This window comes from Aquarana catesbeiana, linkage group LG01, assembly GCF_042186555.1.
Source record: "Aquarana catesbeiana isolate 2022-GZ linkage group LG01, ASM4218655v1, whole genome shotgun sequence".
Lineage (NCBI taxonomy): Eukaryota > Metazoa > Chordata > Amphibia > Anura > Ranidae > Aquarana > Aquarana catesbeiana.
The window spans coordinates 604,856,809-604,917,756 of record NC_133324.1 but is presented as its reverse complement, the minus strand read 5'-3'; the positions used below and the strand labels follow the sequence as shown (position 1 = coordinate 604,917,756).

The 60,948-nt window shown below is 44.2% G+C and overlaps 2 pseudogenes; one reads left to right on the top strand and one right to left on the bottom strand.

Annotated features, from left to right (window-relative positions):
* Positions 1-12,292: 12,292 nt before the first annotated feature.
* LOC141108371 (kinetochore-associated protein DSN1 homolog) lies at positions 12,293-13,976 on the bottom strand (annotated as a pseudogene).
* A 1,077-nt stretch (positions 13,977-15,053) lies between these two features.
* LOC141107978 (protein ENL-like) lies at positions 15,054-35,018 on the top strand (annotated as a pseudogene).
* The last annotated feature ends 25,930 nt before the right edge of the window (positions 35,019-60,948 follow it).

Sequence of the window (60,948 nt, the reverse complement as noted above, 5' to 3'; positions counted from 1 at the left end):
AACCTCACTGGCAGACAGCTCATGCCCACTGGAGTAGCAAGATGGAGGCCAGCCAGAATGAAAATGGCTGTAGCCACCATGAGAGAGCTACCACGGATTGCCAAATCCATGCTGCTTGGTGTGCCAGGTGTTGCAGCGATCCACCCCCCAGGGTGGCCTCATGCTAGCCCGACTGTACTAAATCTTCAATTGATGGTATACTTAAATATGCTGTAAAAGACAAGCTATCTTTACAGGCAGATTTCTGGAGACACACTTACGGTTATACTCTTTGCTTTTAAATAGCTTTATTGGAATGCCTCGCTTACGATATCTCCACAAAATATGTGAGTTTATACATTATTATTGCATTATACATGTTATAAATGACATTGTTCACTGTACATCTTTGTATATTCTGTATTTGACTCTTTGCTATTACTACATTTTAGATGTATGACTGACCTTCTTATAAACATCCCTGAAGAGGGAGACATATACTCTGAAACGCGTTCGATAAATTACGAGAATTTTACAGTCAATCATTGCGGTGATTTTGTACCTAGCACACAGCTATTGTAACCATTCCAATATACTTTGCTTTTACTGTGTTTACTGTGTTTAATAAAATATATATATTTTTTCTACATATTATGTCAGTGCTTCAAAAATCCACCTAGGGGATTCTCCTTTTTGTCACTCCTGTATGCAACTTACAACATTCATGCTACTTTTAAAAGAGACTGAGAGTTTCTAGTAATTAAGGGGCTTTTTCTTTTATATCAGAGACTGTCAGTGTTCAGGAAGAGAGACAGTTCTGGAACGTGTACATAGGGAGGAAGTTGTCCCTGGCTTTTGTTGCTATCAAGTTGGGCATCACATAATTCCTATTCCCCATCCAAGTTATTACCCCTAACAAAACATAAAAACCAAGCTCAAAGATCGTTCTTTGTGTCTGGTGAAAGTGTGGAGAATACTTGTTGCCTGGCTGTGCAGGAGTGGGGAACCCATTCGCCAGCTGCTCCTTCAGGAGTGAACGCTACATATTGTTTGAACTTTAAATCATAACTCTGCCTAGAACCTTCAGCATTTAAGGCAGAAGACAAGGTCGCAGCTAAAAAAAAAGCATCATATTTTATCATTTAATTTGGATTCATCAGCATGGAGATACTGTATCATTGGCTTTATCTGTTCTGTTGAAAGTGTCTCGGGGGAACTCATTTGTGGAGAATCATGAGAGAAGTCCTTGTGTTCCACACATCTAAGCCATCTCTTTTTAAAGTGTCTAAACAGTCTAGCAATTCAAGAAATAAAGACCCTCGTAAGTCCTCTTCCTGTAAGCATACAGGTAAGACAAATCTAAGTACCATTCTCTGCAGCTAGAACATCAATCAAAAATCAGTTTGCCCCAAGGATTGCTTCTACTAGGTTCAAGCTATACCAATATGCTCAGGAATAGGGATGAGCCGAACACCCCCCGGTTCGGTTCGCACCAGAACCCGCGAACGGACCGAAAGTTCGCACGAACGTTAGAACCCCATTGACGTCTATGGGACTCGAACGTTCGAAATCAAAAGTGCTCATTTTAAAGGCTAATTTGCATGGTATTGTCCTAAAAAGGGTTTGGGGACCCGGGTCCTACCCCAGGGGACATGTATCAATGCAAAAAAAACTTTTAAAAACGGCCGTTTTTTCGGGAGCAGTGATTTTAATGATGCTTAAAGTAAAAAAAAAAAAGTGAAATATTCCTTTAAATATCGTACCTGAGGGGTGTCTATAGTATGCCTGTAAAGTGACGCGTGTTTCCCATGTTTAGAACAGTCCCTGCACCAAATGTCATTTTTAAAGGAAAAAATCTCATTTAAAACTGCTTGCGGGTTTAATGTCATGTCGGGTCATGGCAATATGGATGAAAATCAGTGAGACAAACGGCATGGGTACCCCCCAGTCCATTACCAGGCCCTTTGGGTCTTGTATGGATATTAAGGGGAACCCCGCACCCAAATTAAAATAAGGAAAGGTGTGGGGCCACCAGGCCCTATATACTCTGAACAGCAGTATACAGGCGGTGCAAACAAGACAGGGACTGTAGGTTTGTTGTTAAGTAGAATCTGTTTGTAATTTTGAACATTTTTAACGTGTTTAGCTCCAGCCAAAAAATCTTTTCTAAGCTTTTTGGAAAACATAGGGAAGGGTTATCACCCCTGTGACATTTGTTTTGCTGTCTTTCCTCCTCTTCAGAAGATTTCACCTCACTTTTTTGTCCCAATGAAAAATGTTTTTTGAAAATTTGGGTTTTTTTGTGGAACAAGGATTGGAAAGCATCAGTGGAAAGGAGAAATTGTTTTCCCATATTAACTCTTACAGGAGAGAATTTCCCTTCCTAGGGGTAGATTTCATCTCACTTCCTGTTGTCTCCTTCCGTTTGCAAGTAGGAGTCGTTTGTAAGTTAGATGTTTGAAAGTAGGGTCCTGCCCTATATACTCAGCAGAAATTTGGGCCTTAGGTGTTGCTGTGGCCACAACACTGTAAGCCCTCACAGGGCCCTGCTGTGAAATATTAGATCAAGAATTGTAATTACATGCCCCTGTTGAACAGGAGCTGAAAAATTAGGCCTTAGGCACTGGTGCTGGTGCCACAACACTGCAACCCCTCACAGACACTCTAGTTGGAACGCAGGAACGAGCCCTGCTGCAAATTATTGCTTCAAAAATTGTAATTACACGCCCCTGTTAGACAGGGGCAGAAAAATTGGGCCTTAGGCACTGGTGCTGGTGCCACAACACTGCAACCCCTCACAGACACTCTAGTTGGAACGCAGGAACGAGCCCTGCTGCAAAGTATTGCATCAAAAATTGTAATTACACGCCCCTGTTAGACAGGGGCAGAAAAATTGGGCCCTAGGCACTGGTGCTGGTGCCACAACACTGCAACCCCTCACAGACACTCTAGTTGGAATGCAGGAACGAGCCCTGCTGCAAAGTATTACATCAAAAATTGTAATTACACGCCCCTGTTAAACAGGGGCTGAAAAATTGTGCCTTAGGCACTGGTGGTGGCGCCCAGAACCAAAAATGTTCTTACAAGCTATCAGCGTGATGATTGAGGAGGAAGAGGATAATTACTCAGGGATAGTCACTCAGCATCAGCATAGGCAGTCTTTGAAGGGATCTGAGATTTCAAAAAAAATTATTCGGTTACATCAGCATCAGGTGCTTGGTAGCTGGTGGTGATCCAAGACTCATTCATTTTTATGAAGGTCAGCCGATCGACCGAGTCGGTGGACAGACGCACCCTGTGATCGGTTACCACGCCTCCAGCAGCACTGAATGTGCATTCCGAAAGAACGCTGGATGCAGGACAGGCCAGTAGCTCAATTGCATACTGTGCAAGCTCTGGCCAGTGATCCATCCTCAAGACCCAGTAACCCAGAGGATTTTCGGTGGGAAAGGTGTCCAAGTCTGATCTTGCCCCTAGGTATTCCTGCACCATGTAAAACAGACGCTGGCGATGGTTGCTGGAACCGATCATACCTTGGGGCTGCGGACCAAAAAATTGTCTGAACGCATCGGTCAGACGGCCACCTTCTCCACCGCTCCTTCTTTGACTGACCGAAGCCTCAGCAACACGTTGTCCAGAAACAGGAGTTTGTAACCTCCCAGTCTCTGGGAACGCGTTGCACAGACCTTTGTGCAAGGCCTCCCGAAGATGTTTCATCCTCTGCTCCCTCTGCGATGGCAAGATAAGGTCCGCAACCTTACCCTTGTAACGTGGATCAAGGAGGGTTGCCAGCCAGTATTGGTCCTTCTCCTTGATACCACGAATACGAGGATCCTTACGCAGGCTTTGCAGGATCAGGGAGGCCATGCAGCGTAGGTTTGCTGAGGCATTCGGTCCGGAGTCCTCTGGGTCACTAAGAACGACATGGTCCGCAGCCACCTCCTCCCAGCCACGTACAAGTCCATGTGTTTCTTGGGACTGATCCCTTAAAGACTGCTGCTGATGCTGAGTGCCAGGCTCCACCTCCATACTGACACAATCTTCCTCCTCCTCCTCTTCCTCCTCGTCCTCTTCCTGTGTGATCGGCGGGCACGCAGGAACACTGTCTGGATAAAGGGGGCCTTGAGAGCTAAGGAAGTCCTCCTCTTCCTGCCTCTGTTCTGCCTCAAGTGCCCTGTCCATTATTCCACGCAGCGTGTGCTCCAACAGGTGGACAAGGGGGACAGTGTCACTGATGCATGCACTGTCACTGCTCACCATCCTCGTGGCCTCCTCGAATGGTGACAGGACAGTGCATGCATCCCTGATCATGGCCCACTGGCGTGGGGAAAAAAAACCAAGCTCCCCTGACCCTGTCCTGGTGCCATAGTCGCACAGGTACTCATTGATGGCCCTCTGCTGCGTGTGCAGCCGCTGCAGCATGGCCAACGTTGAGTTCCACCTGGTGGGCATGTCACAGATTAGGCGGTTCTTGGGCAGGTTAAACTCCTTTTGGCGGAAATGCACACAGACTTTCCTGGCCTGCCTCAGGACATCCTGTAAGCCCGGGTACCTGCCCAAGAACCGCTGCACCACCAAGTTAAGGACGTGAGCCAAACAGGGCACATGGGTCATTTGTCCCTGTCGGAGGGCAGAGAGGAGGTTGGTGCCATTGTCGCAAACCACCATTCCTGCCTTAAGTTGGCGTGGCGTCAACCACCTCTGAACCTGCCCCTGCAGAGCTGACAGAACCTCTGCCCCAGTGTGGCTCCTGTCCCCCAAGCACACCAGCTCAAGCACCGCATGGCATCTTTTGGCCTGCGTACTTGCGTAGCCCCTTGAATGCCTACGGAGCACCGCTGGTTCCGAGGAAGAGGCCATGGAGGAAGAAGAAGAGGAGGGGGTGGAGGAGAGAGGTGTGTCACAATCAGCATTTTGGAGGCGTGGTGGCGGAACAACCTCCAACACTACTGCACCTTGTCCTGCATCCTTCCCAGCTGCCAGCAGAGTCACCCAATGCGCCGTGAAACTTAGGTAACGTCCCTGTCCATGCCTGCTGGACCATGAGTCAGCGGTAATATGCACCTTACCGCTGACCGCCCTGTCCAGCGAGGCATGGACATTGCCTTCCACATGCCGGTAGAGAGCCGGAATCGCCTTCCGTGAGAAAAAGTGGCGTTTGGGTACCTGCCACTGAGGAACCGCACATTCCACAAACTCACGGAAGGGGGCAGAGTCTACCAACTGAAAAGGCAGCAGTTGAAGTGCTAGCAATTTTGCCAAGCTAGCATTCAACCGCTGGGCATGTGGATGGCTGGGAGCAAACTTCTTTCGGCGGTGCAGCAGCTGGGGCAGGGAAATTTGCCTGGTACAATCTGACGTCGGTGTACCAAAAGCAGATTGCCCACAAGTACTTGGCTGTGACACACCTAATTCTACACCTTCATTCCTCTCACTGCAGGTCTCAGAGAGGACTGAAGGTCTAGTGGGGTTGGAAATCTCAGCTGATGAGGAGCAAGGAGAGATCCTCTTTGTTCTTTGGTGTGGGTCTTTTAGATACGCTTGCCAACGAACTGCATGGCAGGTCAACATATGTCTGGTCAAGCATGTGGTACCCAAGCGGGAGATATTTTGGCCACGCGAGATACGCTTGAGACATATGTTGCAAATAGCAGCGGTGCGATCTGATGCACTCGTCTCAAAAAAGGCCCACACCAAAGAACTTTTTGAATAACGCGCAGAGACTGCAGCGCCCTGCACATGTGGAGCTTTGGGGTGTGATGCAGTCAATGTGCTGCCCTTAGGCTGGCCCCTGGAGGGCATCCTGCCTCGTTGGTGATGTGCTGCCGCCTCCTCCTCCTCCTCCTCCTCCTCCTCCTCCTCTCTCCTATCAGGCACCCACGTTGAGTCAGTGACCTCATCATCCCCTCCCTCCTCATCACTGGAGCAAACCTGGCAGTATGCTGCAGCAGGGGGAGCATGACTGCCAGATTGCTGTCCTTCTTGGGCACCCCCTCTGTCCGCGCTCATGTTACTGCCTTCATCGAGCTCAGTATCGTCATCAGAGCCTTCCAAACGCTGGGCATCCTCCTGGAGCATGTACCCAACACTGTGGTCAAACAGTTCGAGGGAATCCTCATGAGGACATGGTGGAGCTAGGGAAGGAGTCACTGATGACATTGAGCTGAGGGAAGAGGCCGCTGCTTTGCCAGACAAAGCACCCTGGGCATGGGTGAGAGAGGATGAGGAGGATGAGGACGGCTTGGTCATCCACTCGACCAAGTCTTCCGCATGTTGCGGCTCAACATGGCCAGCTGCCGAAAAAAAGGCCAAGCGTGTCCCATGGCCACGTGCTGATGAGGATGCACCGTCTCCACGACCAGCACTAGACACAGAGCCTGCTTGCCCTCTCTTATTGGCTTGTGACTGTCTGCCTCTCCTTCTTGGCCTTCCAGACATACTAATGGCCTGTAGCTGCACTAAGCTGGGATAGAACACCTGTAATTTTCTTCAAGTAGCTTTATATACTGTAACCAGACAAGCCTGCCTGTCAGTAGGAAGATAACAGGAACGGATCTAGCTGAACACTGTGAGCAGGACGCACTGTACTAAATGTAAATAGTCTAGCTGCCTGACCGTGGTACTAATAGGATCAAATAGAACACCTGTAATTTTCTTCAGGTAGCTTTATATACTGTAACCAGACAAGCCTGCCTGTCAGTAGGAAGATAACAGGAACGGATCTAGCTGTACACTGTGAGCAGGACGCACTGTACTAAATGTAAATAGTCTAGCTGCCTGACCGTGGTACTAATAGGATCAAATAGAACACCTGTAATTTTCTTCAGGTAGCTTTATATACTGTAACCAGACAAGCCTGCCTGTCAGTAGGAAGATAACAGGAACGGATCTAGCTGAACACTGTGAGCAGGACGCACTGTACTAAATGTAAATAGTCTAGCTGCCTGACCGTGGTACTAATAGGATCAAATAGAACACCTGTAATTTTCTTCAGGTAGCTTTATATACTGTAACCAGACAAGCCTGCCGGTCAGTAGGAATTTAACAGGAACGGATCTAGCTGAACACTGTGAGCAGGACGCACTGCACTAAATGTAAATAGCAGGAATGGATCTAGCTGAACACTGTGAGCAGGACGCACTGCACTAAATGTAAATAGCAGGAACGGATCTAGCTGAACACTGTGAGCAGGACGCACTGCACTAAATGTAAATAGCAGGAACGGATCTAGCTGAACACTGTGAGCAGGACGCACTGCACTAAATGTAAATAGCAGGAACGGATCTAGCTGAACACTGTGAGCAGGACGCACTGCACTAAATGTAAATTGCAGGAACGGATCTAGCTGAACACTGTGAGCAGGACGCACTGCACTAAATGTAAATAGTCTAGAAGATAACAGGAACGGATCTAGCTGAACACTGTGAGCAGGACGCACTGCACTAAATGTAAATAGCAGGAACGGATCTAGCTGAACACTGTGAGCAGGACGCACTGCACTAAATGTAAATAGCAGGAACGGATCTAGCTGAACACTGTGAGCAGGACGCACTGCACTAAATGTAAATTGCAGGAACGGATCTAGCTGAACACTGTGAGCAGGACGCACTGCACTAAATGTAAATAGTCTAGAAGATAACAGGAACGGATCTAGCTGAACACTGTGAGCAGGACGCACTGCACTAAATGTAAATAGCAGGAACGGATCTAGCTGAACACTGTGAGCAGGACGCACTGCATTAAATGTAAATAGTCTAGATAGAAGATAACAGGAACGGATCTAGCTAAACTGAATACAGTGTATATATATATATGCAACACCTGGGATGCATATATATACACAATACACTGTAAGTGCAGCTAACTGACTGACTGTTCTGCCTAATCTATCTAACTCAAATCAAATGACACTGTCTCTCTCTCTCTCTATCTCTCAGCACACCGGAACACACACTACACAGGGCCGCCGTGCAGGCGGCCTTATATAGTGTGGGGTGTGTACTAAATCCCCTGAGCCATAATTGGCCAAAGCCACCCTGGCTTTGGCCAATTACAGCTCTCTCTACTGACGGCGCTGTGATTGGCCAAGCATGCGGGTCATAGTGCATGCTTGGCCAATCATCAGCCAGCAATGCACTGCGATGCCGCAGTGAATTATGGGCCGTGACGCGCCACACGAATTTAGCGCGAACGGCCCATAACGTTCGCAATTCGGCGAACGATCGAACAGCCGATGTTCGAGTCGAACATGGGTTCGACTCGAACACGAAGCTCATCCCTACTCAGGAAAAGGCCTATTTTAAAGAGATGTCAGGGAAAGCCAACAAGGAGTCAACAGTGGAATGCATGCGCCAATTAATTTCTCAGTCTCATTCTTCACCGATTGTACCTTCTGCTTTCTATAGAGAATCCTGCTGACACTGAAGAAATTACACTTTGCTACAATGTAAAGTAGTGAGTGTACAGCATGTATAACAGTGTAAATGTGCTGTCTCCTCAAAATAACTCAACACACAGCCATTAGTGTCTAAACCACTGATAACAAAAGTGAGTACACCCCTAAGTGAAAATGTCCAAATTGGTTCCAAAGTGTCAATATTTTCTGTGGCCACCATTATTTACCAACACTGCCTTAACCCTCTTGGGCATGGAGATTACCAGAGCTTCACAGGTTGCCACTGGAGTCCTCTTCCACTCCTCCATAACAACATCACTGAGCTGGTGGATGTTAGAGACCTTGCGCTCCTCCACCTTCCGTTTGAGGATACCCCACAGATGCTCAATAGGGTTTAGGTCTGGAGACATGCTTGGCCAGTCCATCACCTTTACCCCCAGCTTCTTTAGCAAGACAGTGGTCGTCTTGGAGGTGTGTTTGGGGTCGTTATCATGTTGGAATACTCCCCTGCGGCCCAGTCTATGAAGGGAGGGGATCATACTCTGCTTCAGTATGTTACACTACTTGTTGGCATTCATGGTTCCCTCAATGAACTGTAGCTCCCCAGTGCCAACAGCACTCATGTAGCCCCAGTCCATGACACTCCCACCACCATACTTGACTGTAGGCAAGACTTGTCTTTGTACTCTTCGCCTGTTTTCTACCACACACGCTTGACACCATCTAAACCAAATAAGTTTATTTTGGTCTCATCAGACCACAGGACATGGTTCCAGTAATCCATGTCCTTAGTCTGCTTGTCTTCAGAAAACTGTTACCTGGCTGTCTACCTTCTGGGATGACAGCCATGCAGACCAATTTGATGCAGTGTGCGGCATATAGTCTGAGCACTGACAGGCTGAGTCTGAGTCTGAGCACTGACAGGCTGACCCCCCACCCCTTCAACCTCTGCAGCAATGCTGGCAGCACTCATACATCTATTTCCCAAAGACAACCTCTGGATATGACGCCGAGCACATGCACTCAACTTCTTTGGTCAATCCATGGCGATGCCTGTTCTGAGTGGAACCTGTCCTGTTAAACCGCTGTATGGTCTTGGCCACCGTACTGCAGCTCAGTTTTAGGGTCTTGGCAATCTTCTTATAGCCTAGGCCAGGGATATGCAATTAGTGGATCTCCAGCTGTTGTAGAACTACAAGTCCCATGAAGCATAGCAAGACTCTGACAGCCACAAGCATGACACCCAGAGTCAGAGGCATGATGGGACTTGTAGTTTTTCAACAGCTGGAGGTCCGCTAATTGCATATCCCTGGCCTAGGCCATCTTTATATAGAGCAACAATTCTTTTTTTCAGATCCTCAGAGAGTTCTTTGCCATGAGGTGCCATGTTGAACTTCCAGCGACCAGTATGAGAGAGTAAGAATGATAACACCAAATTTAACACCCTTGCTCTCCATTCACATCTGAGACCTTGTAACACTAACGAGTCACAAGACACCAGGGAGGGAAAATGGCTAAATGGGTCCAATTTGGACATTTTCACTTAGGGGTGTACTCACTTTTGTTGCCAGTGGTTTAGACATTAATGGTTGTGTATTGAGTTATTTTGAGGGGACAGCAAATTTACACTGTTATACAAGCTGTACACTCACTACTTTACATTGTAGCAAAGTGTCATTTCTTCAGTGTTGTCACATGAAAAGGTATAATAAAATATTTACAAAAATGTGAGGGGTGTACTCACTTTTGTGAGATACTGTATAGTGAATGCAGGGTCCTAGGTTTAGTAACATTTTAAGAGTAAAAAATATATCAAGCAGCTTCTTCCAGAATAATGCCTCTTGGATAGTACAAGCAATTCATCTTTCATATAAAGCTAAAGGAGTTCTCCCTACTTCCTTTACAAATTACAATGTATTCAACCAGGATGATGGCTACTCCGTGTATGATGACAAGAATCTCACCGGACATTAATTGAAAGGCAGAGAGCTGGTCTCCAAAGACTAGGTTCATTAGCCACTATACACTAAATGCTATGGCTAGCTCAGAAGTAGCTCTTGGCTCAGCTGTTCTGTCCTCTGTGTGTAATGTGTAAATCAGTTTGTCCCTAATAAATTATATCAAGACACCAAACCCCAATCATAGGAAATATTTTGCTGGATGTAAGCACAAGGAATGTCAAGGCGTGACACTATATTAATGTACTTATCAGCAATTTAGAAAAATAATGAAAAAAATGTACAATTCCATAAAAAAATCTAATTACATAAAATTAATAAAAAGATTTTTTAAGATCACAGTTCATACAGAGCAAGCACATATTATTCCCATATGGTTGCTCTTTACCATCTTCAATTCCATCAGGGACACGCGGTGAGGTCAATGGCTGGTGAGGCACTGGCTAGTATCAGAGCCAGATACACACAGGTTACACATACCTCCCAACATTTTGAGATGGGAATGAGGGACACCTACTAGGAAATGTATGTAGCCATAGGACACGCCCCCTGCCACACCCCCTGAAAGGAGAATTAACCACAAAAAAAAAAAAAAAGGTTAATTAAATCTACAAGTGCTTTTTTACCACTACTATTCCTTTATATTGGCTTTTAAAATTTACAAATGCAGTAATTTAGAATTTGGATGAAAGGTTTAGCACTGGGAAAAACTTTTTGAAAGATAAAAAGCGCATTTTATGTACAACTATATAGATCAGACCAAAATGAGGGACAGAGGAGGAATGAGGGACAGAGGAACATTGCTCCAAATCAGGGACAGTCCCTCCAAATCAGGGGACAGTTGGGAGCTATGCACACAGAGGCACACCTCCAGCTCTGCAGCTCTCATTGGCCCTCTTATGATTCATCCCCCTTCCTTCCTGGCAAACTCTCAGCTGTACATGATGTCATAAGCCTAGGCTTTTTACCAGTCAAGAAACAGGAAGTGGGCTGTATAAGGTATTTACTGGCAGAAAAAAAAAATGTTTTACCATCCAAAGTTAAAACAACAAGGGCAGAAGATTTAACCGCTTCCTGACTGCCTCATGTAGATATACTGCGGCAGAAGGGCATGTACAGGCAGATTAACGTACCTGTACGTTGACCTTTAAGAGGCGGCTTGCGGGCGCCCGCCAGGAGCTCCGTGACCGTGATCGCGTGTCCAGTGGACTCGATGTCCGCAGGGATACCTGCGATTGTCTCACGGTGAGGAAGAACGGGGAGATGCTAATGTAAACAAGCATCTCCCCGTTCTGCCTAATGACAGTGTCACTGGTCACAGCTCCCTGTAATCAGGAGCGGTGATCAGTGACGTGTCACACATCGCCCCTCCCCCCACAGTTAGAATCACTCCCTAGGACACACTCAACCCCTACAGCGCCACCTAGTGGTTAACCCCTTCACTGCCAGTCACATTTACACAGTAATCAATGCATTTTTAATTGCACCGATCACTGTATATATGTGAATGGTCCCAAAATCGCGCCAAAATTGTCCGATGTGTCCGCCATAATGCTGCAGTCATGATAAAAATCGCTGATCGCCGCCATTACTAGTAAAAAAAAAATTATCAAAAAAATGCCATAAAATTTACTTTTGCGCAAATCAATCAATAAACGCTTATTGCAAATTTTTTTACCAAAAATATGTAGAATACGTATCGGCCAAAACTGAGGAAAAAAAATGTTTTTTTATATATTTCTTGGGGATATTTATTATAGCAAAAAGTAAAAAATAGTGCGTTTTTTTGTTTATAGCGCAAAAAATAAAAACCTCAGAGGTGGTCAAATACCACCAAAGGTAAGCTCTATTTGTGGGAAAAAAAGGACATCAATTTTGTTTGGGAGCCACGTCACACAACCGCGCAATTGTCAGTTAAAGCGACGCAGTGCCAAATCTCAAAAAGTGCTCTGGTCTTTGGCCAGCCTTAAGTGTTTTATTTATTTATTTTTTTTTTGTTTGCAATGCTTTAGCTTTATTCATTTGCTACAACATAACTCTTAATACAAATTCTGAAGTATAAATACCATTTTCTTACACGGAATATAACATTTGGGTTATATTCCGATCACGCTAAGTCTATTTAGGCTTTTGGAGACTGTCGTAATCATTCACACTCCTGGCTATGCTCATGGGAGCTTAAAACAGCATTTTAGATGGCCATCCCACCAGTTGGTAGGGTTTACTCAAGTGAAAAATAGTAATGACTGCTTTTCTGAAGTCAGAGAAAGTATGTGAATGGGTGATGTTCCCAAGCTCCTCAGTATTCACCATCAGCAAGTCATCTACTGGATTACAATGTGTATGATTCAGTGAATCTCAAATGCAGTTTAAGTTGACAACCAATCTGACAGGCAAGGCTCACTTGTACTCCAGAGGCTTGAGTGCATCAACTTTTAAATGAGATTTTCCCACTTTTAAAAAGAACCTTGAATTGGCAGGGGTCTCCTGTCTCAGAAACACTGCAGGCCAGCTGACGGCAAAGAGCTATGATATTACCACCACTTACAGCCATTGCCTTCTTTAATGGAAAGACAGCCCAGACTAGGAAAACCACTGCATTTCAAATGTGCAACACAACCCACAAAGTAGAAACTGGTTCTCCACACTGTAAATTCAAAAGGTCACATGCTGTCCCTTAAAATCTATTTTTGAGAAACTTTCAGAGACATTCGGACTGGAGAATCTTCCATTGGCTTAAAAGATTTGGTTTTAAGTTGCGTTGAGAGTTGCTGCAAGTGTGAAGAGGTTTCACTGGAGAAGGAATCTAATAATTGGACAGACTGCTGAACTTCATCCAACACAATTTCCATGCTGTCAAACACTGCCCCCTGCTGACACAAGATTGCGTTGTAGTCTGGTTTGCTTTGGAGGATTTCTTTTTGGGAAGATGTCATGTGTGCATCACTTCCTAAAGGACCTTTAATTATTTCATTTTCCACCAGCTGCCTGGATATTTCTTCTTCTTTCTTCTTGTAATCTTCCAAATGCTCTTCCCACTGCTGACACTCACTGGTCATAACAGCAATGTCACTTCTAACTTTTTCCTGAAGAGTTTCCACGTCTTCATTATTCGATAAACTTTTGGAGCCTTCAGTGCATCTTTTGAGTGTTCCATCACGAGATAATCGTTCTGTGAAGCGCAATATTTTCTCCTTAACAGCAGATACGGTTGCACTAAAAGAACTTGAGTCGAATCCATCAGTATGCAACAAGGGGTACTGAATACTGGAAGCAAGTATGTATGAGCTCCATAAGGCGATCATTTTCTGGTAACGACAAGCTGATGGCATCACTGAGACTTGTAGCATTATGATAAATAGGTGGTAGTGTCCTCCGGCATTTCTTTCCAACAGATCTTCGTAATGATTGTCTTCTAGCAGGAGGACTTGGGGAAGAGTCTTGAAAAGACAGGTTGCTTGGGCTGCTTCTTTGTTTCTTTTCAGGAGAAGTCATTTTGGGAATTTGTGTTTTTTGGGCCGAAGAAAGTAGAAATGACCACTGTGCGTAAAGACCTCTTTAGTCACACCCTCTTCAGGCGCACAACACTCCAGACAATACAGACAACCCGCTCGCTGAGGCCAGCCTTAAGTGGTTAATAGATGGAAAGTTAAAAAAAAAAAATGACTGAAGTTCCGCTTTAAATCCCATTCCTCCCCTATTTTGATGCTCAGTTTGAACTTAAGCAAGTCGTCTTCACCACATCTAGATGTTTAAATGCGTGGAGTTGCTGCCCTGTGATTGGCTGATTAGCAATTTGTATTACGGAGCAATTGAACCCAATAAAGTGTCTGGTAAGTGTGGAGAGAGAGATATACTGTATATACACATATATTCCTAATAATGTAAGTCTTAGGGAAGTATGTAGAGGAAAAGTCCACACATAACCCCTAATCATATAAGAAGAAGGAGACATTACAAGACGCCTCTCCCTACAACACAATAACCCCACTTAATAAGAAATCACTTCTTCGAGAAAAAAAGGAGGCGGAGCGATAAATCTCGGAATGTGGAGCCGGTGTCTTATCGAATTCAGTCCCCTATCATATAGTGTCCTCCCTGTACTGCGCAGGCGCAGTACGGAGGACAAAAGAGACGCCGAAAGTCTCCGAAGTTCAACAGCTGATCGTCAGCTGTACACGGCGCCTGCGCATTTATTCTTACCCTATGTCCAGGATCATTCCCTACTATCCAAGTGGACATAGAGTTAGAATAAATATTTGCCGTGCGCAGCGAGGCCGTGCCCGAAGCGTGGCGAGCGAAGCGAGCCCGCGAGGGGCCCTCTTACACTGCCATCGCTAACAAGTGCCCGAGCGCCGTGTACAGCTGATGGTCAGCTGATCAACTTCGGCCATTTTCGGCCTCTCCTGCTCCTCCGTACTGCGCAGGCGCTGCGCCTGCGCAGTACGAGGCGGACACTATTTGATACGAGGACACTATATGGCAGAACACCGGAACCTGCTATTACTATGGAAACCCTCGAGCACTAGCTATTGGCGGACTTAGACGTCAGTCACAGCCTCTCCGCCTATCGGATCGATTTGCTATCTGCTTCTTTCTCTGTAATCTCTTCCTGACAGGAAGCACCGCCTACACCAACCTACGGATTGGTCAGATTCAAGGTGGTACATTCCGGTATCCCGGCTGTGGCATCCGCAGGCGGATTGATCCATTAAGCGCAGAAGGGGGTTTCGGGCCTATTCGGGGGGCTGTGTGGAGTTCGCGGATTCGGTGCATTTCTATATTTTTTTTGGTCTGGTTGTGCTGAACAAGCCGCAAGCATAAGGGCCGTAATAGGGGAGGATGAGGCCGTAGGCGCCGTGAGGAGCACGAGAGGAAGGAAACCATCTGAGCGCAGAGACATGGACAGTCAGGTACTGAACAAGAGAATCAGTGAGGGAGAGGGGGAGAGCAGCTTGTCTGATAGAAGGAGAATGAGGGCCAGGTACATAGAGCCGGGTCAGAAGAGTAATCCAGCGCTCTCCACTTAGTACATGCAGACCAATCTTCATTCATTTTTCTGATAAAGAGAACAGTCGTGTGCATTTCCACTTCTTGATATAGACCCTTGAAGGTGGGTGGTAGGGCATTAAAGCGGGGTTCCACTCAAATTTTGAACTTAATCTTACCCCCTTCGGTTAATTGCATAGATGTTCAAATGCCACACAAATTTTTTTTATCGCTGTAATTACCTTTATATTGTACTTTATTGTGGCACTTCCTGTCTCTCCTCCCATGGGAGTAGGTGTGTGTATTGCCTTTCCCCGACGCCGCACTGTCTCCTGGGAGCTTAGTGTCAGGCTTCCCAAGATTCAGTGCGGGAACAATGATCATGCGTGTGAACAAGCTGTGAATGAACAGCATTCACCGCATCCAGGAAATCAATGCTTGTGGGCTTCACATGCCCACAAGCAAGATGGAAACAGCCAGCATCATATTTTTAAAGTTATTCTTCAGTACGAAAACAGGCAGAGGCGGAAATATTACACCCAAACTGTGAGTATTATTTTGGGATTAGCAAAGTGTCTCAATGACCTAAAAAAAAAAGTGGTTGCCAGATTCCCACTTTAACTTATCAGCGATAACAAGGTAGGTCTGCGTAGGCACAGCATCACTGAAAATGCACATGGCGGGCTGACAACACTGCCTCTAATTGTGAAGTAGGGGTTTAGTGTTGTCAGTAGTGATGAGCTATGTGTGTTTGGACTAGGGATCGACCGATTATCGCTAAGGCTGATCATCGGAGCCCGATATCAGCATTTTCTGAAAAATCGGTATCAAACTAGACCGATATTGCTTCAAGGGGTTTTATCGGGGTGATGCATGCAGCTGCCAGTACCGTTGTTTAGAGCGGATGGTCGGATTTATTGTAATAACAACTGATGTGGCTCAGCAGCCGCTCGACTGTTATTACAAGCAACGGGAGGGGACGTCCCCCTCCTCCCGCTCACCTGAACTCTCCCGTCACACCAGGAGGCCCGAGCAACCAGCCGGCACCTCCGCTGGCTGGCCGAAGACCCGAACAAAGCCAATGCTTCGTTCGGGTCTTGGATCTAGTAATCTGGAAGCTATGTCATGACATCACTTCCCAGATTACTGGCATCTTAAAGGCACCAGTTTTAAAAAATAAAGTATTTGAAAATGAAGAGCTTGACGTTTTGAATACTTTAAAGTGCAAAGGAGGGGTTTGGGGTCTTATAAACCCCCAATCTCTCTCTAAGGAGTACCTGTCAATGCCTATTACTGTCACAAGGGATGTTTACATTCCTTGTGACAGCAATAACAGTGATTAAAAATAAAAAAATGTAAAATGACAGTGTAATTTTTTTTTTTTTTTTAATGTACAAAATATCGTCAGGAGTGGCTGAAATATCGGTATCGTATCGGCACCGAAAAAAACCATATTGGTCGATCCCTAGTTTGGACACGAGTCCGAACCAGCCTGAGCTATCCTACTGCGAAGCTGTCAGAGCTGACAGCCAGTTATAGGTGGCAGAGGTATTCGCCACTTTGCACCACCTATGATTGGCTGCCAGCTTTGACTGCTTACTGGCAGGATAGCTCCGGACTCATGTTCAAACCCATCAGAGCTCATCCCTAGTTGCCATGAGGGACAAACACAGGTTTGATTAAACTGAACCTGGATGGCAGCTGTCACTCCCAACTCTCCTGGCAACTATAGCCAGAGCATTTGCAGCTCTACTGCTGCAAATACACAAAGGGCGGGAATACTCGTGACATCATTGACCTAATATGGCCACATGGTATATAGGATTTATGCAGGGTGTTATTGCTGACTTCCTGGTTGCCTAACTGTCGTTGCTGATCCAATATCTTCAGCATTTTGAGTCCCTGACTTGGGACAAGCTTGGAGATTAGGAGTTTCGAGTTTACTTGCTGCATACCTATTCTGGATTAGAGACTCAAAAAGTATTGAAGCAAAAGACAGCAAGGTTACTTACATTTTAAGTTCAGAAAGGGAATTGGGGAGAAGACAAGAAAAAGCAAGTAGAAAGAGTGGGCCCAACAAGCAGCAAGGGGAGAACAAGAGTGGGCTAAGCATATAGTCGGCAAGAGGAAGACAAGGTAGATCAGGCAAGCAAACAGCGAGGGGAGGACTGAGTGGGCGAGAGAAAGCAACCAGCAATGGGAAGTCTGGGTGAGCCAGGCAAGCAGGCAGCAATGGGAGGACTAGGTGGGGAAAGCAGGTAGCAAAGGTAAGATTGGGTGGGGCAAGCGGTCACCAATGGGAGGACAGGGTGGGCAAGGCAAGCAGGCAGCAATGGGAGGACTAGGTGGGGAAAGCAGGTAGCAAAGGTAAGATTGGGTGGGGCAAGCGGTCACCAATGGGAGGACAGGGTGGGCAAGGCAAGCAGGCAGCAATGGGAGGACTAGGTGGGGAAAGCAGGTAGCAAAGGTAAGATTGGGTGGGGCAAGCGGTCACCAAGGGGAGGACAGGGTGGGCAAGGCAAGCAGGCAGCAATGGGAGGACTAGGTGGGGAAAGCAGGTAGCAAAGGTAGGATTGGGTGGGGCAAGCAGTCACCAAGGGGAGGACAGGGTGGGCCAGGCAAGCAGGCAGAAAGTGGAGGACTTGGTGGGCCAGGCAAACAAACAGCAAGTGAAGGACTAAGTGGACCAAGCAAGCAGCAAAGAGAGACTGGGTGAGCCAAGCAAGCAGCAGGAGGAGGATGATTGTGTGACACAAACAAGCAGCAAATGGGGGGACTTATGGGCCAAACTAGAAGAAATAGAAGTAGTGAATGGACCAATCACGCATCAATTAAAATTGATAGTGGAATAGGCATGCTAACAGGCGAGGATAGCGTGGGTCAGATGGGAGAAAATTTGAAATTTTGGAGGGCCCCAAGCACAGTGACAGGCAAGGATAATAAAGTGGACCAAGTAGTTGGGAAAAGAGAAGGGGTGGGCCAAGAAAGAACATAAAAAAAATGGTGGGTCAAGGAGGCAAACATTTAAATTGGGAATGGGCTAGACAGAAAAGGATAGAGTGGGCCAAGTAAGTAAAAAGAGAAAGAAAAAATGGGCCAAGTCGGCTAAAATGTGAATTGAGAGCAGGCCAGGCATGCAGACATACAGGGATAGAGCGGGCCAAACAAGCAGACTGTAGAAGAGAGGTGGGCCAGGCTAAAATCTGAATATGGGAGAGGGCTAATCTTTAATCCCCAGCAACCCCTTCCTCCCACCCGCCTCTATCTGATCGCTTGATTAAAATAAAAAAAAAAGGCCACAGTCATGTGACATTGCCATTCAAGTCTTCTCCTCTATTTACTTTTCGCTTGCATAACATGGGCAGTTATTGGATGTCCAGTGATGGAGTCCTCTTAGAGTCCAGGAGATGATGTAATCTGGGAGGGGGGGGCATCTCAGCGCTGGGTCAGTAGCCCCCCCCCACCTGGAACTGGTGTCAGTGAAGGGACCTGGAGGGAGATATTAGACAAGTATATTATTTGGCTTTACAAGGACAGAAGAAATAAACCCGCAGTAGCAAGGGTTAGAGGGGGGGTTTAGCCTAGTTTGGGGCTTTGTAGCATGATCACTTGTAGGTAAAATCACATATGGTATTATATTTTTTTGTGTCAGGACTTTTATTCTTGTAAAATAGTTCTAATTCATTGAATAGCTTGGAATTAGAAGACCTAGTGGTACAAATAGAATTGGCATTAATTAATGATATGGAATATATAACGTAAAGTATGGCATACAAAGTGTATCAGTGTGGAGTAAGTAGCATAGTGCATGGCATGGAAAATCAGATGGTCTGGATTATGTCACATTCAGTACAGTGTAGCCCAAGTGTGTTACATGCAGCACACTTTACAGACTAGACTGACTTAGAGTATGTCACATACAACACTGGAATATGTTATGTACAACACAGTGTAAGGAGCAGGCTGTCCCAGGGTATGTCACATATAACACTGGACTATGTCATGTACAGCACAGTGTAAGGAGCAGGCTGTCCCAGGGTATGTCACATACAACACTGGAATATGTCATGTACAGCACAGTGTACAGAGTTAAATGGTTTGAAGAATGTAACTTATAGCAGTCTGTATGGAAACTTCTGCTAATGTTTTCTAGTATAATAAAATTGGAGTTCTTCACACTAAGCTGTAATCTAAAAGGACATGGATGAGGTTATCTCTCTCTCACTTCCTGACTTTCTTCTTTGTAATGTAAATTCTAGGATGGGTTGTATAGTTCTCTTGCTGGGTCAGGTTTCATTCTGCCGGGTCAGCTCAGTGGACAGAAGTGATGCTGATTCTTTGTCCAATGAGATGACTGGTGGAGGGTGACAAGGAAAGCGGAGTTGCTGAATCAGCAATGTCACCTGTGTCACTGGCAATGTGAGAAATGTATCTAAGTGGCTAGATGTCACAGATGTCACTGGTGCTGTGGTTTTAGAGGAACCAATATACAGGATAAAATGTCTATTATTCCAATAGAGACAGAATCTTTATTTTGTATTACAGCCATTCAACCTTTCTTTTTGTACAGATGGGCGAATAACTGGGGACATCTCAAGTTTTGAAAGATAACTGTTATGTTCTAGATTATTCTATAAAGAGCATGAGTAGTTAACCCTTTCACTGATAGCATGTTAATGTCACTAGTGATGTGATGGCTGCATTTTCATTTTAGAAGTGTGAATTTACACAAGAAATTAGGAAACCATTACAAACATTTCTGGGAACCGAAAGAAAATCAGTACTTCCTTTTTCATCCTTGCTACTTTTTTTAAAATTCTTTATAATGTAATGATGTGCAGTAGTATATGGTTGTGTATACTAGAGGTCGACCGATATGGGTTTTTCTCTGGCCGATGCCGATATTTAGAAATTGCGGTGGCCGATGGCCGATACGTGATGCCGATTTTTGTTTTTTTGTTTTTTTTTTTTTCCCCCCTTCATCTCATAAAATCTAACAGTTAGACTCCTTTCACACTGGGGCGTTTTTCAGGCGCTTTTGGGCTAAAAATAGCGCCGTAAAGTGCCTGTAAAACGGCTCCCCTGCAGTCTCAGTGTGAGATCCCGAGTGCTTTCACACTGAGGTGATGCGATGGCAGGATGTTAAAAAAAAGTCCTGCAAGCAGCATCTTTGGAGCGGTGTATACCACCACTCCTGCCCATTGAAATGAATGCGCACCGCTGCCGAAGTGCCTGCAAAGCGTTTCGGCAGCGGCGCATTTAACCCCTTCCTCAGCTGCTAGCTGGGTTATAAGCGCCCTGCTAGCAGCCGAATAGCGCCGCTAAAATGACGGTGAAGCGCCGCTAAAACTAGCAGCGTTTTACCGTCAACGCATGCCTGCTCCATTGTGGAAGCAACCTTAAGTGATACAGAATGTTTTTTACATTTAAACATTTATTAAACAAAACAAACCTCCAATCAGTTCACTTGTATGTAGAATTTAGATTAAAAAAAACTATATCTTAAATATTAAATACACAAAAACAAGTACGGTAATTAAAACTTTTGGACGAAAAAAAATGGGCTAACTTTACTGCTTAGTTTTTTTTAAAATTTATTAGTGTATGTTTTCAAAAAAAATTGCGTTTGAAAGACCGCTGCGCAATTACCGTGTGACATAAAATATTGCAACAACCGCTATTTTATTCCCTAGGGTCTCTGCTAAAATATATATATATATATATATATATATATATATATATATATATATATATATATATATATATTAATATAATATAATGTTTGGGGCTTCTAAGTGATTTTCTGACAGAAAATACAGGATTTTTACTTGTAAGCAACAAATGTCAGAAAAGATTTAGTCTTTAAATGGTTAAACTGAGAGCTTCTACACACAGAGTTCAGTTCATTCATAAGTGTAAACATTGTATCTCCTCAGGTCCTTTTTTCAGATTTGGCTGCCCAGAGAGGAGAGAAGTGGCTTCACAGAAGATTTCAGACAACTTGTATTGACTTCTATTACAGAAGTCATTTGCAAGTCGCGCTGAAGCTATATCAGCCTTTTTTATCAGCACAATCGGCCGATGCCGATTAAGTAAAAAACACCAAATATCGGCCGATATATCGGTCGACCTCTAGTGTATACTGTTATTTTCATGGATCCATCTCCACATACACAGCATTTTAGAAATCCAGTCAGTTATTGTAGGATGGCGCTTCTTACACATCAGAAATGAAAAGAATCTCTTCAATGGTAATTGAATTTAGGAACATTGAGTCTCGTGTCAACCTAAACAAAGCCTCAGAAATTACCAGAATGCTTAACCATTTGCTCTTTGGCTTAGGAACATGTAAATGTGAAGGTTTCTGCAAACAGATAAAGAACGTTGGGCCTCAATTATAAGGCCTCATGCACACAGGCTGTTAAAATAACGTTATGAAAATGCCAGTATCTTTGCAGTGATTTTTTTTTAAACTTTTTTCAGCTTTTTTCAACGTTTTTGCAATAGCTTTTTTTTAGCGTTTTTAAGCGTTTTTCTGCGTTAGCGTTTTTGAGCGTTTTTTTTTCAATGGATCAAAAACCATTAAAAAACGTTGGTGAATGACGTTTTTGAGCGTTTATCAGCGTTAGAGCATTTTTACAGCTGAAAAATGTCTCTCAGAACCCACTGGTCCTGGTTTTTTTTTTTTACAGCTTAAAAATGCCTAGGTGGGCATGAAGCCATAGACTAACATAGACAGGCCTTTTTAAGCTGAAAAAAAAGCTCAAAAAAGCAGCTGTAAAAACGTCCGTGTGCATGAGGCCTAAAAGTGCATGAGGAACGAATTTGCATAGTCTGTGATGGTTCATAGCAACCAATCAGCAGAATAAAACAGCGACCTGCTCAGGGACAGCATAGCTTCTCGGATACTTTCTTTTTACCTTTGATATCTATAGCTGCTAGAGGATCTAACACCATTGTACACATTCGGTTATTGTACTTTGATTTCTGTACAACATGACAACTACAAAATGTAACTGGATTGTGTTGTCATATGTGTGTGTGCCTGTCTCTGCTTTGATGTGCAGTTGACCTCTATAGCATGGGCTAGTACTGTTTAATGATGCTTCCAACCTTCAGGGGCTGCTGATATAGGAAACGTACCAGCTGGTAAAATACTGCTCCAGTCTTCTTCAGTTTTTGACTCCTGAATGTATCTAGTGCTATTATTTCTTTCTACTATGTAATGATAAATAGTCCATGGTGATTGGGTTGTATATGGCTGCATCTTGGCAGTGGGTAGCTTTATTTCTCTGCAATAGGTATTTATTGTACCAAAAAATAAAATACTTAAGACCCATTTTTTTATTACAAGACCGCAGAACTCTAGGATGAATGATAACTAATGAGAGTCAGTAGGTAAGAGTACTTGACACACACAGGGATGGCTTGCAAAATTGCCTTACATATAAGTCTGTACGCATTTATTTTATTTACTTGTGTGCAATTTTCAACAAGCCTAAAAACACATTTTGCCTTTTTAAAATTAACCTTACATGCAAAATGTTGGACTCCTTGGTGAGAGTTTTTTACATTTTTTTTTTCTAGTGCACTGTTCAGGTGAAGCTGGAGCTGGGACATCGTGCTCAGCTAAGGAAGAAGCCAACTACTGATGGATTTACCCATGACTGGATGGTGTTTGTTCGCGGGCCCGAGCAGTTTGACATTCAACATTTTGTGGAAAAGGTGGTTTTCAGGCTTCCTGACAGCTTTCCCAGACCTAAACGTGGTAAGTATCTTTAAGTTCTGATTCATTACAATGATGAGCTTGAGAGAAACATTCCAACACATTGGAAAAAGAGCTGTACTTCAGGAAGGCCTCTTGCACACTGGCATAAAACAAAACCTTTTTTTTACTAATCTGAACTCGGGTACATCATTGTTTGTGGAACAATGCACACGGCTGCATAAAGATCAGTAATACAGTAAAGAGTACTGAACTGTAAGATAAAATCGAATATATGTTTGAGTGCAGTAATTTGTGTGTGTGTGTGTGTGTGTGTGTTTATATTGCAACATTGGCAGATAGAAGGAGAGGATGAAGAAGAATTTTACACATGTATACATATATGCACAATAATGCAAAGTCTTTATAGAACATTTTATTCAGGATCTTTCTGTCAACAAGTTCCGAAGTAAAAGGATCAGTAAATTATTACGTTCATGTGCAAGGAACCTAAGTAATTAATAAGGTTAATTTCCTATTAAACATTTAGGTGGTAGTCAATGTGTCTGTTTTAGTACACGTGTTTCCGTTAAAATAAACAGCAACCACAAAAAAAAATGTCTATGTCAAAACTCTGATCAGTTAGGATTGGCGTGAATTTATGTGTATCGCAACACACAATATGCATGTTGGTGCATGTTTTCTATCAGGGATGCACTGGTACCCGTTTTTTAAGAGCGAGTACCTGTACCAATACTTGTGCTCAAGTACTCGCTGATTCCAGTTATTGATACCGTGCAGTGCGATTTGAGCCTATACAAAATGAATAGGCTCAAACTGCACTGCAAAGAATCGCATGTGATTTGAACAGGAAAGCAGTGCGATTCCTGACCGAATCACATGTGGTTTCCCGCACCGCTCTTCTGTGAGCCCAAGCTGAAGTCACTATGACAAGCCTGGGTTCACACAGGAGCAGTGCAGGAGTGTGAATCGCAAAGGTATCGGATTTAGGTATGGGAACCTTTGCACGAGTACAAGTACTTGTGCAAATGTTTAGTATCAGCACTGGTACTGGTATCGGTGCAACCCTAATTTCTATCGATTTGGGAAACGCATGCTAATACAGATCAATGTGAATGCAAGTGAGAGTCTACAACTAAAGAGAAGGTAGGTGATTCTGAGATGTGCATCTCACTTGTGCCTTCTTTTCAGCACTCTGTCTTCTAAAGATTCTGAACCATACTCTCATTCCACCAGGTCCTGCTGTGTCTTTAATAATAGCATAGTTATTGGTAACAAAATTCCCTATAGGAGACTATGGAGAGTCATTTGATACCCAAGCTATAGAGCTGCTGCTTTACTGCTGGCAAACTGACGTTTATGAGCAGTTGGGCATTTTTTTTCAACTGCTCCTGAACTCTCCTCTGTTATCTTATCAGTACGTGTACACAGGGTCGTTTCTAGGCAGTTGCATTTAGAGGCTTTTTTTGTAACCCAAAAAAATATGTTCAGACGCTGTGTTTAGAGGCATTTCAAATGCTAAACGCGGTAACTCGCATTTAGCTGCGTTTCGTTTACAGGCGTTTTTAATTTTTGGCTATTTTGGAAAAATAATTAAATACATTTTTTTTCCCCAGTTGTCTTCCAGGACAGCCCTTGAGAGATGGAGTCCCTGCCATCGACCCAGGAAACACATTGCCAACAGTTCAAAAGGCGGTCCCTCAGGTCCCTGGTCAGTCATTTTCCGTCGGAGGAACATGTTGCCAGGAACCAGGAGAAGGACTGCATCTCTCAGGGGCTGCCTGAAGGAAGCGGAGCCGCACAGGGGGACTGGGTCCTATCCAGCGGTCTCCAGGTTAGTCCTTACCTACTTTTTGTTGGGCTCGGGTACCGTCCAGCCTGATAGGAGCTGACCCGTTACCCCCCCCCTCTTTCCAGTGCCGAGGTGTGCCAGTGGCAGGGTGATGCAGGTTCCCCCCAGGAGCAGTGTAGATGGTTTCTTCCATCCCAGCTCCTTACTGTAATGGCGGTGGGGGTCGGATACGCCGAGCGTCATTTCCGGCGGAACCGCGTCATCGCTGTGTGCCGAGACTTCCGGTTCTGGGTCTCCAGAGGCACAAGGAGGAAGGAGAAAGCCCACGCTGGGCCTACAAATCCCGACCAGCGTCCACCTATACCGGACTAGCGGCTGGATCCGGAGCTCAAGAGGGGGACCATGGGGGCTAATCCTCAGGACACTCCGGTGGATGCAGGCACCAGCCAAACCCAGGTAGGCTGCGGGGCAAGCCCTTACTGTGGTTTTTTTGGGGGTTTGTTGTAAGGCTGGGATTTATAGTACCCCGTGGTGGTGGTTACCTCACAGTCCCAGGTATTTGCAGCGGTGGTTGCAGCACTGGTGTTTTTTAAGTGTATACTTAAAGAAAAGCTGATGCTAAGGAGGCCCCAAGGAAAGACAAGTCAGGCTGCAAAAAATGCCCTATTTGTGGAAATAAGTTGTGCTCAGGCTCTAACAAAGCCTTATGCAGACAGTGTATTGCAGGCTTACTTAAAACAGAGGCAGACTCTCCCTTGGCAAAATTCCTTGGCTCATTTAAAGATAAGATGGCATCAACCTTTAAATCTCTCCGGGACTTAATCGCAGATGTAAACATGTCTGCTTCCACCAGTAGAGCAGCTGCGATTCCCTCCTCACCATGGCTTACAACACCCAGCTCTGGGGAGCCCCGTACAGTCAGGGAGCATAGCCCCGTGTTAGTCCTGAATCCTCTGACGCAGACTCAGACCAGGATGAGGATCAGGCTGTAGCTAACAAAGCAGCAAAATACAAGCTGTCTCTTGAGGAAGTAGACGAGCTGTTGAGCGCTATTTGTGATTTGCTGGAAATTGATGAGGAAGAAACTCAATTGACCAGACATGATAAAATGTATGAGGCTCTGGGGAAAAAGAAAGCTAAGGTATTCCCTAAACATAAAGTGCTTTCTGACCTTGTCCACAAGGAGTGGGCCAAACCAGATAAAAAGGTCTTTCCTAATTCCTAAAGAAGATTCCCCTTTGATGAGAGCCCAGAGGCGGTCTGGAATAAAAATCCTAAACTAGACGCTCCTCTGTCCAAAGTCTCAAAACAGTCTGACCTTGCTTTTGAGGATATGGGTCATTTAAAGGACCCAGTGGACAGGAAAACAGACATAGTCTTAAAGAGGGCCTGGGATGCTTCTATGGCAGGCTTAAAACCAGCTCTAGCCACTTCTTGTGTGGCTAGGAATCTGGAGTTCTGGTTATCTCAACTAGAAGAACACCTAAAAGCAGGCATGCCTCGGGGGGAGCTCTTCAAAACCTTCCCTATGCTTTTCAAGGCGACAAGTTTCATCTCTGACGCTTCTACTGATTCCGTTAAATTTACGGCTAAAACTGCGGTGCTTTCTGTCGCAGCCAGGAGGTCAGTATGGATGAAAACTTGGGGGGGAGACACGGCGTCCAGAGCACGCCTGTGCAGTGTCCCTTTTACAGGAGACTTAGTCTTCGGGCCTGAATTAGATACCGCCTTAGAAAGAACGGCGGATAAAAAGAAAACCTTTCCCACTAAAAAGAAAAATTTTCAAAGAAAAGAAAAATTTTTTCGTCCCTCAAAGGAACCCTCCAAGTCAGAGAGAGAGTTCAAACCCAAAAAACACTGGACAGGACAAAAAGGGAAAGGAAAAGGGGGCATACTTTTTAACCGCCCCAATCAAAACCCTAAACCCCAGTGACATCAGGGTCCCTGTGGGAGGGAGGTTAGTGAATTTTCTCCTGCAGTGGGAAAAGATGACCTCAAATGAGTTTGTCTTAAACATTATAAAAAGAGGGTATGCGCTGGAATTTCACAGCGATCCACCCTCAAAGTTTCTTGTGACAGCTTCCAAGACACTCAGAAAAAGCCAAAGCCTTACCTTTGCTAATAGGAGAAATGGTGGATCAAGAGGTATTGACGCCAGTCCCTATTCAGGAACAGGGGGACGGTTTTACTCGCACATTTTTGTGGTAAAAAAGCCGTCTGGGAAGTTCAGACTAATCATGAACCTCTCCATCCGATACAAAAAATTTCGGATGAAGTCTATTTACTCGATAAGGAATCTTCTCCAAAAAGAGGTGGTTATGGCTACCCTGGATTTAAGGGATGCCTATCTACATATCCCAATAAGGAAGGAATGCCAGAAATTTCTTCGGATGGCGATTCAGATAGACACCAAAATTTATCATTTTCAGTGCAGAGCACTTCCCTTCGGACTGTCGTCCTCCCCGAGAATCTTTACCAAAGTTCTCGGTGAGGCACTAGTTCCGTTAAGACTACAGTCAGTCTCGATCATTCCGTATCTATACGACTTGCTCCTCACGGCCCACTCGGAGAAACAACTTCGTCAGGACTTAGAGTTAACACAGCTCAGCCTGAGTCAATTGGGGTGGATAATCAGTCTGGAAAAGTCCAAAACTACCCCAACGCAGGAAATTCTGTACTTAGGGTACAAGATACTGTCGGTAGAGCAGGGAATAGTCCTGCCGGAAGAAAAGATATTAAATCTGTGGCAGAGAATGTCTTTTCTTCAAAGCAGCACCAAATGTACAGTGAGGGAGGTGATGTCGGTCTTAGGAATTATGTCAGCAGCCATTCCGGCTGTACAATGGGCCAGGTTCCTTCAAAGAGACCTTCAGAGGTTCTTGTTGGAACAGTTAAGACAGGAATCTGGAAGAAGAGATTTCAATCCCCACCAGAGTAAAACGCTCCCTCTGGTGGTGGAAGGACACAGAATTTAAACAAAGGGGTTCTCTGGATCTCTCCTATCACATCCATACTAACTACGGATGCGAGCAGCTGGGGTTGGGGAGCCCATCTAAATTCAGACTGGGCCCAGGGCAGGTGGATGTCAGAGGAGAAACTTCTCTCGTCCAATTGGAAGGAGCTAACAGCTGTCCTCAGGGCTCTACTAACCTTTCAGAACACAATACAGGGTCACCATCTACAGGTCCGCTCAGACAATATGACGGCTGTAGCTTATATAAACAAGCAAGGAGGCACCAGAAGTCCTCGACTAATGTTGGTGGCCAGTCACATATTTTAATGGGCAGAATCCAATCTAGCATCCATCTCTGCAATACACCTGAAAGGGGAGCTGAACAACACTGCAGACTTCTTGAGTCGACAACGAGTTTCGAATCAAGAATGGTCTCTACACCCGGAAGTGTTCGACTACATAGCAGCCTACTGGGGAAAACCAGTAGTGGACCTATTTGCAAACAAAGAGAATGCAAAAGTTCCCAAATTGCTCGCCGTACCCAGGAGATCAGCCCTTGGCAGTAGACGCCTTACAGACTCCATGGACCTTCAGCTTGGCGTATGCGTTTCCTCCGCTTCACCTCATCCCGAGGGTTCTAGCGAAATTACTAGCGGAGGAAACGTGTTTAATCTCAGTGGCACCATTTTGGCCCAAGAGACCATGGTTCATAACGTTACTACGGTTGACAGACCAGCCTCCTCTGAGACTTCCCTACAGACAAGACCTTCTGTCACAGGGACCTCTCTTTCATCCGCAAGTAACCATGCTGAACCTCTCAGCGTGGTTACTGAGGAAGAAATATTGAGGAGCAAAGGCCTGACTGAAAGAGTGATTCAGACCTTGCTACAGAGTAGAAACCCTGTCACCCAAGCTATTTACAGGAAAGTCTGGAGAAAATTTAACAGCTGGCTGAATAGCTGAGATGAGGTAAACATGGATACAGCAAGTATCCTACAGTTTCTCCAGGAGGGGATAGACAAGGGGCTAACTCCTAGTACTATTAAGGTTCAGATAGCTGCCTTAAGTGTATACTTAGAGAAAAGGTTACAAGAAGCTCATTTCATCACTAGGTTCTGTAAAGCAATCTCCAGACGCAAACCAGAGTTAACATAGCCCCATTCTGGGATCTATCAATCTTTCTTAAGGCCTTTTTGGGGTTTTTAAGGCCTCTCTAAGACTGATTACATTCTAGACAGTACTTCTTGTGGCAATCACTTCAGCCCGTAGGGTTAGTGAAATCCAAGCCCTCTCCATCAGAGAGCCATTCCTCCAGATTCTAGAAGACAGAGTCATCCTAAAGACAGACCCTGGGTTCTTACCAAAGGTGGCATCTAGTTTCCATAGGTCACAAGATATTGTCCTCCCTTCTTTCTGTCAGAAGGCTTCAAACCAGAAAGAAAAACAATTTCATTTATTAGATGTGAGGAGGTGTATCCTAGAGTATCTAAGGGTAACCAGTCCATTCAGAATTTCAGATTCACTTTTTGTTCTTTTTTCCAAACAACGTAATGGGCAAAAAGCTTCTAAAGTCACCATAGCTAGATGGATTAGGCTAGCTATAGCAGAGGTTTATAAGACCGTAAACAAGAATCCTCCTGGGGGTATTAAAACCCACTCCACAAGGGCATTGTCGGCATCCTGGGCAGAAAGAGCTGGTGCCACCCTGGAGCAAATATGTAAAGCAGCCACTTGGTCAAGCTTCTCCACCTTTACAAGGCATTGTCGACTAGACTTAATGTCCAATCAGGATAAGGCTTTTGGGAGGAAAGTCCTCCAAGCCGTGGCCCCCCTCTAATCTGGTGAGTACTTGGGGATCCTGGGGCTGTCCTGGAAGACAACTGGGGAAAACTGGAGTTAGACTTACCGGTAACTCCTTTTCCAGTGGTCTTTCAGGACAGCACGATCCCACCCTTTGTTGATTACATTAATGTACTAACATTATTACCTGTTATGGTTATGTTTTACAGTTCCATCCTTTTGGTTCTTGGTAAATGACTGACCAGGGTCCTGAGGGACCGCCTTTTTAACTGGCAAACACTTTCAATGTGTTTCCTGGGTCGATGGGAGGGACTCCATCTCTCAAGGGCTGTCCTGAAAGACCACTGGAAAAGGAGTTACCGGTAAGTCTAACTCCAGTTTTTTTTTTTTTTCAAACGTGAGATGTAAACGCGGCTAAACGGGCGTTTTTAGACGCCGGTTTCTAGCTGTCAAGTTAAATTGTTCAGGAGAAGTTGAACAACGTCCCGTGTACATGAAGCCTTAGATGTTCACAGCCTATCCCAGATGCATTCGTATCCTAGAGTTATGGTTATTGGTGTAGTTGACTTACATTGGTTCATGCAGCCACATTTGAATCTTATTTCTTGTAGTGTGCAAGGAACCCCCTTACAAAGTAGAAGAAAATGGATATGCTGGCTTCATTTTACCGATTGAAGTATACTTTAAAAATAAGGTAGTTATAGATTTTCTTCATTATTTTTATACTTTGGTTTAAAAAAAAAATTGCAATATTCAGTTATTGTTATTTTTTTGTGCAGGAAGAACCCAAGAAGGTGTCTTTTACATATGATTTGTCTTTAAACCTGGAGGGAAATACACCAGTAAACCATCTGCGTTGTGAGAAACTGACCTTCGATAATCCAACCAAGGAATTCCGTAGGAAGCTGCTCAAAGCAGGAGGGGTAAGTAGTCAGAGGGGACTACAAAGGATTTGCAGTAATGTGTAAGTTGTCACAGAAGGAACCATTATGATATTGCTAATGGATACTGACAAGAAAACGTGAACTATGTATACCCAGGTACAGTACCTTCAGGACTTCTTACAAACTCACTTATCGGTAAAAAAAGTCTGTTTTCAGGCCCCTTTCACACATGCGATCTGTTTTCTTCATCTGTTCAGTCATGTTTTTTTAGTTAGAAAATCGGATGAAAAATGCATCCGGACTTCAGTTTTTACATTTGTTGTGTACATCCGTTTTTACATCAGTTTTCTAATGAACTTCAAATATTTTGAACAGTTATGCCCTGTGTACACACAGTCGGATTTTCCGACAGAAAAAGTGCAATCAGATTGTGTTGTCAGAAATTCCGATCGTGTGTGGGCTCCATCGGACTTTTTCCATCGGAATTACCGACACACAAAGTTTGAGCGCCAGCTATAACATTTTCCAACAACAAAATCTGATCGGTTAAATTCCGATCATGTGTACACAAATCCGACCCACAAGGTGCCACGCATGCTCAGAATAAATTAAGAGACAAAAGCTATTGGCTATTGCCCCGTTTATAGACCCGACGTACGTGTTTTACGTCACCGTGTTTAGAACGATCGGATTTTCTGACAACTTTGTTCGACCGTATGTATGCAAGACAAGTTTGAGCCAACATCCGTTGAAAAAAATCCATGGATTTTGTTGTCTGAATGTGCGATTAATGTCCGATCGTGTGTACAGGGCATTAGAGTTTGAATTGGTCAAAAATTGATCGACCAATTTAGTTTCTGTTTGTCGAATAGCTGGTTGCTAAGGAGCGGGCCGGCAAGCCGGCCTCCATGTCCTTAACAACCAGTGTTTTGTCAGCTGAATGTAAACAAAGCTATTGCTGGCAATCAAAAATTCTGGAAAAAAAAACTCCCATCCATACCATGCCCTTTGGGTCTGGTATGGATTTTAAGGGGAGCCCCACCCCAAAATCCATACCAGACCCTTATCCGAGCGTTGGGACGTGAACCACCAAAGAACCTTGTCCCCACGTTGATGAGGACAAGGGCCTCTTCCCCACAACTTTGGCCCCCAGTGGTCATGGCGGTGCGGGGGGTTACTTATTGGAATCTGGAAGCCCCCTTTAACAAGGGAGCCCCCAGATTGTGCCCCCCCTATGTAAATGAGTACATAGTACCCCTACTCATTCACCAAAAAAGTGTAAAAAATTAAATAAAAACACAACACCAGTTTTTGACAAATCCTTTATTAAAAAAAAAAATGTCCCCTGATGTAGATCCATCGTCAATCATGATGCCCTCCGCTATTGCCGACCCGAAAGAAAAGAGGTCTGGATGACCCCGTCTTCTTGCGACATCATCGACCAGGGGCATGCTGGGTTGATGACACCACAAGGGGGCCGGGTCACTGACCCGACATCAGGCGGCCCCACCCCTTAGTTATGTAAGAACTATCAGACAGCAGAGCTGTCAGATGGTGGGGGCATTTGCCGGGTGGCGTTTGGGTCGGCGGTAGTAGCGGGCATCGTGATTGACAATGGATCTACACCGGGGGAATTTTTTGTTTGTTTTCTTAATAAAGGTCTTGTCAAAAAACGCCTCCTGTGTTTTTTACAATACACTTTTATTTTTTAAGGTGGATGAGTAGGGGTATGCACCCCATACTCATTCACATGGGGGGGGATCTGTATCTGTCAAAGGGGGCTTTCAAATTTCCAATTTGCCTCCCACCCACAGACCCCCACAACCACCAGGCCAGGGTTGTGGGGAAGAGGCCCTTGTCCTCCCAAAGCACACTCGCAACCCCCCCCCTTTCCTGGCCTGCCAGGCTGCATGCTCAGATAAGGGTTATAATAGATTTTAGTGGGGATCCCATGCCTTTTTTTTTTTTTTTTTTTTTAAATCCCATACCAGATCCGAAGGGCCTTGAGGGGGGGGAGGGGGGGGGGACATTGTTTTTGTAATTTGCCATGAATTGTTTTTAGATTCAGCTGACAGCTGATGCGTCATTGGTTGTTAGGACGCCGGCTCCTAACAACCAATGCAAAAACTGATCTTTTGTCCGTTTGACAATCATTTAGGTCTGCTTCCGTTTTATTAACGGAAGAAAAATGAGGCTTCCATTTCAAGAAATGGAGGTGAACTAAGGCAGATGTTAACGGATGATCATCTGCTAACATACGCTTGCCCATAGAAATACATTGGTGTTCATTTTTCCTGTGTCAACAGGAAAAACTGACATACGGAACGCCCATGTAATTGGGGCTTTAGAGAAAGTATGAAACTGATTATCCCTGTCTTCCAACATATATATGGATGATCAGCACTGCTTAAAGCGGTATTAATCCCTTAAACAAAAAAATGTAAAAATTGCAATTTACCGTTCCTTAAATTTGGTAACTTCATTAGTGCTCCTTTTTAGGTCTCATACACACAGGGCGTTTGCTTGGCTCCTCTATACACCAGAACTCCTGGCAGGAAAGCCACATACTGCACACAGGTTTAGGCGTGTTAAGCGTTAATGGATTTCATTGGCTGGAATATTATTTTTTTTCTGGCCATTGGAATGCATTAACACTTGAACGCATCTAAACTCGTCTAGGTGTGTGGAAATGTTTCCAAACTCTAGATGTTGGTCTCACCATTTTACTGAGAGGAGAAAAAAAAAACAATTTACTGACCAGACTATAGGGGAAGCATTATGCTGTGATGGTGGAGAACATTCATAGGAATCATTTAAAGGTTAAATAAGATAAACTAATTCGTCAGACAAATTTACCCTCTTACATGTCAATTAAGGCCTGAGCGGACAGAAACCATTATCTACTGTATCCCAACATTCACCCAACTGTAGGGGGTGCAAGATGGAAAAACAAGCAAACTAAACTGAAGCCTTTCCCCTGCAGTGCCCCTGAGTGTCAGAAATGCATATTTCTCTTGTTCAAGAACTGCATTGAGAAGTACAGTGTTACTTGAATTGTATTCCAGGATTTGCTTGTCTTCAGCTGAGAGAACTTGCAATAATTTAAGATTTTGCATAAAGTCTCAGAAATCTTTCATTAAGGTCTCCATGTTATATAGTTTGAATACCATGTCATAAATATATTATCATTGTAAAAGAACATATTCCACACTTTTTTTTTTATTGCAATTTTTCCATAGAAAAAAACAGATTTTTTTCCCCCAGGCCTTCCCATTTCTAGCTGTGTCCTATGAGTACTATTATGCTGCTAAGTTAGCTTATGTTAAAAGTTAATAACTACTAATATTACAAGTATACACCCTAGCACTCCACAAAATAATTTCTGGTTTGACTTTCTTATGGAAACAGTTTAACCCACATTTTGATAGTTGTACTTTTTGACCTTGGAATGATCACCTAGTTGTGCATAGATAGGAAGTTTTCACAGGCTTTATAATGAGCATTCGTTACCTTAGTATAGAAGGTTTCAGTGTGTCCACGATTACGTACCAAGTTTGTCTGCTGATGCAACATTTATATTTAAGGTGATCGTTATGCCAGAGGGAGCAGAAACTGTATCAAGACCTAGTCCAGACTAGCCATCATCGCATTCTTCAAAGTCATCATTGCATCCTTCAAAGGTTTGTATGTTTGCCATTTTCTAGTTTAATCTATCATGACAGATTTGTTACCATTTTAAAGAGTTTCTTATAATGCTATTTTCTGTTTACAGGAAAGCAGCAAAGACAGCAACAAAGCATCAAAACCCCACAAAGTAACAAAAGAACATAGAGAACGAATGAGGAAAGATTCAGAAAGTAAAAGCAAGGAAAGTGACATAAATAAACCAGTTAAAGAATCTTCTTCCTCTCGAAAACCAGCTGAGAACAAACCACCTAAGGAAGAAAAAGCACCTGTTAAAGTAGCCTTCAAGGAACAAAAACTGACCCTAAAAGAACCCAAACTGGAGAAGATGTCTCCGAAAGGGGGTCCTTCTGATGAGCAGCAAGAGACCACCAAACATAGACTTTCTCAAATCTAGCAGTAAAAGGCCAAAAAAAAGCAACTCCAAAGGACTTGCGGCTTCAACAACCTCTCCTCGTGCTCCACCTAATCCCAGCAACCCAGTCACTTGTTACACAGATAAAAAAAAAATGGTCAAAGAAAAACCAGTAAGCAAAGCAGGCAGGCCCAAACCGGACCCTGAGGTTAAGAAAGCAGTTGAGGCCGATCACTTAAACTCTGATGAAGAAAGATCATCAAAATCGGGGGTAATCCTGAAACATTCCAGTTTCTCTAAATGTTTTTTTTAACCACTTAAGCCCCGGACCATTTGGCTGCCTAAAGACCAGAGGACTTCTTACAATCTGGCACTGCGCTGCTTTCGCCTCTGCGATTTCTATTTTTTGCGATATAAATGGAAAAATACGGAAAATTTAAAAAAATGATATTTTCTACTTTGTTATAAGAAAAAATCCAATAAACTCAATTTTAGTCGTACAATTAGGCCAAAATGTATTCAGCCACATGTCTTTGGTAGAAAAAAAAAAAAAGTCAATAAGCGGATATTTATTAGTTTACGCAAAAGTTATAGCGTCTTCAAACTAGGGTACATTTTCTGGAATTTACACAGCTTTTAATTTGACTGCCCATCTCATTTCTTGAGGTGCTAAAATGGCAAGGCAGTACAACCCGACCAACCCCCCCCCCCCCCCCCAAAATGACCCCATTTTGGAAAGTAGACACCCCAAGGAAATTGCTGAGAGGCATGTTGAGCCCATTGATTGAATATTTCATTTTTTTGTCCCAAGGTAATGAATAATTAGTATTTTGCAGCTCTCATTTGTTTTTGAAAATGAAGAAAGAAAAGGAAAATTTTTTTTTTTTTTTCTTTTTTCAATTTTCCAAACTTTGTCACAAAAAGTGAGGTCTGCAAAATACTCACCATACCTCTCAGCAAATAGCTTGGGGTGTCTAGTGCACTAAAACACTATATTGCCCAAATGTTTGATGAAATAAAAAAGATGATCTTAGTCCGAGTACATGGATACCAAACACGACATGCTTTAAAATTGCGAACAAACGTGCACCGGTGACAAACTGCATACATTTTTAAAAGCCTTTACAGGTTACCACTTTAGATTTACAGAGGAGGTCTACTGCTAAAATTACTGCCCTCAATCTGACCTTCACGGTGATACCTCACATGCATGGTGCAATTGCTGTTTACATATGACGCCAGACCGACGCTTGCGTTCGCCTTTGCTCGAGAGCAGGGGGGGGACGGGGAGCTTTTTTTTTTTTTTTTTTTAATTATTTATTATGCTTTTTTTTATTTTTAAATTGTTCCTTTAATTTTTTTTTTTTTTTTAATCATTTTTTGTTATCTCAGGGAACGTAAATATCCTCTATGATAGCAATAGGTAGTGACAGGTACTCTTTTTTTGAAAAAAAATTAGGTTTATTAGACCTTAGATCTCTCCTTTGCCCTCAAAGCATCTGACCACACCAAGATCGGTGTGATGAAATGCTTTCCCAATGGCGCTGTTTACATCCGGCAAAATCTCGTCATGAAATGCTCGTAGCTTCTGGTTTCTTAGGCCATAGAGATTATTGGAGCCGTTCTGGTCTCTGATCAGCTCTATGGTCAGCTGGCGGAACTACCGGCTGCATTCTCAGGTTCCCTGTTAGGACAGGAGAGCCAGAGAAAACCACTGAAGACGGTGGGGGGAGGAACACATTCCCTCCCACTGCTTGTAAAAGTGGTCTAGAGGCTAATTAGCCACTAGGATTGCTTTTACATGAAAGCCGATCGCTGGCTGAAAAGAATGATACCAAAATGATACCTAAACCCGCAGGCATCATTCTGGTATAACCACTCAAAGTCCAGCAACATACCAGTACGTTGCTGGTCCTTGTTGGGCATATATTTGTAATCTTTTTTTTTCCATGCAGCCTGTGGGCTGAACAAAAAAAAGAGATTGATCGGTGGGTATGCCCACCATTAGAATACTTCCCTTCATCCATCCACTTAATGATGGGCATACATGCACCATTTTGTTTTTAACTGTGGTGGTGAAATCACCTCCTACCACCTCCTCCCGCTGGAGTCACGGCTTTCTGTATCATGGGAGCAAACGCTGTTGCTGTCAAGATAGATAAATCTTGCTTCAGCTGAATGGCCTAAAAAATATATGCTGAAGCATGGGGGCATCCACCCAAAAAGTTAGGAGCAAATCGCTCCTTCACCCCTGCTGCCCCCATGCTTCGGCATATATGCTCTTTTCTCTAACTGTGGTGGTGAAATCGCTTCCTACAGCACTGGAGTCACGGCTTTATGTATCGTGGGAGCAAACGCTGTTGCTGTCAAGATACATAAATCCACGCTGCAACTGAATGGCGTACCTACTAAGCAAATGATGGTTAACAATAAAACAAGGTAACATTATGGTATAACAGTAAGACATATCATACCTGCAAAGCAAATACAAAAAAAATAGTAAAAAATAAAACATTTTTTAACGCAATCTGTGCCTAAAATATATATGTGGAGTCACCATTTTATGTATCGTGGGAGCAAACGCTGTTGCTGTCAAGATAAATAAATGCATGCTGCAACTGAATGGCGTACCTGAAAACAAAAAAATGGTTAACAATAAAACACAGTAAAGTATAAAAAAATCACATACCTGAAAAGCAAACATAATAAAACATAATAAAACATTGCAGAATAGAATACAGTAAAAAAGAGCAGAACAAAAGAGAGAGAACAATAAAACGACAACTATTTTTGGTTTATTTTATATATATTTTTTTTGTTTTTTTACACTTTTTTTGTTTTTTGTAACTGTAACGGTTCCATGTTCGGGTCTCTCAAAATGCGATGGCATCTTGGGAGACCCTGTGAAAGTGTGTCCTAGTCTGTGCAGTGCTGTACCCTATGCTAATACTCAACTAGTGTATGGTAGCGTTCAAAACATTCACCAATGCAAAGACCAGGATTGTCAGGACAGGAGGGACAATAATAGCGGGTGTCATGCCTATATCCACGCTTGCTGCAGACACGACATCTTCTTTGGGGGGCTCGTTGGGTAGGGGTACTCGGGAGGACATACGAAAAATGCCTCTCATGCAGCCGGCTTACTGCAAATTGAAATAAATAAACGGACACTTTTTTGTACCAGCGTCTGGCCTTACGGGCAACTAGGTATTGCGCCAACAACTGGTCGTTGAGGTCCACCCCTCCCATATTTTGGTTATATTCGTGGACACAGAGGGGTTTCTCCACAACACCAGTCGCCATAGGAATTTGGACCTTCGTGTCTGCATGAAGGGAGGAAAGAACAAAGACATTCTTATTATCCCTCCACTTCACAGCGAGCAAATTATCACACTTCAAGCAGGCTCTCTCCCCCAGCTTAAGACAGGATTCTACAAGCCGCTGGGGAAAGCCCCAGCGATTAGATCGCACAGTGCCACTTGCGCCAATCTGATGGCCTTACGGGCAACTAGGTATTGCGCCAACAACTGGTCGTTGAGGTCCACCCCTCCCATATTTTGGTTATATTCGTGGACACAGAGGGGTTTCTCCACAACACCAGTCGCCATAGGAATTTGGACCTTCGTGTCTGCATGAAGGGAGGAAAGAACAAAGACATTCTTATTATCCCTCCACTTCACAGCGAGCAAATTATCACACTTCAAGCAGGCTCTCTCCCCCAGCTTAAGACAGGATTCTACAAGCCGCTGGGGAAAGCCCCAGCGATTAGATCGCACAGTGCCACTTGCGCCAATCTGATGATCAAACAAGTGACTAAAAAGTGGCACGCTCGTGTAATAATTGTCCACATACAAATGGTACCCCTTTCCGAATAAGGGTGACACCAAGTCCCACACAATCTTGCCAGCGCTCCCTATGTAATCTGGGCAGTTCAGCGGCTCTACGTGACTATCTCTTCCCTCATAAACCATAAAACAATATGTATAGCCTGTGGCCCTTTTACAAAGCTTATACACCTTGACCCCGTATCTGGCACGCTTGCTGGGAAGATACTGTTTGAATGACAAGCGGCCAGAAAACGTAATCAGGGACTCATAAACGCAGACAACTTGATGGGGAGTAAACTGTCTGCAAAAACGTTGGTTGAAGTGGTTTACGAGGGGCCGAATTTTGTAGAGCCGATCGTATCCAGGGTCTCCACGAGAACGACAGAGTTGATTATTGTTGAAATGCATGAACTGCAAGATCTGCTCGTATCGTGCCCTGGCCATGGAGGCAGAGAACACGGGTATATGGTAAATTGGGTCAGTGGACCAATATGACCACAACGTACTCATTTTAACTATGCCCATGTCGAGGGATAGGCCAAGAAAGGTCTTAAATTCGGAAACCGTAATTGGTTTCCAATCTCTGGCAAGGGAGGACTAGGGATTAGTGGTGATGAATTGACCAGCATACAAATTACTTTGGTCCACAATAGATCTATAGAGATCTTCCGTAAAAAACAGCGAATAGAAATCAAGTGACGTAAAATCAACTGTTTCCACCTGAATTCCGGGTTGGCCAGTGAATGGGGGAAGTACGGGTGCTGCAGAAGTGGTGGGTTCCCAATTAGGATTGGCGAATGCAGCAGGAAGGGCACTATGGGCTCAACGGGCTTGTCTTTGTTTTCTTGGTGGCAGCGGGACACTACTTGTGCTTGCCACATCGCAAGCTTGAACTGCACTTATGGGACTCGCCACATCACCACGTGTTACTGCAGTGCTGGTTCGACTACGACCAGGGTTTACTAGGCCGCTGGTGCTTGCCAGTTCACCAGAAGGAGGAGCGGCACTAGTACTTCTCTGCTCCATACGAGAGCCCTGCTGTTCTTGCACCTCAGCAACAGCAGAAGATCGGGGTCTGGTACGCCTGACCTTGGCAGGGACCACAACTCCATTGTCAGAGCTGTCATGTCATGGAGCCGCTGTGGTCTACAGGATCGTATTCTGAGCCTGAATCTGACAGATGAGTGACTTCCTCTTCACTATCTGTCATGCTCAAAAACGTGTAGGCCTCTTCACTACTGTACCTTCGATTTGCCATTTTGGGCTCTAAATTTACTGGTACAGTAATGAGACTCAGGTAAAAAAGCTCCTAGGCTGTCAGCAACTCTATCAAACGCTACCAAAAAACTGTTAGCAATCGCAGGGATCAGGCCTGCCTCTGCGAACGCTACAGTTATGTGTTTAGTGTTTTGTAAGTGACAATGATCGATTGATACTGCACTTGGGTGGGCAGGGCGGAGGGGCTAAACACAGGTGCTAGCAGGTATTTGGGCTGATCCTGCTAACACTGCGTTTTTGGGAACCCTAAACTGCTGGGGACGCTAGTATAGATCTGATCAGATCAGATATTGATCTGTTCAGATACTATACCACTAAGGGAGGTGTATGCTGCATGCAAGGGTGTTAGCGCTACTGGCACTAATCTGACGCTGCCTGGGGCGACGCAGACCCTAACTGACCCTAAAACCTAACTGATATCACCCGCCGGGCGATCAGGGGGTTAAACCCTTATTGGGTATAAACAGCGGGTATAGAAAACAAACTAACCAGCGTCACCTGTAACACTTATACGGTAATCACTGGTGAAAGGGTTAACTAGGGGGCAATCGGTAGGTTAAAACCTTTATTAGTTAGTATATGGGGGTACCTGACGCTATAAAAAGCTGACGGTGAACGTAAACACCTACCTGGCTAACTAGCGTCACCTGTGACACTAATACAGCGATCAGAAAAAAGATTGCTTAGTGACACTGGCGACGGGGTGAAAGGGTTAACTGGGGGGTGATCAAGGGGTTAAACCTTTATTAGGGGGGTACCCTAGACCTAAAGGGGCCTACTTCTAACTGCCCTAGCATTTATAACAGTCACAAATGACACCAATGCAGTGATCAGTAAAAAAAATATAAACTGCTATTGGTGTCACTGTGACAGGGGCTGCAGGGGGGGTGATCGGGTTAGTGTTAGTGTAGTGTTGGTGCAGACTCACTGTGATGTCTTCTCTCCTCGGGCGCCTGAATGAAAAGGCTGCACGAGGCGAGATGACATCACTTCCTCTGCTCCTCACCAGGGTAAGCATTGATAAGAATACATTTAGTTCAGCTCACTCAGCCAGCTTACCTTCAATCAGGCAGCAGTCCGTACCCACACTGCAGGCTGTCCCATCCTCCCTCTCCTCTCCTCCACCTGTCGGCATCTCCTGCTTGTGCTCCCATTGGCTGAGGAGGCAGTGGAGAGGTGGGGCAGCTACAATCTCAAGATTTGTATAGCAAAATGATGTCGGTAGTGGCCATTTCAGGGAAAGATGTAAAAATATACAGATTTTTACAAACTGTCCCTGCTTTTACCGAGGCTGGCAGCCCTGATGGGGCCCCCTAGTGGCCGTCGGGCCCTCGGTCAGTGCCCAAGTGCCCGAATGGTTTGTCCGCCCCTGGTTGTAAATACTAAGTAAAATCTGTATGATCATTCTGCAATGTTTAAAAAAAATCTTTGTTCAGAGCATTTAAGTTATTTGCTTTGTGACACTTGCATTGATTTTGCAATCTTAAAAGGTATCTAAAGCCTTGTTAATGTTTATCATTATTATTGTGAAAGATGAGCTTAATCTAAATATTTTTTTATAGGCTTTTCAATGTCCTGGTGCTCCAGAACCTTCAAAAGTGTGGCCAGGCTGTGTAAAAGACATGTCTCACACATGTGATATCACCATACTCGGGTGGAGTAGCAGAATGTGTTTTGGGGTATAACTTGTGGTATGCATATGTTGTGTGAGAGAAATAACCCGTCAATATGATAATTTTGTTAAAAAAAAAAAAAATCTTAATTTTGCTAAAAAATGTAGTTGTAAAATTACAACTTCAAAAACTCACCATGCATCTTACTAAATACCTTGGGCTGTCTACCTTCTAAAAATGGGTAATTTGGGGGGTATTTGTACTGTCCTGGCTTGTTATAGTCTCAAGAAATGACCGTCAGTACATCAGGGGTGATCAATTTTAAATGACTGGCACCATAGCTTGTAGACTCTATAACTTTCACACAGACCAAATAATTTACACTGATTTGGGTTATTTTTACCAAAGATATATAGCAGTATACAGTGGGAACGGAAAGTATTCAGACCCCCTTAAATTTTTCACTCTTTGTTATATTGCAGCCATTTGCTAAAATCATTTAAGTTCATTTTTTCCTCATTAATGTACACACAGCACCCCATATTGACAGAAAAACACAGAATTGTTTTGCAGATTCATTAAAAAAGAAAAACTGAAATATCACATGGTCCTAAGTATTCAGACCCTTAGCTCAGTATTTAGTAGAAGCACCTTTTTGATCTAATACAGCCATGAGTCTTTTTGGGTTGCAACAAGTTTTTCACACCTGGATTTGGGGATCCTCTGCCATTCCTCCTTGCAGATCCTCTCCAGTTCTGTCAGGTTGGATGGTAAACGTTGGTGGACAGCCATTTTTAGGTCTCTCCAGAGATGCTCAATTGGGTTTAAGTCAGGGCTCTGGCTGGGCCATTCAAGAACAGTCACGGAGTTGTTGTGAAGCCACTCCTTTGTTATTTTAGCTGTGTGCTTAGGGTCATTGTCTTGTTGAAAGGCAAACCTTCGGCCCAGTCTGAGCTCCTGAACACTCTGGAGAAGATTTTCGTCCAGGATATCCCTGTACTTGGCTGCATTCATCTTTCCCTCGATTGCAACCAGTTGTCCTGTCCCTGCAGCTGAAAAACACCCCCCACAGCATGATGCTGCCACCACCATGCTTCACTGTTGAGCCCTGACTTAAACCCAAACGCCTCATAGAAGGTTAATAGATTGGTTTGGCAAGAACAATTCTTCATGAATCCATGCTGATTACTGCTAACGATACCGTTTTCATTACTAAAATTTTGTATATAGTCCCTTATCATGCCCTCCAAGAGCTTGCATACTATTGCTTACTATTGATGTTAGGCTAACTGGTCTGTATTTCCCAGGGATGTATTTTGGCCCTTTTTTAAATATTGGTGCTACATTGGCTTTTCTCAAATCAGCTGGTACCATTTCAGTCAGTAGACTGTCAATAAAAATTAGGAACAATGGTTTGGCAATTACTTGACTGAGTTCCCTAAGTGCCCTCGAGTACAAGCCATCTGGTCCAGGTGATTTATTAATATTAAGTTTCCCAAGTCTACTTCTTTTTTTTTAATTTAAATAATTTTTATTGCTTTCACAAGTTTAAAAACATACGTTTAAACCGTACATTTGAAGAGAGAAAAAAAAATAAATAAATAAAGGTATCACTTAACAGTTATTATTGCTTACTATTTTAACAACAACCCTCTAACCCCCCTCCCCCTACCATTCCCATAGAGGATACCGGTTAACGATGTGCATGTTATTCCCTAAGATACATCCTTTGTTGAATACGCGCTTTTTCCTTATCGTTGCCCATCCTTAAGATAGCTTTGGGTAAGGCCCTTAACCCGACGCTCACAAGGGACATTCCATCCTTTGCAGCCAGGGTTTCCACAACTTAACAAACTTACTATAATTACCTCGTCTAGTGAAGGTTACTTTTTCCTTCCATACTAACATATTTATGGTCATAACCCACTCTTCAGGGGTCGGGGGCTTCATTGATTGCCAGGATTGTGCGATTGATTTCCTTGCTTGATACAAACATCTCGCAATCACTGGTATAGTACCTATTGTCCCTATTTCTTCTTCGATGTGACCCAAAACACATACTCTAGGTTCTAGTTCTAATGTAACCCTAAACGTAGCATTAATAATTTTTAATATCTCTGTCCAATATCGGAACAGTTTTGGACATCTCCAAACCATGTGTATAAGGTCCCCAGTCTCCCGGCATCTAGGGCACCTGTCATCAGGTCTACGGCCGAACATATACAGTTTCTTGGGGGTATAATAAGCTCTATGCAACAAGACCAAGTGTGATACTTTTTGTGAGGGAGAAACCGGCACCAACGGTCCAAATTTTAAGATCCTCTTCCATTGCCCCACAGTTATTACCCCTACATCCTCTTCCCATCTTTCTTTATTCTTAGAGGACCCTACCTAGGTATTAATTCTGCCCGTTATTTGTACGTATATATCTGATATAAGACCTTTGGTGATATCTGCCTTAATTATTTTTTGGAGAAGAGGAATCTTACTTCATTCTAGTGGATGGTTACTAAACTGCTTGCCCAAAGCATGTCTGATCTGTAAGTAACTATAGAATGTTTTATTAGATATCCCGTACTCATGTCTCAACTCTGCAAACGATTTTAAGCTGTTTCCCTTATACAGTTGAATCAACCGGCTTATTCCGTGCCTTTCCCAATCCTTGATCTTCCCTATAGACAATAACTCATGCAAATGTTTGTTGTACCAAATGGGCGAGTATTCTGTAACTTCTCTATAACCCATGATTCTCTTAACTGACTGCCAGATTTTAGTGACCATCTTAAGTGTTGGATACCCACCTTGTAGCGAGTCTGCCTCTAATGCTTCCACTAATGATTTGTGTGGATTCCCCTGTAACATCATTTTGCCACTGGCATTCCCCCCTCCCGGGGTAGCACATTCCCCCATTTGCTGTTGCGCTGCTAAGTAGTAGCTATACGGATGGGGGACAACCATTCCCCCTTCATTTGTCAGTCGCTGCAGTGTTTGCAAGCTAATCCTGGCCTGGCCTTTTTTCCATATTAACTCCCTGAAAAGGATCTGTATTTTTTGGAACCATTTTTCCCCAATCCAAACTGGAGAATTATGAAGCAGGTACAGCAACTGTGGCATCCAGATCATTTTAACCAGGTTAGCGCGCCCTGCCATTGACAAAGGGAGTCTATTCCAGATATCACATTTCCTTTTGAATTTCAATAGAAGTGGGACTAGATTGTCGCTGATATACTGATTAGGATAATTTGACAGCACTATACCGAGATATTTCACTTTCTCTGTTATCCTTAGCTGGGATAATCCCCTTGAAATGGAATTAATAAACGGATCGACCGGTAGAAGCGACGACTTCTCCCAGTTAATAGCTAGGCCCGAAAACCTACCAAACTCCTCCACTATATGCATTACTTTATCTAGTGAAGACTCCGTGTCTCCCAAAAAAAATAAAACATCATCTGCATATAGTGCTATCCTTTCTTCCCCATTTCCTTTGAAATCCCTGCAATCCAGTTGATGATCTTACCACACCTGCTAGTGGCTCCAACGCCAGGGTGAACAACAGGGGTGATAAAGGACACCCCTGTCTCGTCCCTCTCTCAAGCGGAAACCTTTCTGAGTATTCATTGTTGATTTTTAATTTAACACTTGGGTGATTATATAATATTTTCAACCATTCTATAAATGTGGGGCCAAATCGGAACCGCTCCAGTACCCACCAGAGATACCTCCACTCAAGGCTGTCAAAGGCCTTGGCTGTATCCAAGGACAGGATGGCTCTCGAGCCCATGTTCTCTGTCGGGGCCTGGAGGTTTATATACACCCTTCTGATATTTATACTAGTGGACCTGTTAGGAATGAACCCCGACTGATCCAGATGTACAAGTTTTGAAATGCATTTATTCAATCTGGTTGCCAACACCCTTGCCACAATTTTGACGTCAGAACACAATCATGACATTGGTCTGTAAGAAGATGCTTCAAGTGGGTCTTTCCATTCTTTCTGTATTACTACAATGGTAGCTTCTGACATCGAGGAGGGCAGACTTCCCCTTTCAGCTGCCCAAGTCTACTTCTTTTTTTTTTTTTAATTCTTTATTTATCATTTTTCATAGCAATACATTTCCCACCGGGGATATTTCATAATACAAATCCGCATTGATATATAAAAAATATAATGATTATCCCCCCCTCCCTCCCTTACCCTGCAGGACAATGCTCCCAGAGGACACCTGCCTTCCTGATCTCTCCGCTATGTAGAAAAAAATGCCTGCCTAGTTATGCCAGGTTGATAATCTCCTCTAGATAGCTCCAGGTCCTTTTAAACTTGATCCAAACTGCCCATTTCCCTAGATGGTCCTCCTCCTCCGGTTCGGCTCCCCCTTTGTCCATACCCTCGACACTGTATACCTCATTGAGGCTAAGCAGCCAGTCACGAGTGCAAGGACTCGAGGTGATCAGCCAGTTCGACGCGATCTGTCTCTTAGCTACATCTAACATTATGGGGACCAGAGAGGATTTATAGCTCTTTACTAATTCCGAGGTCCCGTGGAAAAGAAAGACCCACGGGTCCTCCGCTATTTCCTTCCCCGTGATGTCCTTTATCAATCCCAAGATTTTTTTCCAGAATATTTTGATGGTAGGACACTCCCACCAAATATGGGCCATTGTTCCTGGAGTTGAACACCCCCTCCAACAAGTGTTTGACTTTGTCTTGTCCATTTTGCTTACCCTGTCTGGGGTGGCGTACCATCTTGCAAGGCATTTATAGTGACTTTCCGTTCTTCTGATATCTACTGCTAAATAATGGGCCAACCTCAAAATTTTGTCTATCACAGTTTTGTTACATTGTGACCCCAATTCCTGCTCCCACCTTATGATGTATGGGGGCACCTCCAGCTCCTGCTCTGTTCCCAGAATCTTATATATTTGAGTTATAACCCCGCCTGTCTGCTCCTTCATGCAGAGCTGTTCAAACGGTCTGAGCTCCTTCATACTCCTGAGTGGTTTCGGTAGCCTCTCAATGAAGTGGGAGAGCTGGAGGTACCTCCACCCATTCATAACCCATAAATCGGATTCCTTACTTAGTTCCGAAAATGTGCGTATTTGCCCCTTATTTATGAAATTTTTTAATTGGATAGAGTCTTCTTTCAACCAATTCCCTCCCACCTCCCTCCTCCCCGGTTCAAAAAAAATTTTTTTTTCACGTGTATCAATGGTGAGTTGTATGACCATTTATACTGAGTGTGCACCGTATCCCAATATTTAAAAGTGTTATACGTTAATAAAGATGTGTTCGTGCTAAGTGCTCTGAATTTTGGGGGGTTCCAAAGTGAATGTCCTAAATTAGTGTTACTCAACGAGTGCTCGATGTGAACCCAACGCTTATCCGTTTCTTTTTTACACCATTCCGTGACTCGTGATAGCACTACTGAAATGTAGTATCTGTTGAAGTCTGGTAATGCTATTCCGCCTTTTTTTTTACCCCCTACTTAATATTGCTTGGGAGATGTGTGGTTTTTTGCCACCCCAGACAGCTTCGCTAATTAAATTCCTAAGGGCTTTTATGTAATACCTTGGTAGAGGAATAGGCAACATCTGAAATTTATACAAAATTCTGGGCGTTAAACTCATTTTGACCGCGTTTACTCGCCCAAACCATGAGAGAGGTCTGGTTCGTAATCTTCTCACTTCTTGCCTAGTGTCATCTAGCAAGGGAATAAAGTTTTTTGAAACAATTTATTAAAGGTATTGGCTAGTTTAATCCCCAAATACTTAATCTCCCCTTTCCATTTATTTTAAAATTTGAGACATCTCCATACTTTCTGATGATCTGGAGCACATTGGGGAGGGTTATTCTGGGGTTTGTAATGAAGAACAGGACGTCATCGGCGAAAGCCGCTAGTTTATGTTCCTCTGTTCCAACCATTACACCTCTGCAATCAGGGCTATTACGAATAGCGGACAACAGAGGTTCAAGGGACAAGACAAACAGGAGCGGGGATAGAGGGCAGCCCTGCCTAGTTCCATTGAACATCCTAAAAGGTTTTGACATGGCCCCATTAACTCTCACCACCCCTGCCGGGCAGCTATAGAGAACCCTAACCCAAGAAATTAACCTCTGGCCGAACCCCATAGCTTCCAGAATATTTATCATGAACCCCCAGTCTACCCTGTCAAATGCTTTTTCAGCATCAACTGACAGGAATAGAGCTGGGGGCCCACCTTGTTTGCAGAATTCCGATAGTAGCACTGCCCGCACCCCATTGTCCCTGCACTGTCTACCGGGAACAAAACCCGCCTGATCCGGATGCACTAATGCTGTCATTTTCTCTTTCAGTCTATTAGCTAACACTTTTGCATATAACTTGACATCTGCATTCAGCAGAGAAATTGGTCTGTAGCTTGAACACAACCTAGCATCTTTCCCTTCTTTCCGAATCAAGGTGATCGTGGCGGTCAGTGCCTCGGCTGTCATTCCACAGCCGAGTTCGTTCCAGTACCGGCACAGCCTGGGGACCAGAATGTATTTCATTTTTTCTAAATAGATGGAGGTGAAACCATCCGGACCTGGACTTTTTCCCTTCGGGGAGTCCCTCAAGGCGGCTAGTATTTCCTCTTCCTCAATGGGTTTATCCAAGAGGTCCCTATCCTCAGTAGACAGGCCCACTAATCCCGCCCCTTTTAAAAATTCCTTGCCCCTATCTAGTCGGGCACTATCCCCCGACCCTGTTGCCCTATCGAGTAGAGGTCACCATAAAACTTTTTAAACTCGTCTGCTATAGCAACGCTAGTCACTTTCTCTTCCCCTCCTTTGTTGAGTACTTTCTCAATAAAGTTCCTGCTTCTTTTTTTCCTAACTAGTCTGACCAGGTGTTTACTGGGCTTGTTGGCCTAGTAATGGTTATTCCTGGTTATTGTATTTGTAGCTCTCTTGGCCTCCTGCTCCATCGTGTCCCTAAGCTCCTCCCTCTTAGCAACTAATAGGTGATAACCATCCTGGTCCTGACCCTTTGCTTTTTTATGTGCTTGTTCCAAGGAAAAAATTTCCTCTATTGGCTTTCCTCTTTCTTCTCTTTTCTTTTTTTTCAAGCCTGCTCCTATTGACATAAGGATGCTCCTGATGAAAGCTTTGTGTGTATCCCATAGTATGGACGATGACACATCCCCCGTGTCATTTGATTTAAAAAAGAAGTTCACCTCCTCATGGAGTCGCTCTACTACCTTAGGGTCCCTCAACAGGTCCTCGTTCAGTTTCCACGAGAAAGGTCGCCCCTGCCCTTCTGGGATCTTCACCCGCATCGTGATCGGGGAGTGATCGGAGAGGGACATTATTTCTATATTTGTTTCCTCGACCCATTCCAGCAGACTATGGTCTACAAAAAAAAATCTAATCTGGAGTAGGTCCCATGCACAGGGGAGAAGAAGGTGTAATCTCTCTCTTTAGGGTGTTGCAGTCTCCACACATCCATTAACTGGCTATGGTGCAGCTTACGCCTAATTGCCCCTAATGACACCTTCCCTATCCCCTGGGCACGGGACGTACCGTCCAGATCTGGGTCGACGCAGAAATTTAAATCCCCTCCCAAGACTACTTCCCCCTCCCTAAATTCCGACAAATTTTTCAGTACTTGTCCCAAAAAAAACGTGGGTTTCTTGTTAGGACAATAAACGTTCGCTAGTGTGATCACCCTAGATCCCATGTTACCTTTTAAGAAAATGTAACGGCTGTCGGGGTCTATCGCTCTCTCCCTTAGTGAAAAATTCGAAGTCTTTGAGAGCCCTATAGCAACTCCCTTCGACCCCCTATCAGGAGAGTCTCCATAAAACCATTGAGGAATCTTAGAAGAGAATAGCCTAATTCTAGTGTCCAAGGTCAGGTGTGTCTCTTGTAAGAAAACTATATCACCCTGCAGGTGATCCAGTTCCCTTAATATTTTGTGTCTTTTTCTGGGCGAATTTAACCCTTTAACATCATAGGAGATAAATCTAAGCTCTGGCATGTCTATTAACCTCCCTGGCGGTATGATTATTTCGGATTTTAGGTGCTGAAAGCGGTACCATTATTTTGCATGGAAATTTGGCGTTTTATATTGTAGGTCTGTAATTCTTAACAATAACACACTTAAATCTGTCCAAACAAGAGTCTAGTAGATATCCCGGGTATGATAAAGTTTGAAACACAAAAACATAAATTATAATATAATAAATAAATAATTTTAAAAAATAAAAATAAATAGTAATAAAATAAATTTCCCCACGATTCACTATCGCTCAATTCTGCAAGTGTTCTAATTTACTATCGCTGTTTTCTAGCTGGTCTAAAGCCATTTTTGACGTAAAGGGACACTTTTTGGTTGCTATGGACAATCTCCAGTTTCCAGGCAGAAAGAACAGTATATATCACATAAAACTGCATGCAGGGCATTGGCCAAAGCACTGGGGACAAAAGGGATGTGAAATCATTTCATACAGTACTGTAATCTGTAAGATTACAGTACTGTATGTGTTATGATTTTGACATTTTTTTGAATTTGCCGCCAGGCTCCGCCCCCGTGCGTCGCGACGCTCGCAGGGAACGGAGCCTGGCACAGAGAGGCTTCTGGCAGAGGACACAGCCCGCGGACACTGCGGGGGACATCGCAGGATCCCGGGGACAAGGTAAGTAATGCCACACCAGGATCCTGCGATGTAATCCCGAGTGTGGCTCGCGGTTACTGCTAATGGTCCTGATTTTTAACCCCGAGCCACACTCGGGAAAACCGCCAGGGAGGCTACCCAGGCCTTCTACCGTACCCCAAGCTCTTCCGAGCACATCCTGCAGTGCCCCATCCCCTCGTCTCCCCCCCTCACCCACCCCCCCTTGCCCACACCCTCCCCACCCATTGGCAAGAATAGCGCCCCGAGCCCCCAGGCATGGAACTTCTCTCATTCCAAGCTATGGGACTCCTTCCCCGGGGTGTAGCTCTAGCGCCAGCATCCAGCTCCCACCGCCCCCAAAGGGGGAAAAGGGAGCAGAAGGCGCAGATTTTGCGCGCCCCTTCCCAGTGGTCCCCCCTCCAGTGATACCCACCCCACTTCCAAACCTCCCCCTCCCCCGCCCGTGCCCTATATGCTTAGAGAGAGACCACGAGTGACCCTCCCCGCTTTAATCCCCATCTCATTGTCCTGTCACAACTTGAGACCGTTCACATGTATGCCTTTGCCTCCCAAGGGGAAGGGAAAGAAAAAAAAAAAAAAACGGGGGAAAAATATCCCCTCCATTCCCCATCCCACCCCCAACCCCTCCTCTCCTCTATGATTATAACATATTATAAAATATCTGGGATGGGGATGCCCAGACTGTTACAGAAGTCCTGAGTCTCTTCCAAGTATCTCATCCTGCATGATCTTCCATCCTTTATAACTATCAGGGATGTTGGGAACCCCCAGCTATATTTTAGATTAGATCTCCTTAGTTGATCTAGGATTGGTCTCATTTGTCTTCTCCGCGTGAGAGTTCCCGCTGATAGGTCTGAGAATATCTGCAGATTTTTATCTTCAAACCTTATAGGAGGCGCCCCCTTTAAGCTCTTCCAAATTCTTTCTTTGTCCTCATACAAATGAAATTTGATGATCACGTCTCTTGGGATATCTTGCTTAATATGGGGGGGCCTTCTTATTCTATGCACCCTGTCAATCCGTAAGGCTTTATCTTCTCGCCTGCCCAGGATTGGGTTGAAAATTTTCTTCATCTTCTCCCCCAAGTCCTCGTTTTGTTGTTCCGGGATTAATCTGATGCGTAAATTTTGTCACCGGCTTTGGTTCTCTTGTTCTTCCAATCTGAACGCCAATGTACGATTTTCATTCCGCATTTTGCTGACCTGATCTTTTAAGTCCGAGATTTCTTTAGCTTGAGTCCCTGAGACCTCTTTTACCTCCTCCACCCGGCGGAGAAGGTGTCCCATATCTGCTCGGACATTTGAAATCTCAGCTTTAATCACATTTTCTAATTCTGTGAACATTTCGGTCAGGTCTGTTTTACTAGGTACCAGAGCCATTATTCTTTGTTCATCTGCGGTGCTCCATGCGGACGCGCCCTCAGAGTCCAACTCTTCACGGGTTTTATCCCCGACCCCCCTTTTGTTTCTGTTGTTCTTTCTTCTTATCCTTTGTTCCTGGTTGTTTCGCCTCCATTCCCGGGCTTTTTGCACTTACTTCTTTTAAATATTTTTGGATAGAGCTGGTGTTAAGGCTCTCCCTCGTGTTCTGGGGTTCAGTTGTTCGCGTTGAGTGACCTCTCATGCTTCCCCTCCTGCCTGCAGTTTACCCCTTGTTCTAATTGGGTGGGGAAAGGGAAGTCACGTTCAATGCCTCCAGGTGCTTCTCTCTTCCCCGGTCCCCGTTTTACCCCAGACTGAAAAACCACGCAGGGGGGGTTAGTCACCCGGATGTTGTGTATCTACTCGAACAGCTTCCTTGTCAGCCCAGGTAATTGTTTATACCAGATATGGATGGGGGGTCTCAAGCCCCTGCTCCCCTTAAAAGTCCCCTGTTTTGGTTATACGACCAGACGCTATTTGAAAAAGGAGAGACACCCTGTTTACCGGCATTAACCAAACAGGAGGGATGAGGCATATACTGGAGGCAGTTCATACAATCCCACAGGGCGCAGCGGGCCTCACACAGTACACCAATTTGTCAATAAGATTCAGCCCCGGGCCGGACAGTGGTGTTACTAACCCTGTTTGTTTTCACCGTGTCTAGTTTCTGCCCACAAGTATATGTTCATCCACAGCGTTATACGGGGGGGAGGGGAACAGGAGAAACCTTTAACTTCAGCCAACCCCTTACAAAGAATGGAAAGTTTCAGTGTCCACAAATAGACCAGAACGCATATATCTTCCTACTTTCCTATCTCCCAACAGGCGGCACAAGTCTAATGTCCACAGTTCATGCTGCAAGTTGTTAACAGGTTACATATACATCCATATATCTTCTCATACCTTGCTTCTTCTGTCAGTGTACTGCTGATGCTGGTTGGTGTTTGCTTTTTTTTAGGATGCTCCCTCCCGCTCAGTTACCAGCAGCGACGTCCCTCCGTGGATAGGCTACAACTTCCCACCTCCGGTCCTCCAGCCGGGGCTTATTTATTCGCCTCTATCCAGCCTGTCAGAATGGCTGGGTTGCTCCGTTCACGGCCGCGGCTCCCCCAGTCCGGAGGGCACCCAGGGAGACTTCACACTGCTGCGGCTACGGCAGGGGGGGCAGGCGGGATAGGCTAGACCAGAAAGCGGCTGGGCACTTGCTCTTGACCAGGCATCTCGTGGTCTCTCACCCCACGAGGCATCATCTGGGACGCGCTGTCTCTACACCTCCGCTGGAGCCGGCGCTAGGCTCCTCCCCCGTGCGGACGTCACACGCACATCACGTCCGCGCGCAGGCTTGGAGAAGTTTTGAAATGCATTTATTCAATCTGGTTGCCAACACCCTTGCCACAATTTTGACGTCAGAACACAATCATGATATTGGTCTGTAAGAAGATGCTTCAAGTGGGTCTTTTCCTTCTTTCTGTATTACTACAATGGTAGCTTCTGACATCGAGACGGGCAGACTTCCCCTTTCAGCTGCCCAAGTCTACTTCTAATTCTGTCCTCTGTTCGCCATGAGGGTGCTTCCTGAGATGTGTCATGAGGACAAACACGGCAGTTTTGGTTACTGAAGCCCCCCGATTCCCTCGTGAAGACTGAGGCGAAGAATAAATTCAATACCTTCGCCATCTCCCCATCCTTTGTAACCAGATGTCCTTCCTCATTCTTTATGGGGCCAATATGGTCTGTCCTCCCTTTTTTACCGTTTATATACGTAAAGATTTTCTCGGGATTGTTTTTGCTCTCCTCCGCTATGTGTCTTTTAATTGCACCCTTACATATCTTGTTGCATTCTTTGTAAAGTCTGAATGCTGATGATAATCCCTCAGCCTTGTATTTTTTGAAAGCCTTCTCCTTTGCTTTTATATGCATTTTTACATTAGAGTTAAGCCATCCAGGACTTTTGTTGGCTCTTTTAAATATATTTCCCAATAGGATGCACCGGCTAATGCCCTTATTTAATATGCTCTTAAAGCAAACCCATCTCTCCTCCGTGTTTTTTGTTTCTAAGATTTTATCCTAATTCATATCTTATAGCAAGGTTCGTAGTTTAGGGAAGTTGGCTCTTTTGAAATTCAGTGTCTTTGTGTTCCCCTTGTGTTTCCATTTGTGTGATTTATACTGAAGCCAATTGACCTGTGATCGCTGTTTCCTAAATTGCCCCATATTTACAAATCTGTGATCAGGTCTGTATTGTTGGTAATCAGTAGATCTAGTAACGCCTTGTTTCTAGTTGGTGCATCTACCATCTAACCCATGAAATTGTCCTGCAAGACATTTAGCAACTGGCGAGCCTTAGACAAATGCGTAGTTCTCTCCACCCAGTCTATGTCTGGATAATTAAAATCCCCCATTTTGATAACATTTCCTATCCTTGCTGCTAATCCAAATTGTGATAGGAGGTCCATCTTCCCCTCCTCCCTCAGGTTAGGGGGCCTATAGCATACTCCCAGTATTATTTTCCCCTTAGCTTCATCCCTTTGGAGCTCTACCCATAAGGATTCCACCTCCTCCCTAGCTCCCTTATTGATGTTGTCTCTCACATTCACTTGTACATTTTTACCTTTTCAATTTGCAGCCACTTTAATTTCTGAGAATGTATTGCAATATGGCGACATGGAGTTGTTCTGTACACAGAGTGTTTACCGAACACTTCATAGAAACATTTCCTGCTTGTGTGATTGGCTCACCAATTTTCCCAGAACTCTGTCTAAGATACAAGTCCGATTTTAGGCATCCCCTGCAACAAAAATGTCATTTTTGGAAATATACGTCTAAAGTGATACAGCCCCAGCAGATTTCCTCATTAGTGCCCTGCAGCTGCACACCTGGCAGTTAATTATGAAACCACTCCCATTAGACCCTCTCAGTACAGAGGCACAAACAAACACACATGGATTACTTGTGAATAACAAAAGGTAGGAATCTGCAACAAAGGTTGTTATAATCCTTGCAATGTACATAGATCACCCAGAGGGGAATGTTTTTTTTTTCTCAACAAAAGTGGAGTTACGCTTTAAGGTAAGGCCTTGCATATTTCAGCAGAACAAACATACTACATCTATGACAAAAGCATGGTTTCATAGGCGAAGAGTCTGGGTACTTAACTGGCCTGCCTGCAGTCCAGACCTTCCACCATTTGCAAATATTTGGCACATCTTAAAACAAAAAATACAACAGAGGACTGTTGAGCATTTAGAACCCTACATCAGGCAAGAATAGGACATTCCTCTTCCAAAACTCCAGCAACTGGTCTCAGTTCCCAAACATTTACAGTGTTGTTAAAAGAAGGGATGCTACACTGTGGTAAACCTAGCCCTGTTCCTAGCCCAACTTTTTTGAGATGTGTTGCTGCCGTCAATTGAAAAAAAAATATTTTTCCTAAAATGGTAAATTTTCTCAATTTGAACATTTGACATTTTCTGTGAACAAAATATGGGCTTATGAGATTTGCAAATCATTGCATTCTGTTTTTCATGTAGATTTTACACAGCGTACCAACTTTATTTGGAAGTGTGTGTGTATGTATGTATATGTATATATAATGTGTGTATGTATGTATGTATGTATAATATATAAATATACACACACACTGCTCAGCATAAAGGAGTAAACCCCATCAGATTTGTCAGAAAACCTTTACTTTACTTTCAGAATTAACATTTTTTATGGGACACTTTACTACAAAATACTCCCACAAATGCAGGCTATTGATTGCAACCAAGATTTGTTAATTTGCACACACAAAAACATATTTTTCCTAACAAATTTATTCAAGACCATGTTAAAAAAAGAAATACACCCCAATGAAAGTCTCAGGCCCCTTTCACACGATCGGACTGTTCAGGTCCGCCTGTCAGTTTTGACGGCGGACCTGAACGGGCACTCCATGTTAGTCTATGGAGCGTTGGATGTCAGCGGAGACATGTCCGCTGACATCCGACCCAGTCCGATCCGCTAAAAGTAGACGGATGGCTCTACGTCCAGGTCCATCGCTGGCGGATCGGGTGAGATCTGATGAAAATGGACATGTTGTCCGTTTTCATCCGATCCCTCCATAGGCGGCAGCGGCGCCTGACAAGCCCCTCCCCGCTCAGTGAGCAGAGAGGGACCTGTCATCCGCCGGCTCAGCGGAGATCAACGGACAGATCTCCGCTGAGCCGGCGGACCGAGGCGGGCACCGTAGAAACTGAGTCCGCCTCATGTGAAATTAGATTGTAAGCTCTTCTGAGCAGGGCCCTCTTAATCCTATTGTATTGTATTGTATTATAACTGTATTGTCTCCCTTTTATATTGTAAAGCGCTGCGTAAACTGTTGGCGCTATATAAATCCTGAATACTAATAATAATAATAATAATAATGTGAAAGGGGCCTTAGGAGCAAAGCTAAATTTTAGACAACAAAATTCTAATTAGCAAGGATTCAACTACAAGTGAGTCTAATTGTTTATTAAACAGGTGTCCAGCAGACAGTTGTTTGTAGAAGGGCGTTAAAGAAAACCCCTTCCCATTTCATGCTGTCAGCAATGGCACCACATGGAAGAGAAATGTCACAAGGCCTGAGACAGAAAATAATTTCTTTACACAAGAAAGATGAAAGCTTTAATTATCAGTCAGAATACTGTAGTAAAAGTGATACAAAAAAATTTAACAAAGATGCAACCATCTCACAGAGACATTTAGGTCGTCCGCTGAAGTTAACACCTCAACAGCGACGTCTTCTGATGAGAAGGGTTGAAGAAAATCACCATGCAAGTTCACTGCAGTTAGCTAAAGAAGTAGAAAGCCAAACTGGGGTCATTGTTTCCCATGACACAATACGGAGTACACTGCAGAGGAATAGCATGTATGGATGTCGTCCACGAAGAAAGCCTCTCCTAAAGTCCATGCACAAAAAAGCCCACCTAGAATTTGCCAAGTCCCATGCTGAAAAAGAAGACTACTGGGACTCTGTACTCTGGAGTTATAAAACCAAGATATATGTTTGTGGAACTAATGGCTTCAAAACTGTAATGTGTCGCAAAGGCGAGGAGCAAAAAGAAAAATGCATGGTGCCTACAGTGAAACATGGTAGTGGCAATGTCCTTCTGTGGGGCTGCATGAGTGCTGCTGGTGTCAGGGAGCTGCATTTCATTGATTGTATCATGAATTCACAGATGTACTGCTCTATAAAGAGAAGATGCTACCATCACTCTGTGCCTTTGGTCGCCGTGCATGTTTCCAACATGACAATGATCCAAAGCACACATCCAAGGCCACATCTAAGAACAGGGTGAAAGTGATTCAGTGGCCAAGTATGTCTCCTGATCTGAACCCAAACACCTATGGGGAATCTTGAAGAGACAAGTTGAGCATCACTCTCCGTGCAGCACCCAGGCTCTAAGAGGTCGTTCTTGGAGAATGGAAAAAGATAGATGTTGTAATATGTCACCAACTTGTTAATTTCATGCCTAGAAGGCTTGGTGCTGTCCTTACAAATCATACAAAATACTAGATGTAGTAGTTTTTTTTTGTGGGCTGTATTCATTTTTGCATCAACTAATTTGAATACAACTGAAGATTTTTGTAATCTAAGTTATATTATTAACCTTACTTTCATGTAATGAGCTAAACAAATGTTCTATAAAACTCAGTTTTGTAAAAATGTGGGAAATTGTTCTTGTGTTCATTGAGATGCTGATTAAAATCTTACTTTTCAAAAAGGGGTGTACTCATTTTTGTAGTGCACTGTATATACAGTGGTGAATTATTTGACCCCCTGCAGATTTTGTAAGTTTGCCCACTTACAAAGAAAATAAGGGTCTATAATTGTTCATCATAGGTGTATTTTAAATTATAGAGACAGAATATCAACCAAAAACCCAGAAAAAAACACGCTACAAATGTTATAAATTGAGTGGCACTTCAGTGAGTAAAATAAGTATTTGATCCCCTACCAGCCAACATTAATTCTGGCTCCCACAGACTGGCTACAGTATGTGCTCATGAGGTACACAGCTTAGTCCTGTCAATTTAAGAAAGTGCTTTTAAAGACAACTCGTTAGGTGTATAAGACTTGTCCACAGAATCTTTCTTCCATTCAAACCCACCATCATGGGCAAGACCAAAGAGCTGTCAAAGGACATCAGGGACAAGATTGTAGACCTATACAAGGCTGGAATGGGCTACAAGGCCATCAGCAAGAAGCTTGGTGAGAAGGAGATAACTTTTGGAGTAATTAATCACAAATGGAAGAAATACAAGATAACCATCAATTGCTCTCGGTCTGGAGCTGCATGCAAGATTTCGCCTCATTGGGTAAGGATAATCAGGAGAAAAGCGAGGGATCAGCCCAGAACAACATAGGAGGAGCTTGTGAATGATCTCAAAGCAGTTGGGACCACAGTCACCAAACAAACCATTGGTAACCCAATACGCCACCATGGATTGAAATCCTGCAGTGCCCACAAGGCCCTCCTCCTCAAGAAGGCACATGTACAGGCCCATCTGAAGTTTGCCAATGAACATCTAAATGATTCAGAGAAGGATTGGGAGAAAGTGCTGTGGTCAGATGAGACCAAAATTGAGCGCTTTGGCATGAACTCAACTTGTCGTGTTTGGAAGAAGAAAAATGCTGAATATGACTCTAAGAACACCATCCCTATACTCAAGCACAGAGGTGGAAGCATTATGCTTTGGGGTGGTTTCTCTGCTAAAGGTGCTGGCAGACTTTGCCGCATTGAAGGGCCAATGGACGGGGACATATTTTGTAAAATCGTGGATGAGAACCTATTTCCCTCAGCTAGAGCACTGAAGATGGGTCATAGATGGGTCTTCCAGCATGACAATGACCCAAAACATACTGCCAAGGCAGGAAAGGAGTGGCCCAAGAAGAAGCACATTAAGGTCATGGAGTGGCCTAGCCAGTCTCCAGACCTTAATCCTATAGAAAATTTATGGAGGGAGCTGAAACTTTGAGTTGCCAAGTGACAGCCAAGAAACCTTAAAGTGGAGTTCCACTCGGTTTTGTGTTTATTAAAAGTCAGAAGCAATAACAAGTGTAGCTGCTGACTTTTCATAAACACACACTCACCTGTCCCACGGTCCAGTGATGGTTCTCTGTTCAGCTTGTGGCTTAACAGCCAAGTGCACACTGTCAATGTGCGAGTCGCACTGCGCCTTCGCAATGGACAGGCAATCTTCTGGGACTTGTAACATATACCAGAAGATTTCAGGGAGGGAGAGGGGGGTATTTCTGCTCATCGCCTAGGCAGCCCGAGCGGAAGTGGGAGCTGGGTACCTGTCAAAACTAGGTACCCCCCCCCCCAAAAAAAAATGACATACAGTACAAAATGTAGCATGTCAAGGTGTTAGGAGCCCTTATAGTGGAAGTTCTTTAAAGATCTGTAAAGAAGAGTGGACCAAAATCTCTCCTAAGATGTGTGCAAACCTGGTAACCAACAAGAAACATCTTACCTCTGTGCTTGCCAACAAGGGTTTCTCCACCAAGTACTAAGTCATGTTTTGCATGGGGATCAAATATTTATTTTACTCACTGAACTGCAACACCTATGCTAAAAAAAAAATAGGATTTTGTCGTCATTTGCCTTTAAAATCCTTTTCTTTGAATACATCACGGGACACAGAGTTAGGATAAAATTCATTGCCTACTGGGTTATACTTCATATCCACGTGAATGGACACTGGTAGACCAAAGGTCTTCAGACAGGAAGTGATCCCCTATATAACCTCTCCCATACAGGAAGTACTTCAGTTTTGTAGCAAACATTGAATCTTCAAAAGAGGGGAAGGACCTCTGTGTCCCGTGAGCTATTGAAAGAAAAGGATTTCACAGGTAATTATGATTAAAAAATACATCACGGGACACAGAGTTAGGCTAATATTCATTACCTACTGGGACGTCCCAGAGCAATAGCCTTGAGGGGAGGGAGACACTTTGCCAAACAATAGCCATCAGACCTTATACGGTAGCTCGCAGTACACTGCGGCCGAAAGCCGAATCCTCGACTGCTCGAACATTCACTTGATAAAATTTTGTGAACGTATGCACTGAAGACCAGGTAGCAAGCAGCCTTAGAAATCTGAGCCACCGATACCTGATGGTGAAAAGCCCAGGAGGTTCCTACACCCCTGGTAAAATGAGCTCTCACCCTGAAGGGAGGAGCTTTACGTTTCAGACCGTAGGCCTGAATGACCAATTGATGGGCCCAATGGGCAATGGAAGTCTTGAAAGCTGCCTGCCCCCCTTCTTGGGTCCTTCTGGTAAAACAAAAAAGGAGCCCGATCCTCGAAACTCCGCAGATCTAGACAAATAAACTCTGACTGCTCGCACTACATCCAAGGAGTGCAGCCGTTTCTCTTCCACCGAACGAGGCTGAGAGAAAAAAGAAGGCAAAGCAATGTCCTGATTTAAATGAAAAGCCAAAACCACCTTAGGCAAGAAGGATGGAATAGGTCGGAATTCTACCCTGTCATGGTGAAGGATCAAGTATGGTTCCCTGCACAAAAAGGCCGCCAACTCCGACACCCTTCTAGCCGAGGTGATGGCCATCAGGAAGGCTAGCTTGTGTGACAGCAAGACAACTGGAATTTCCTTGATAGGCTCAAATGGTTGCTTCTGTAACACAGACAGTACCAGGTTTAAGTCCCAAGGACACATAGGTGACCTAATGGGGGGAAGCAAACAAGTTTCCCCCTGCATAAAGGTTCGGATCACTGAATAGGAGGCTAAGGGCCTTTGGAAGAATACTCTCAAGGCCGAAATCTGCTCCCTGATTGTACTCAAAGCTAATCTGATTTCCACAGCCAACTGTAGAAAAGAGCGAATTCTCCCAATCATGTATTTCCGAGGATGCCATTTTCTGGCTTCACACCAAGCCACACACCAATATAGGCTTTCCAGATCCCATAATAGATCTTCCTAGTGACCGTTTTTCTGGCATTCACTAGGGTAGACACCACCGGTCCCGAGATGCCACGGTCCTTTAACACCCTGGCTTCAATAGTCATGCTGTCAAATTTAGGGGTGGAATATAGGAGAGCTTGAGACAGTAGATGGGGGTGGCGCAGAAGTGCCCATGGCCCGTCTATTGCCAATCTCATGATCTCTGGGAACCAGGGCCTTCTGGGCCAGGCTAGTGCCACCAGGATGACTGGAACCCCCTCTCTCCGAATCCTGCACAACAAATGTGGAAGGAGAGGGATTGGGGGAAAACAGACAAGGGAGAACTGGTTCCATGGAACTACTAGAGCATCTGCTCTGATTGCCAGGGGATCCCTTGTTTAGGACACAAACTGCTGTAGCTTTTTGTTGAACCTGGGTGCCAATAGATTGACCTCTGGCCGTCCCCAACACTGGCAGATTTCCTGAAACACGTTCGGGTGTAGGGACCATTCCCCTGGGCAGATCTGCTGAGATAATCTGCCTTCCAGTTCTCTACTCCCAGGATATGGACCACCGATAGAAATGGCATATGTTCTGCCCAGGTTAATATATGGTTCACCTCCTCCTAATTTGAACTGCTCCTGGTACCACCCTGGTGGTTGATATAGGCCACTGAAGTGGCATTGTCGGACTGAACCCTAATGGGG